Source organism: Carica papaya, chromosome 8 (assembly GCF_054855325.1).
Source record: "Carica papaya isolate Zhongbai chromosome 8, ASM5485532v1, whole genome shotgun sequence".
NCBI classification, from domain to species: domain Eukaryota; kingdom Viridiplantae; phylum Streptophyta; class Magnoliopsida; order Brassicales; family Caricaceae; genus Carica; species Carica papaya.
The window spans coordinates 32008024-32065270 of NC_142316.1; the positions used below are offsets into that span (position 1 = coordinate 32008024).

At 40.3% G+C, this 57247-nt stretch overlaps 3 protein-coding genes and 1 pseudogene across 3 annotated transcripts; 3 read left to right on the forward strand and 1 right to left on the reverse strand.

The window, feature by feature from the left end:
• The first annotated feature begins 9114 nt into the window (after positions 1 to 9114).
• LOC110822686 (UDP-glycosyltransferase 1-like) lies at positions 9115 to 10934 on the forward strand. Its single transcript, XM_022052859.2, has one exon. The coding sequence runs from the start codon at positions 9189 to 9191 to the stop codon at positions 10704 to 10706; it is 1518 nt and encodes a 505-aa protein (XP_021908551.2). The 5' UTR covers positions 9115 to 9188; the 3' UTR covers positions 10707 to 10934.
• A 638-nt stretch (positions 10935 to 11572) lies between these two features.
• LOC110822877 (UDP-glycosyltransferase 73C6 pseudogene) lies at positions 11573 to 13310 on the forward strand (annotated as a pseudogene).
• Positions 13311 to 16386: 3076 nt separating this feature from the next.
• On the reverse strand, positions 16387 to 19814 carry LOC148252801 (uncharacterized). Its single transcript, XM_088210378.1, has 5 exons — positions 19706 to 19814; positions 19374 to 19580; positions 19094 to 19200; positions 16561 to 16634; positions 16387 to 16468 (listed from the first exon to the last, which is right to left on the reverse strand). Exons 1-5 carry the CDS (start codon positions 19812 to 19814, stop codon positions 16387 to 16389), a joined length of 579 nt encoding a protein of 192 aa, XP_088066504.1.
• Positions 19815 to 28134: 8320 nt separating this feature from the next.
• On the forward strand, positions 28135 to 29948 carry LOC110822685 (UDP-glycosyltransferase 73D1). Its single transcript, XM_088209446.1, has one exon. It carries the CDS (start codon positions 28274 to 28276, stop codon positions 29816 to 29818), a length of 1545 nt encoding a protein of 514 aa, XP_088065572.1. The 5' UTR covers positions 28135 to 28273; the 3' UTR covers positions 29819 to 29948.
• Positions 29949 to 57247: the final 27299 nt, after the last annotated feature.

The following is a 57247-nucleotide window of genomic DNA, read 5'->3' on the forward strand; positions in this document are numbered from 1 at the left end:
AATGAAAGAATAAACTAACCGAAGAAAATATTGTAAATGAATACTATAAGGAAAACTAATAAATCTTTTGGCTTCTATTCACCGTCTTCTTGCGGAATGGGCTCGGGAACCAAGTCCTCCTTATATGAAATGGTTAAGTAAGGAATGAGCTACACTAGCCCAGTAAAGATGTCACACTATCTCATTGTCACAGTAGTAAAGGTTGGTAGAAAACAAAAACGACTAATGAAGCATAATTCATAATAAATTCATTTATCAATAATAAAATCCTTCACTATCCACTTACCTCGGTGAGATTCATGAAAATAACTTATGAAAATAATGACATTATAAACATCATAAGATCATTCACACTCTGTAACATAACACATATCATACTTTTGTATTTCAATTATCAGGAAAAACAACAAATAAGGCAACAGTGATTTATGCATACGAAACCACAAAAATCACTGTTTTATCTATTATAGTTTGAATTATTTCACTGTTTTTTCAACCTACTAGTATCCATGGGGATCCATAGGGGTCCCTACTATACGTGAACCATTCACCTTAATTTCAGGACCGTTCCCATACCCCGTCCGGTATGAGCGCCAAAACGATAAACCTCAATACCCCGTCTTGTATGAGGATGAAGCGGGCCGTCCCCATACCTCGTTCGATATGAGCGCCAAAACATTTAAAGTCAATATACTCTGTCTGATATAAGAGACCCTTTTCCCGGTAGGGTTCCCTATGAACCCGGTCCGTCCACCATCTCGCAGGACATCTAGTGAGGCTGTCAACTTATCCATTTATAAATTCACATACCCTTTTCATTTTTCTTAGTCTTAATTACCCAATCAACATGAATACGTAAACTAGTAACGCACACCAAATAAGGCAACACAACAACGGGTTCACAATAATTCAAACTATAATAGATAAAACAGTGATTTATGCATACGAAACCACAAAATAAACAATCAAATACTATACTGCATTTAGACTGTAAAATACATCAAACAGGAACAGACCGATAATTACATCAGTTTCGGGCCCCATTAGCAATCTTAATTAATTATACATATCTATTAATTCATAAAATATCATTTTATCATTTATTAAGTTTTAATGTCGTGATAGGAAATAGGGTGAGAGATCCTTACTTGTTTCGGAGTCTGAAATCGGGTTCTCACTGCGCCTACGGGCAGTCCCTAGAGTTCCTGAATTTTTTTCCAGAAACTGAAACACACTTCCGGTACCTGTACATGTCCCAAAAAAAAACACCAAATCAGACCCAGGGCCTTTTCGGCCAATTTCGAAATTCTGGCATGGCGGCTCTGCAATGCTACAGCGACGGCGCCGCTGCCCACAACGCCAATCTGCCTGGGATTGGCCGTTTTAAGCCGTTTTCGACCGAATTCTGCCAAACTTGCATTGGTTCCTATGATAAAACACCCCTAGGGCCCTCGGTGGGCCAAAAAATTCTAGAAAACCGAGACTTACCGGCGGCGAAGCTCTCGAGTGTGGCGGCTCCTCCGGCGCGAGTTGCGATTTGGTGTTTTGCTCCGGTCAACCTGTTAAGAAAAGGACGATGGTCACAGTGGTATAAAAATTACATCGAACGGAAACCGGGAAGGGCCTCATCGGAGGCAAAAATCTAGGGAACCCAAGGCGGTGCCGCAGGGCTTCGACGGTGTTTTCTGGCCAATTAGCCGGTGGTTTGGCTTCAATATTGACACAAGGAGGTTCAGCATCAAAAAATGAGCCAAGGGGAGAAATTTTACCTTGTTTGGCGGCCAAAAGTTGCTCTGGTGCAGCGGCGGGTGGCGGCAGTCGGTTCCTCCAGTGGCTGGGTTGTCTTCTCCAGCGAGGTTTCTGGCTACTAAGGTTTAGGGTTGGGTGTGAATGAGATTATTTATAACCTTCCCTTTTTAATCTGAGCCGTCCATTACGATTTAATCTAGGCTGTCCGATCGCGATTAAATTAGAAATAAATCTGGACCGTCCATTGCGATGCAATCTGGGCCGTCTGTGCGTGATCAGATCTGGGCCGTCCGCACGCATGAGATCTGGGCCGTCCAAGCGCACTTTTGATCTGGGTCATCCGTGCGCGCGGGAACGGATCTGGGTTGTCCAATCGCGCGCACGCGGATCGCCCACGTGTCTCCTCCCGCATGGCTTCTTGCGTTAGTGTCCTTGCCACGCGGCGTGTCCTGGTTGGCCGGGGCTGCTGACTAGGATGCTGACGTGGCATAATTTTTTTAAATTGCGTTTTGACCCCCAGTTTTCGATTTTCTTTTCAAAAATATCTCCAGAATCTAAATTTTCGCCCCTTTTTTTCAAAATCAATTTCAATTAAATTCCAAAAATAATTTTACCCCATTTTATCATTATTTTTATTTTTATTTCTATTAAATTAAATTAAATTAAATTAAAACCTTATAAATTAATTATTAATATAAAATAAAATCAAACAAAAATTCCAATAATAATAAAATAAAAAGTTTTGGGTGTTACAATTCTTCCATCTTAAAGAAATTTGGTCCCCCAAATTTGCACCTTACTCTTGGTCAAACAAATGGGGATACTGGACTCTAAAGTCTAATTCCAGCTCCCAAGTAACCTCCCTTGGCGAGTGGTTCTGCCACACTACCTTTGTAAATGATATTTCCCGGTTGCGGAGTATTCTGCTCTTTCGATCCGTGATACCGACAGGGACTTTCTCATAAGATAAGTCCCCTTGGAGTGGGAGCGATTCATGAGCCAAGACATGAGAGGGGTCCGGGTTGTACTTACGTAGCATGGATACATGGAACACATTGTGGACCTTGGAGAGCTTTGGAGGCAGTGCTAGTCTGTAGGCAGCAGTACCAATCCTGTCTAAGACTTCAAATGGTCCAATAAATCGGGGGTTCAGTTTTCCTCCCCTACCGAACCTACTAATTCCCTTGAAATGAGTGACCTTAAGGAACAACCGATCGCCTTACTCAAACGCTAAATCTCTCCTCCGGGTGTTCGCATAACTTTTTTGTCTGCTCTGAGCCGTCTGAATGTTCTTTCTGATTTTAACTATTTAAAACGTGGTCTCCTCCACCAACTCCGGGCCGAACAACTTTCTGTCGCCCACTTCTTCCCAACAAATCAGCGATCTGCATGGGCGCCCATATAACGCCTCATACGGAGCCATGCCAATGCTCGCTTGGTAGCTGTTGTTGTAGACAAATTCTATCAGGGGTAGATAGTCGTCCCAATGGCCCCCAGAGTCAATGACACAAGCTCGGAGCATATCCTCAAGTGTACGTATTGTCCTTTCTGATTGTCCATCAATCTAAGGATGGAAGGCAGTACTGAGAGACAGCTTTGTTCCCATGGCCTGCTAAATGCTACTCCAAAATTGAGAAGTGAACCTGGGGTCCCTATCGGATACCACTATCACTGGAACTCCATGCAATCTGACTATTTTTCGGATATACATTCTTGCCAACTTGTCCAAGGGATCGGTTATCTTGATGACTAGGAAGTGGGAAGACTTGGTAAGCCAGTCAACAATTACCCAGATGGCGTCATGTCCTGAACGTGCCTTGGGTAATCCCGTTACGAAGTCTATGGCGATATGTTCCCACTTCCACACCGGGATCGGTACGGGCTGAAGTAACCCACCTGGGCGTTGATGTTCTGTCTTGACCTGCTGATATACCAAGTATTTAGATACAAAGTCAACTATGTCCCTCTTCATCCCATACCACCAAAATCGGGGTCGCATGCTTTGGTACATTTTGGTACTTCCGGGATGCATGGCAAACTTCGAGCTGTGGGATTTTATCATGATATCTCTCTTTAACTCACTTCGTCTGGGATACATACCCTGTCCTGGAACCGGAGTAACCCATCGACAGAGATTCAGAATTCTGAACTCACTCCCTGTTCTGTATCATTCTTGCGGGCTACTAAGGCGGGGTCGACTAACTGGGCTTCCCTTATTCTCTGTATTAACTCGAGCTGGACGGTCAGACGGCCCAAACATGCGACTCTCTTTAGATCCTGAAGTCGAACCTGTTGTGTGGCCCCAATTTGCTTGCGTTCTAAAACCATCAAATTGGCTAAAATACCTACATTTTTCCTGCTGAGAGCATCTGCCACCACGTTGCCCTTACCTGGATGATACAAGATATCAAAATCATAGTCTTTAAGGAGTTCCATCTATCTTCTCTGATGCATGTTGAGATCCTTTTGAGTGAATATGTGTTTCAAACTCTTATGATCGGTATAGATCTGAAAGGTTTCTCTGTATAAATAATGGCATCAGATTTTCAAGACTTGTATGATTGCGATAAGTTTCAAGTCATGGGTGGGATAATTCTTCTCATAATTCTTTAACTGTCTGGACCCATAGGTTATGACCTTCTCATGCTGCATCAGGATATAACCCAGGCCTAGATAGGAAGCATCACTATAAACTGTATATCCCCCAATCCACTCGGTAAAGCCAGTACGGGTGCAGTGGTCAGCCGCTCCTTTAATTCTGAAAAACTCCTCTCACAGTTCTCATTCCACTCAAACTTGGCATTCTTCTTTGTGAGTCGGGTTAGGGGAGCTGCTAGACTAGAGAATCCTTCGACGAACCTGCGGTAATAACCTGCCATTCCCAGAAAGCTACAGATCTCCTTAACTGATGTCAACTTCTCCCAGCCAAATACCGCTTCAACCTTTTTGGGATTCACTAATACTCCTTCCTTCGATATGATGTGTCCTAGGAAAACGGTCTGTTCAAGCCAGAATCCACACTTACTCAACTTTGCATATAGCTTCTTTTTTCTGAGGACCTGCAAAACTTGGGCTAGATGGTGAGCATGCTCTTCTCTGTTTTTTGAGTAGACCAAGATGTCATCGATGAACACAATAACAAATTGATCCAAGAATTCTCTGAAGACCTTGTTCATCAGATCCATAAAGATGGTCGGCGCGTTGGTTAGCCCAAATGGCATGACCAGGAACTTATAGTGTTCGTACCTAGTTCGAAAGGTCGTTTTGGGGATGTCTTCTGTTCTTATTTTCACCTGATGGTAACCTAATCGCAGGTCTATTTTGGAGAAGACCTGCGCACCCTGCAGCTGATCGAAGAAATCGTCAATTTTAGGAAGGGGATATTTGTTCTTGACTGTGACCTTGTTCAGTCCTCTGTAATTAATACACAGTCTCAATGTTCCATCTCCCTTTCTGGCAAAAGTGACTTCGGCACCCCAAGGAGACACACTGTGTCTAATAAAACCACTGTCTTGCAATTCATTGATCTATTTCCTCAGCTCTTCCATCTCAACGTGGCTCATACAGTAAGGAACAATCAAAATGGACTGGGTGCCTGGTTATAGGTCTATAGTGAACTCAACTTCCCTATCCACTGGCAGTCCGGATTCTTTGTCCAAAAATACATCTGGAAAGTCTCGGACTACCGAAATCTCTTGGATACAAATTTCCTTCTTGGGCTTGCCCTGTACTACGTCCGGGTTGGCATCGGCATCCTGCTGTGTGAGGTTGTAAACCCTGCCCTGAAAAAGAGTTCTTCATTGGTTCTGGTTCCTCGGACACTCTCTCGCATAGTGCTAGGCACTACCACATATGCGACAGGTGTTGTTGAGGCGATAGCATGGTCGGTCCCCATGATCCCTGCCGCAGTGCTAACAGATTTTTCCACGTACTGCCCCTAGAGCCTGAGAGGGAGCCTAGATCGCCGGTCTTGGCCTCTTATTTTGTTGGATCGGGGCAGTAGGTACTGGTCTGCGGGGTGGAGCTGAGGGTCTGTGACTCCCTGCTGATTGAGAAAAGGTGTTGAAACTCCTCTCCACGATCTGAGGGTACTGTGGAGGAGCAGGCTCGTGCCGGGGTGGCTCGAGATCTGCTCACTGTAGTGGTGGCTCAACCTGTGGTAGTGGGGGAGGGTCGGGTAACTCCCTTATCTCCTCTCGGCCTTGCTGGGCAGCAATGATCCTTTCTAGCATCTCAAATATTCTGTCCACATCTTCCCGAAGTGAATCATCCCGGGCTGCTCAGTTTAATGGGAGTCTTCCTCTACTCATCTCTCAGCACTTGTTTCACAAAGAAGGGTTGAGTAACGATTAATCGGTTGGTATTTCTCTAAATATTATTGTGTAAAGGATGAGTCCGAGGAACGCGGCTCTGATACCAACTCTAACGGCCCCGGAAATTAAAAAAAATGTATATATTTATTCTAAGTGCGGAAGAGAGATAAAATAGATAATTATTAACATCACTTACACAATAATCAAAATGTATTAAAGATATGAAAGAATAAACTAACTGAAGGAAATACTGTGAATGAATATTATAAGGAAAACTAATAAATCTTTAGGCTTCTATTCGCCGTCTTCCTGCGGAACGGGCTCGGGAACCAAGTCCTCCTTATCTGAAATAGTTAAGTAAGGAATGAGCTACACTGATCCAGTAAAGATGTCACATTATCTCACTGTAACAGTAGTAAAGGTTGGTAGAAAACAAAAACGACCAATGGAGCATAATTCATAACAAATTCATTTATCAATAATAAAACCCTTTACTGTCCACTTATCTCGGTGAGATTCATGAAAACAACTTATGAAAATAATGACATTATAAACATTATAAGATCATGCACACTCTGTAACATAACACATATCATACTTTTATATTTCAATCATCAGACAACAAATTTCCTCTTTTATCAGCCTACTAATATCAATGGGGATCCATAGGGGTCCCCGCTATACGTGAACCATTCATCTTAATTCTAGGGCCGTCCCCATACCCCGTCCGGTATGGGCGCCAAAACCATAAACCTCAATACCCCATCCGGTATGAGGGTGAAGCGGGTCGTCCCCATACCCCGTCCGGTATGAGCACCAAAACATTTAAAGTCTCTATACCCCGTCCGATATGAGAGACCCCGTTCCCGGCAGGATTCCCTATGGACCCGGTCCGTCCATCGTCTCCCAGGATATCTAATGAGGGTGTCGACTTATCCATTTATAAATTCACATACCCTTTTCATTTTTTTTAGTCTCAATTACCTAATCAACATGAATACATAAACCAGTAACGCACACCAAACAAGGCAACACAACAACGGGTTCACAATAATTCAAACTATAATAGATTAAACAGTGATTTATGCATACGAAACCACAGAATAAACAATCAAATACTATACTACATTTAGACTGTAAAATATATCAAACAGGAACAGACCGACAATTACATCAGTTTCGGGCCCCATTAGCAATCTTAATTAATTATACATATCTATTAATTCACAAAATACCATTATATCATTCATTAAGCTTTAATACCGTGATAAGAAATAGAGTGAGGGATCCTTACTTGTTTCGGAGTCTGAAATCGGATTCTCACTACGCTTACGGGCGGTCCCTAGATTCCCTGAATTTTTTTCCAGAAACTGAAACACACTTCCGGTACCTGCACATGTCCCCAAAAAAAACTCCAAATCAGACCCAGGGCCTTTTCGGCCAATTTTGGAATTCTGGCACGGCGGCTCCGCCGTGCTCCGGCGACAGCGCCGCCACCCACGGGGCGATCCGTCTCGAATTGGCCGTTTTCAGCCGAATTCGGCCAAACTTGCATTGGTTCCTATGATAAAACACCCCTAGGGCCCTCGGTGGGCCAAAACATTCCAGAAAACCGAGACTTACTGGCGGCAAAGCTCTCAGGTGCGGCGGCTCCTCCGGTGCGAGTTATGATTTGGTGTTTTGCTCCGGTCAACTTGTAGAGAAAAGGATTGTGGTTACAGTGGTGTAAAAATTACATCAAACGGGAACTGGGAAGGGCCTCATCGGAGGCAAAAATCGAGGGAACCCGCAGCGGCGCCGCTGGACTTCGGCGATGTTTTTCGGCCAATTAGCTGATGGTTTGGCTCCGATTTGGCCACAGGGAGGTTCAGCATCGAAAAACGAGCCAATGAGAAAAATTTTACCTTGTTTGGTGGCCGGAAGGTGCTTCGGTGCGGTGGCGGATGGCGGCGGTCGGTTCCTCCGGTGGCTTGGTTGTCTTCTCCGGTGAGGGTTCTGGCGGTTAGGGTTTGGGGTTAGGTGTGCGTGATCAGATCTAGGCCGTCCGCACGCGTGAGATCTGGGCCATCCATGCGCACTTTTGATCTGGGCCATCCGTGCGCGCGGGAACGGATCTGAGTCGTCCGATCGCACGGACGCAGATCGCCCACGTTTCTCCGTCCCGCTTCAGCGTCCCTGCCACGCAGCATGTCCTGGTTGGCCGGGGCTGCTGATCGAGCTGCTGACGTGGCACAATTTTTCTAAATTGTGTTTTGACCTCTGATTTTCGATTTTCTTTTCAAAAACATACCCATATTCTAAATTTTCACTACTTTTTCCCAAAATCAATTTCAATTAAATCACAAAAATAAATTTACCCCATTTTATCATTATTATTATTTTTATTTTTATTAAATTAAATTAAATTAAATTAAAACCTTATAAATTAATTATTAATATAAAATAAAATCAAACAAAAATTCTAATAATAATAAAATAAAAAGTTTTGGGTATTACACTAAATACTTTATAGTTTTCTTTATTTTTTTCATTTTTTATATTTCTTTCAAAGAATTTGTTCCATGATGTTTGTTAGTACTTTTGAGTTATCATGTAAGGGATGTTAATTTTAATTTTTTATTTCGCTTCCGCACTCAGATTATTATATATATTTTAATTTAAATTTCTGGGGTCACCAAAACTTACCATATACGCGTATTTCTTTCCTCTATAAACTTTCTTTTTTTTTTTTGTATTTTGAACATAACCTAATAAGAAAAAATTAAATTTCTATATATACTTTTTCATTCATGAATATATGTATCATCATTCAACTCAAATTATTAAATGTATAACAGTAACATTATATCATTTGAGTATGTAGTACAGAGAATAAATATTGTCCACATAAATCTACTACTTTCTATGAACCACCTCATCATGTCCAGATAAAACCAATCCGGTTACGTAAGCTCTTGCATCACCAGTTGCCAACTTCTATCCATCACTGTAGACTACGGGTTAATTCGAACCTTCGTGCCTATATATATATATATATATATATAGTATCCATATCTATAAATAGACATGTTTATGTACATATGTACGTGCAGTACTTAGTACTGAAGTAGAGAGTCATTCAGTCCCATGCCAGCTAACTCAATCTTTCCATCAACCCAAGCTGCCATGGATTTTCAAGATCAAAACCAGAAACTTCACTTCGTGCTCTTCCCATTTATGGCGCAAGGCCACATGATCCCAATGATTGATATTGCAAGACTCTTGGCCGAACGCGGCGTAATCATAACCATTATCACAACACCTGTTAATGCAGCAAGATTCGAACCCGTTATAGCCCGTTCTGTCCAATCTGGACTCCGTATCCGCCTGGTTCAGCTTCAGTTTCCAGGTGTAGATTCAGGACTAATCCCAGCAGGGCAAGAGAATATTGATCTTCTGCAACCAGTTGGATTACTCCTTAATTTCTTCAAAGCAACCAACTTGTTTCAAGAACCGGTCGAGAGATTATTTGAGGAGCTATCACCACCACCGTCCTGCATCGTCTCCGATTTCTGCTTGCCGTATACAAACAAAATCGCCGGTAAGTTTCAGATACCTAGAATTTCCTTTCATGGAACAAGCTGCTTCTACCTTTTGTGCATGCATAATATCATGGCAGATGGATTTCTTTCTAAGATTGTCGAGACTGTAACCTCCGACTCCGAGTATTTCACTGTGCCAAACATGCCGGATGAAATTAAATTTACAAGAGCACAGATACCAATACCCACTGATGAAATCTGGAAAGAGAGTAGAGAGGAGATATTAGAAGCAGATAAAGAATCATACGGGGTGATTATGAACACTTTTGAAAAAATTGAAGCAGAGTACGTCAGAGAGTACAGAGAGTTAAAAAGAAAAAAGGTATGGAGCATTGGACCTCTTTCTCTCTGCAACAAGTCTGGTTTAGACAAGGCACAGAGAGGGAAGAAAGCTGCAGTTGATGAACATCAATGTCTCAGCTGGCTTGATTCTCAACAACCAAGCTCTGTAATCTACGCTTGTCTTGGAAGCATCAATAACGCGCCACCGGCTCAACTGATAGAACTAGGAATAGCCTTGGAGGAATCAAACAAACCATTCATCTGGGTGTTAAGAGAATGGAATAGCCTAAATGGAGTCCGGCAATGGATTTCAGATTATGGATTCCAGGAAAGGATCAAGGGACGAGGGTTTCTGATAAAGGGTTGGGCTCCACAAGTGTTGATATTATCACATCCCGCCATTGGAGGATTCTTAACTCACTGCGGATGGAATTCCACCATTGAAGGAATCAGTGCTGGTGTACCGCTGATAACTTGGCCGCTGTTTGGAGACCAGTTTTGTAATGAGAAACTGGTTGTGGAGATACTGAAAATTGGTGTCAGTGTGGGAGTAGAGAAGCCTTTCCGGTGGGAGGAAGAACATGTTAGCGTGTTGGCGAAAAAGGAAGATATCAAGAATGCTATTGACAAGGTGATGGAAGAAGATGAAGAAGGAGAGAGGAGAAGACAGAGAGCTAAAGAGCTTGCAGAAATGGCAAAGAAAGCTGTTGAAGAAGGAGGATCTTCTCATCGTAATTTAACAATGTTAATTGATGATCTTAAGCAGCAATCATCAAACTAAATTATTTACTCTAAAAAAATATCCAGAAAATTGTGACAAATTATGGGTGATTGATTACTCAATCTGATATCACCTAATTTTTAGTTAGTAAGAAGAATTTATATAAATATTATTAGAGTACGTGCTACCTTACCTTGGTAATTTTAAATTGTTAAAATTTTGAAATTTATAGATGTTTGGATTATAATTTTTATTAATAAATAAATAAAATTATCGGACATTAACTGAGTGGTATGTATATATATATATATATATATATATATATATGTTGTTCATAATAAATATAAGAGTACGATTTAATTTAAACCATTACTTTTTTCCGATCTTTCAAAGCAATTTCTTTGGAGAATCTTTTAGAAGAGTCAAGCAATTTTTTTCTATTATTACAATAATTTAATTGACAAGTAACACATATTCAAATATCTTAAATTATAACTTTTCAAACATATATTTATTACTATTTTTTTTTTAATAGATATACATACGACATCAATAAATTATACATTTACATCAATTATAAGATAATAAAAAATATTAAATAAATACAGGAATTAAACTATTAAATTTTTTTTTTTTTTTAATTGAAAATGGAACTTTATGTTCAAAAAATCATTTAGTTTCACGATTCTTTTCCACCTCTACAAATATAGCAAAATCCTATCTTTTGTGGAGAGAAAAATGTGTGGATTCCAAATCGTTTTAAAATATTTATATACATATACCTATTAAATTGGAATTTTCTAAATCTAGACTGATATATATGGCCGCTGAATTTGATCTTTAAAAGTTCGTCCTTCAGTTTGGGACCTCATCGTTCTCATGTAATCAAACAAGAATGCTTATGTCTGCTATTGCATCACCCATCCGCTAAAGTGCCTTGGAGACCAAGCTTGAGTCTTCTTGCCTATACATATATATATGCATCTCCACGTACATACATATATCACACTCGACTTGGAGAGTCATTTTAGTCCATCAGTGTCAATCTAGCAGTTCTCATCATCAATCCAGAACTGCCATGGACTCCCATGATAATCAAAACCAGAAAAAGCTTCACTTCGTCTTGTTCCCATTCATGGCGCAAGGCCACATGATCCCCATGATTGACATAGCCAGAGTCTTGGCAGAACGTGGCGACCTCATCACCATCATCACAACGCCTGTAAATGCAGCCAGAGTTGAACCCGTTATAACCCGAGCTGTACAAGCTCATGGCCTCCATATCCGTCTGGTTCAGCTCAAGTTTCCATGTTCAGAAGTGGGATTACCGGAAGGGCTTGAGAATTTCGACATGCTGGATTCGTTTGACTTAGATTTATCCTTGAAGTTCTTCGAAGCGGCCAATATGTTAGAAGACCAAGTTCAAAGATTGTTTGATGAGGAGCAAATTTCACTTCGGCCTTCCTGTCTCATCTCTGATTTCTGCTTGCCATATACCAAAAACATTGCGTCCAAGTTCAAGATACCCAGAATTTCTTTCCATGGATTCAGCTGTTTCAGTCTTTTGTGTTTGGAACGTTTATATTCGTCCAAGATTCTTGACACGGTAACGTCGGATTCAGAGTACTTTGTTTTGCCAAACTTGCCTGATAAAGTTGAATTCACGAAAGCCCAGCTGCCAGTACTCAGTAAAGACACCTGGAAAGAGATGCACAAGAAAATGGGCGATGCAGATAAAGATTCCTACGGGGTGGTGATTAATACTTTTGAAGAAATGGAAGCAGAATACATCAGAGAATACAGAAAGGTGGGAGGAGGCCGCAAAGCGTGGTGTATTGGACCTCTTTGGCTCTGCAACAAGACTGGGTTGGATAAGATTCAGAGAGGTAAGAAAGCCGCCATGGATGAACATCAATTTCTTAACTGGCTTGATTGTCAGGAACCAAGCTCTGTAATCTACGCTTGTCTCGGAAGCATCAGCAATGCCCCACCTGCGCAAATGATTGAACTGGGATTAGCCTTAGAGGCATCAAACAGGCCATTCATCTGGGTAATAAGAAACTGGAAGAGATTAAACGAACTGGAAAAATGGATTATAGAAGATGGGTTTGAAGAGAGGATCAAAGGACGAGGACTTCTAATAAAGGGTTGGGCTCCACAAGTGTTGATATTGTCACATCCCGCCATTGCTGGATTTTTAACTCACTGTGGATGGAACTCCACCATTGAAGGGATTACCGCCGGCTTGCCGCTGGTAACTTGGCCGCTGTTCGGAGATCAGTTTTTAAACGAGAAATTGGCTGTGCAGATTCTGAAAATTGGTATAAGTGTTGGAGCGAAGGAGCCATTCATGTGGGGAGAAGAAGATAGGACAGGAGTTGTGGTAAAGAAAGAAGATATCAAGAATGGTATTGAGAAGGTAATGGATGAAGGTGAGGAAGGGGAAGAGAGAAGACTACGAGCTAAAGAGTTTGCGGAAATGGCAAAGAAAGCTGTTGAAGGAGGAGGATCTTCTTATCTTAACGTCACTAAGTTTATTCAAGATATTATGCAGTACGGACAAAATTAAAAGCCACTCATCTATAGATAGGAAAATTATTATGATTATCATTTTCATTTTCTGAAACAAAAATTCATAATAATCTATTTTGAAATTTATAATTACTCCTCTAATCTTGTTATTATTGATGGAAATAGAAATAAGTCAAATTTTATTTTTATAATTTTTATAGAAAATAAAAATAAAGTAATAGATTTATATTCTCTTTGCACGATGATAATTCGTGGTTAATTAATATATAGTATAATGTTAAAATTATAAAATCTTCTTTGTTTCTACTTTCAAACCGATGGTATAATTATTTGATGGTGTTTTCTTGGTATATTTATTTATATTATTAAATATCTTATCCGTTAGTAAAATTTATTAAATAAATATTTAATCCAATCCAAAAGAACTTTATATTAAATCATACAATTCGCAGCCCAAAATGATCAATTTATGAACAAACAGGCCTTTATAAGAAAAAAAGCCCATAACCCATGAACAGAAACAGCTGAATATATAAAATGTATATAAAAATATATAATTAAATTATAAAATTTGGAATCTTCTTCTTAAAGTAAACATGTACCACACATTCTCAATTGGGCAGTAAGTTGTCATGCACGTTACACGTTCCATTTCGAGTCTATAATTGTATGCGGTCCACAAAGAAAATGCAGTATGATTTAATTGGTTTAAAGACATTGAGGCAGTAAGTCTTGGAAACTTCTACAGACTTGTAAGTCTGCGGATTTCGTTTGTTTCTTTTTCTTTTAGAGGAGGAATTGAAACGTTAGGAAAGAAATTTTGATTATTATAACTGAAAATTTCAAATAACAATTTTAAATTAATTCATACAAGATTTGGTCCACATGTAGAGATATTTCACTATTAGCTAATAAAATATATTGAAATTTAAAATAATAATAATAATAATAATTCATGGCTATTTGGTACGCGGGGGGGGGAACATTATTGTAAGTGTTTTTATATTTAAAAAAAAATTTAAGTTAATATTTTATTAAATATAAATTTAATTAGAGTAACATCAACATATTAAAAATTTTACATAATTTTTTTTGAATTTAATAAAATATTAAATTTAATCAAATTACCATAATTTAATATTAAAAATACAATTATATTTTTGTATGATAGTACAAATATAAATAATGTTATAAGAAATTTTTATAAAATTAAAAATGATTTTGGACGTGCAAAGTCTTTAATTTAATAATTTTCTAGTATTTTATATTTTTCAAATTTTATATAATGTATATTCATAAATAAATTAAATAATACCTCAATTATTTAAATTTTAAGTTAGGTTTGACATGTATATTCAAACTAGCAAAAATTTTGGTCTCACTGAGGATTTGTAGCATCATGTTCCACATAATTGTGACAATTCATAAGATCATGTTCCACACAATTGATGTCATGACTAATTCTAATAATTGAATTATAAAAAAAAAACATTCATAACTCTTAAAACTATAAGGTAAAATATAATTTTTTTAAATATTTTCTCTTATATTGATAAAGGTAACATTTGAACAAAGTTATAAGGTACTTTAGGAGCATAATGAGTTTAAAAACTAAATAAATGTAATTGCTTTATTTTAAATTTTTATTAGAAAATTATAGAATAAAAAATTAAATTTTAGTTTTAATTTTAAGAAATTATAGCATTTCGTATAAACAATATTTAAGTGATTGGTTTAATTAATATACTGTAAAGACCAGAACTTAAATAGAAATAAATTCATAAATTAAATGCAGAAGCGAATAATAGAGTTGGAGTTTACATTCTTTACACAATAGTTTTAAAATACCTAAATAGAGCTTTGAGAATATCCATTCTTAAACACAAACGGTAATTAAAGAAAACCGAATAAATAAATATTTTAAAACAACCTTCACTAGTACTTGAAGGGAGTTCGGGTAGTAAACTACTTATAACTTTCTTATTGATTGGGATTTGGATCTTAGTCTTCTTAATCTAAAATGATTAATAAAAGGGTGAATTACACTAGCCCAGTAAGAATATCACACTAATCACAGATACGAAAAACTGAAGATCGGTAAAAGTCAGAAAAACAACTAATGGAGTTCTTAATTTAATGTAAATACATTTAATATAAAAAAAGTCATTTATTCCGTACTTACGTAACGAGCTTTTCCAAAAACAATATATGGAAATTCATATTCATACAACTTTCTATTTTCATGCATATGATGACAAGAGACAATAATCTTTCATTTTTCCTACTTACTGGTACCCCTAGGGATCCATAGAGATATTCTCCTACTCATGAACCCAATATACAATTTAAACAATTAACCAACCGTCCTCATACCCCGTCCAATAGTGGGTGTCAAATATTCCACCACCTTGATACCCCGTCCGGTATGAGATGTCCCCCTTCTCGTAAACCCAATATCCAATTTAAACAATTATCCGGTCGTTCCCATACTTCGTTCGATAATGAGCGCCAAACATTCCACCACCTCGATACTCCGTCCGGTATAAGGTTGAACCATATCTCCCGAACATTACTGGTAAGTGACTTCCCAGCTCTGTCTGACTTGAGTAATGTTTATGGCAGGGTTCCCTATGTACTGGGTTTGTCCGCCCTTTTTCAAGTACCCAGTAAGCGTTTCATATATATATTTTCATCAATAAAACAACCAACCACGTAATACCAATATCTCATTGTATAATCACATATCAATAAAATGACATTTAAGTAAGCGATTTAACTTATCATAACCAATAATCGAGTAATCAAATAACTAGATAAATCATGCAGGAATAGACCAAATAACCCAGATAATCGAGACGACTATAAAAACTATCAATATAAACATTCACAATATAATAGTAAGCAATTTAAGCAGTACATGCAAATAAACAAGGAATCATGATAAATATGAACTAACTGGTTCTGCCTCCATTAGTAACCTATAATTATTTTTAAAATTTCTTAATTTTTCATAAAAATACAAAATTGTACATCGTTAAGCTACAATTTACCATAATGAAAAATAAGGTGAGGGATCCTTACGTGGATCGATGTTTCGAGACGTCGCACTGTCTACTATACATCCTAACGGGTACCGGGTTTCTTGAATTTTTCTTTATAGAATTCAAAACACTCGTCACATACCTAAAAATACCTCAGAAATCTAAAATCAGTATCCAAAATTCATTCCGACCAATTTTGGGGTTCCGGCACGGTGCCCCTGCCGTGCTTCAATAGTGGTTCGCCTCGGCCTGGCAAGTTTTAGCCAGTTTTGGTCGTATCCCTGCAGAAAAATACGTTAGGGGCCTCGATTGGCTGGAAAATTACAAAAAACAAAACCTACCGGTGTGGGGGAACCTCCGGGTGCAGTGGCACTGCCGATCCTCCTTCACGACTGAGGTTCTTTCTTCGGCTAACCTGCACATAAAAAGAAATTGAACACAATGATTAAAAAATTACGTAAAATGAGAATCGAGAAGGGGCTCGTCAGAGGAGTTTTGGTCGCGGCAGCTCCGCTGGGCTTTGTCCGTAGTTTTCGGCTCATCCACCGTCCATTTTGCTCTGATTTGACCACAGGGGTGCTTGAAATCGAATTTCGGACGGGTAAGAATTTTTTTTACCTTTTTTGGCGATCGATGGTGGCTCCAGTGCGGCGGCGGTCGGCCTCTTTCTCCGGCATCTAATTTTTCTTCTCCGGCGAGAGCTGACAGCTACAGTTTGGTTTTCCATGTGATTCCCATTTGATGAGAAATAAAAAGAAATATCAAAAATTCAAGTGGCTGAAGCTAAAGCAACTACTTTCGAAGTAACAAAAAGAAAAGCAACGACTGGAGTGGGAGAATCAGAGTTGAAAAGAGGATTCCTCACTTCTTTCTCTCATTCAAAACTGTGCATGAGACTTTCATCTCGCACGGCTCCTAAGTGATAAAAGTAAAGAAGAACTCATCTTCTTTCTTTTTTTATTACCTTCCTCGCGTATGTATAAGATCAAATCCATTTGATTTCTAAAACGGATTACTAATCCTTAACTTTTCGAGGAATCCTTCATCAGTGGTTGTGAATGACTGATTTTTTTCAATCTTTTCGACTTTGGTTCCGTAAGAGCAAGTCAGAAAGATTGAGAAATAGATGCATTGGTAACTTGACTTGGGTATACATAGAGGAGGAGAGAGGACAGGCCACTACCATAACTTAAACCATGACTTGCTTATTTAAGTATTGGGATTATTGAGCAGAGAAGCACTTAATGATAAGTGAGATTAAAAGGGAATTCACTCAGGAGCCGCCTTCACATGGCATTCTAATCGCTCCAAGAAGCTAGTAAAACAAGCACTCAATTACGGCTTACTACTCATCTTTGAATCTCTTTCATAAGAGGTTTTTTTGAAGGAGCTGAAACATCTATCACGATCGATATCTTTCGTCCGATCATGCCTAAGGAGGAAATGAATCTAGACTGTCCATCACAGTTTGATCTCGGTTGTCTGATCGCGCTTAAGGGAAAAAAAATTTGGGTCATCCATGCGCGCGGGATCGATCCTGGGCCATCCGATCGCAGGGCATGCAGATAGCCCGCGTGGCCTCCCTCGTGGCACCGACGTTAACGTGCCTTGCAACGTGACGTGATCTGCTTCGTCGGGGTTACTGATTGGGCAGTCCTACATGGGACAATTTTTTCTATTTGTACTTTGACCTCTATTTCTAATTTTTCTTTCAAAAATATCATTTGAACCCAAATTTTCACTCATTTTTTCCAAAATAATTTTCAATTACATTCCTAACCTATTTTTTCAATAAATTCAACAGAAATTAAATTAGATTAATTTATAAATAAATTTATATTTATTTTTAAATGCTAAAATTGATCCCGGACTAAATTTCGAACCTGGGTATTACAGCTCTCCCCTCTTAAAAAGAAATTTAGTCCCTCAAATTTGTCACCCTCTCAATGAGTCAAATAGTTGAGGATATTGGGCTCTGAAGTCTGATTCTAACTCCCATGTGGCCTCTTTCTGCATGTTAATTTGCCATAGTACCTTGATGAATGAAATTTCTTTATTGCGGAGTACTCTGCTCTTTCGGTCTACAATACCCATTGGAACCTCCTCATAGGATAGATCCTCTTGGAGTGAAAGGAGCTCGTGGGCCAAGATGTATGAGGGGTCTGAGTTGTACTTGCATAGCATAGAGACATGAAACACATTATGAACCCTGGATAGCTCTGGAGGTAGTGCTAGTCTGTAGGCGGCAGTACAAATTCTATCTAAGATCTCAAATGGCCCAATGAATAGGGCGATTTAATTTCTCCATCTTACCAAACCTATTGATTTTCTTGAAATGGGTGACCTTGAGGAACACTCAATCAATTTTCTCAAATTCTAAATTTGAAATCTCTCCTCCAGGTGTCCGCATAACTCTTCTGTCTGCTCTAAATCATTTGGATGTTCTTCATGATCTTAACTATCTTGGTTACAGTCTCATCCATAAGATTTGGACCGAATAATTTTCTATCACCCATCTCTTCCCAATAGATCGATGATCTGTATGGGCGGCCATACAATGGTTCGTACGGAGCCATGCTGATACTTGTCTGGTAGCTGTTATTGTAGGCAAACTCTATTAAAGATAAGTGATCATCCCAATGACCCCCTAAAGTCAAGAACACAAGCTTAGAGCATATCCTCCAGTATGAGAATCGTCCTCTCTGATTGTCCTTCGGTCTGAGGGTGAAATGCAGTACTAAGAGATAGTTTCGTTCTTATAGTTTGCTGAAAACTAGACCAAAATTGAGAAGTAAACCTGGAGTCTCTGTCGGATACTACTGTCATTGGCACTCCATGTAACCTGACTATCTTTCAGATATACATTCTCACTACCTTATCTAAAGGGTCGGTCATCTTGATAGCCAAGAAGTGAAAAGACTTGGTGAACCGGTCGATAATTACCCCAATGACATCATGTCTTGAGCGTGCCCTAAACAACCCTGTCACGAAATCCATTGTGATATATTCTCACTTCCACTCCGGTATCGGTAATGGCTGAAGTAGCCCACTTAGGCGTTGATGGCTGCCTTAACCTATTGACATATTAGACATTTGAAAACAAAGTCGGCTACCTCTCTTTTCATCCTGTTCTACCAAAACCAGAATCGCATACTTTGATAGATTTTAGTGCTTTCGGGATGTATGATAAACTTTGAGCTATGAGCCTCTGTCATAATGTCCATTTTCAGTTCACTGTTACTCATATCTTGAAATCTGAGCAACCCATCAGTAGAGACCTGAAATTCTGAATTTATTTCCTGTTCTGCATCTTTCATGAGAGCTGCTAGGGTGAAATCGGCATATTGAGCTTCATTATTCTCTAGATCAATTCAAGTTGAATAGTCAAGTAGGGCAATCATGTAACTCTCTTCAAGTCCTGAAGTCGTATTTGTTGTGCGGCCCCTATTATCCTGCATTTCGAAACCATTAGGTAAGCTAACATACCTACACTTTTTCTACTGAACACGTCGGCTACTACATTGCTCTTGCCCGGGTAATACAAAATGTTGCAATTGTAGTCCTTAAGGAGTTCTATCAAACGTCTCTGATGCATGTTGAGATCTTTTTGAGTGAATATGTGTTTCAAGCTCTTATGGTTAATATATATCTGAAAAGTCTCCTCATACAAGTAGTGGTACCAGGTCTTCAAGGTGTGGATAATAGCAGCAAATTCTAAGTCGTGGGTGGGGTAGTTTTAATATGATTCTTCAACTACCTAGACCCATAGGTTATGACCTTCCCATACTGCATCAAAACACAACCCAACCCCATGTAGGAGACATCAATATAAATTGTATATCCACATGTCCCACTTGGTAAAGCTAACACAAGTGTTGTAGCAACTGCTTCTTTAGTTCTAAAAAATGTCTTTCACAGTTTTTGTTCCACTCAAACTTAACGTCCTTATTTGTGAGCCGGGTCAAAGGAGTGGCTAGGTTAGAAAATCCTTTCATAAACCTGCGGTAATAACCTGTCATTCTTAGAAAGTTATGAATCTCCTTAATCAATGTCAATCTCTCCCAACCAAACACTGCCTCAACTTTTTTGGAGTTCACTGACACTCCACCCGTATTATGATGTGTCATATGAAGGTAATCTGCTCGAGACAAAACTCACACTTACTCAATTTTGCATACAACTTCTTTTCTCTGAGAACCTGCAAAACTTGAGTCAAGTGGTGAGCGTGTTCCTTTCTACTTTTTCAATAGATCAGGATATCATCGATAAATACAATGACGAACTGATCTAAAAATTGTCTGAAAACCCTATTCATTAAGTCCATAAAAATTATTGGTGCGTTGGTTAGTCCAAATGGCATGACCAGGAACTCGTAGTGTCCGTACTTAGTTCTGAAGGCTGTCTTGAGAATGTCCTCTGCCCTGATCTTTACCTGATGGTAACCTAAATACAAGTCTATTTTAGAGAAGATCTGGGCACCCTATAACTGGTCAAAAAGGTCATCGATCCTGGAAAAGGGGTACTTGTTCTTGATCGTGATCTTGTTCAATCCCCTGTAGTCAATACATAACTTTAATGTCTCATCCATTTTCTTTATAAATGTGACTTCAGCACTCCAAGAGGACACACTATGTCGAATGAACCCACTATCTTGAAATTCATGAATCTATTTCCTTAGCTCTTCAATCTCAACATGATTCATGCGATAAGGGACAATCGAGATAGGTTGGGTATCTGACTGAAGATCTATAGTGAACTCAACTTTTCTATCCACTGATAGCCTGAGTAGTTCATCAAGAAACATATTTGGGAAGTCTCGAACTACTAGTATCTCTTGAATGCAAATTTCTTTCTTAAATTTGCCTAGTATAGAGAAAACAACCGAGTTAAAGCACTTTGTAATAAGAAAATTGTCGTGAGGGAATAATATTTAAAATTTTTATTAACTTGTATTTGACTCTTCATTAGGAGGGTTGAATACAAGTTTCTTGTTAAAATAATCTACGGTGGCGTGATACGTCGCTAGCCAGTTCATTCCTAATATTACATCAAAGTTCTCCCGTGTCAATCTCTATTAGGTCCACACTCAATTTTTTATCTGCTATGTTCATGATACAAGTTATGTATATAACCTCTGCTAGTAGTGTCCTACTCCTAGGAATAGACACAAGCAACACAGAATCAAGGCTTTTAAGTAATACATTCAAGTTTGTTGTAAAAGTATGTGAGACAAATAAATGTGAAGCATTAGTATCAATCAAAATATGTGTAAGGTGATTACAGATAGTGTACGTATCCTGTATCACGTCTGGGTTAGCTTCAGCATCCTACTGAGTGAGGTTGTAAGCTCTACCCTAGATAGGAGGTTCGATCTAGTTCTGATTTCACGGGCACTCTCTCGCTTAATGTTGAGCACTCCCACATATGCGGCAAGTATTATTGATGCAATAGTAGGGTTGATCCCCATGATCCTTGCCACAGTGCTGGCAAGTCCTATTGCGTCCTGTTACCAGAGCCCGAGGAAGAGCTTGAGTCACTGGCCTAGGTCTCTTGTTCTGTTAAATCGGTGCAATGGGTGCTAGTCTGTAGTGTGAAATTGGAGTATGGAATTCCCCACTGCTAAAGAAAATATGCAAAAGTTCTTCTCCACTGGTTGTACCTTAGCCAGAATGCTTGAGTAAGTACTGAGCTCGAACATGTACAGATGTTGTCTAATCTCACAAATGCCCCACTTAAACTTCTTTGTCTTTCTGCCTTCATCCATCATGCTCTCAGGAAAATACCAGCCCAACTCTAGGAACCTTTGGATATTCTCTGACACAGTCACCATGGACTAGGTGTGCAAACTCCATTTCTTTCAGATACCGGAGGTGCTCTGGGAGGTACTCTATATTGAAGGTCATCAGGAACTATTCCCAAGTGACTGAAATGGGTAGGGTGGCCTGCTTGAGCTGCCACCAGCGACCTGCATCTCCCACAAGCATGTAGGTGACAATTACATTTGTTCAGAAACCACCCCAAGAGTCGCGAAAGCCTTCTCTGTCTCAGCTAACCAGTACTCGGCCTCTTCAAAAGAGGATTCTCCTGCAAAAGTAGACGAGCTTAGTCTTTTGTACCTTTCAATATATCATGGGTCCATCCTCCTTAAAAATTACATTATGTTAGGAGTTCATTGATGAGAAGTAGTTGGGAAAAGTGTGAATCAAGTTCCTATAATGATGAATATAAATATAATTAAAATTCCTGAGACGTTATACATTTATGTATTGACAAGACCATTCACTATTTTTGGTTCAAATAAAATAGACAAACTGGAGGACATGTTTATATGTAGGTCTCTGCACCCTAGAGTGTTGGGCCACGTCTTCAATGGTGATGCAATAGTTTTTTATGCTTGTTAATGTAGTGCTTGTAACAAAAATAATTGTGACAATTCATCATTTTGTAATGCCCCTTTTGTTTTTATTGGACTCTTAATTCTTTTCAAGCATCTAGCTATTGTCCAAAATGTTCTTCTTATTGCTGTAAGTTTGGTGCTAGCTGATGTTCTTGCTACTAGTGCAAAAAAAAAAACACTAATATTGTGGCTTTTGACAATTCTCAATCACAAATATCTCAAATATATTATCAGGTTTATGGTCTTGCATTCTTTCTTATGTAATCTTCTTTCAATTTCATTTTGTTAGTTTTGTAAACTATTTTTTTTCCCTTTCCTAATTAGTCAGGAGGCAGCATCATCATAGTTGCCACAGAGTGTTCCTATTAGTCCATATGAGGATAACTATCAGCAACCTTTTAATTCAACCTATGCAGTTGGGTATACTCACCCCACATCATATCTGACTCAACAGCCACATACTATGTTTATGCCCCCCAGCATCAGTAAGTTCCTCTGGTATTTTGCATTCTTAGAATCTTTTAATAGAGTTCGTAAAACTTTTCTGGTATTTGTTACTAGTTGAACTTGACTGTTCTGAATGTGTGTTTGGGCTTCATATGAAGTGTATAGGCTTGGAATTAGTCTGCGTAGGGTGTAGTTTAGTCTATGGTGTAGGATATGGGTGAATGTGATTTCTCTCCATCAATTTCCTGTGCGGACCATGCTTAACGAATCTATATATATATATTGAAATATAAAGTATGAATTATATTGATATAGGAACCAAGGGGATGGCGCACATGTATAAAATTTACAAATATCAACAAGTTCTGTTTAAATCCTCCTTAGACAAAGAGGATGACGATGTAACAAAAAACCAGGGGTTAGGAACCATTTATTTTTAAAAATATCAAAATCATTTACATCCTCAACCCCATAAAAAATCCTTCTATTTTTCTCATTCCAAACCAACTAGATATAGATTTTCAGAACTAAAGAAGGTGAACATCTAACGCAATCCTTATTTTTGCATTTAGAAAATTAAAAATTTATTTAGTTGTCCTTTATTCAAGTGATAGCTTTTGATCTTCTCTAATAATTTTTTAACATAAGATAAGGTTGTTTCAGTTATTGTGAAATATGCTCTTTTTATGCATTGATTTATTTTATCTTTGCTCCTACTTCTACTTCTGTTACCACTCGGTCAACCATGAGAACAACCTTTGTTCTTTCAACTCCCCTGAGGTTGAGAAATGTTGATAAGTGTCAACAGCCAACTTTGAGTTCTCAATTATATCATGTCCGTATATCTACATTTTGTTTCCTATCGGAAGGTATGAATATCATGTTGTAACTGTATACTGAAATATTTTGCATTTTTGCTCAAGGAACTGCTAAACCTATATATCCTATACCATCTACACCTGTTTCCTAGGACCTGTTTCTTCTCAAATTGGCTAACTTCCTGGTTCTAAAATGTCATAGGTTATTGCTCCCACTCCCACACCTCTTGGGTTTATGTCAATGTCTAGTACAAGTGTTGTTCTTAGACCTAGATTAGGTCCAATGCCATCAATGCAACAAACTAATCCAACTCAGCCAACATCTGTGCAACAAAACATTATGCTTACAACTACACCTCTGATAGTGCAGAATGCTGACACTTCAGATGTTTTGAGTAATTTCTACTTCTCATTGTTTTGGTTAATAGTACATGGAACTTTTTGAATTTATTGTCTTAGGTTTATGCAAGATGACAGTGACTATTAATAAGGCACTTCCCTATTTCCTATTGTTGCAAAATTCACAAGACTTTTCAATGAAATATCAGAAGCACTTGGAGGCTTCCCTGCAAATCTAGCAAAGAAGTGTGAAATAGAAGACAATTCAAGGAAAATAGGTGCCTTATTTGCCAATCTCAATAATGGGTAAATTTCTAAAAATGTAGCTGATAAGCTTGTCAAGCTTTGAGAAGCTCTGAAAAATAATGATTTTCGTACTACCCTACAAATACAGGTTTAACTTCTAGAAATACAAGATTTATCATCATCACCATCATCATCATCATCATTATTATTATTATTGGTGTATATATGAGTGTTGACAACTGAAAATGGTGTTGTTATGTTTTGATTTGCAATAGGTGCTTCTTACCACTAATGAGGGGGATGAATGCAACTTTTAGCTAGCAACCTTAAAGTGAATGATCAAGACAAGATAGAACGTAAGGTGAAGTATAAAAAATTTTAAGTGTGACAACATCATTTTTTTGTTAATTTATGTTGGAAAAATGATTTAAAATTATGAAAATCATAAATTGTCGGTTACGAGTGAAATTATAAATTAGCTGTGGAACAAAAAATATTGCTAGTTTTTTTCTTTTTCTGGCTCTGATACCAGATGTACAAATAGAGTAATAAAAGAATTATACTGAACTCAAGTGAGTTTTGCTTATGAAATTAGTATGCTTAAATAGGACAAAAATAAGCAGACGCTATTAAAGATAAATAACCACTAACTCACTAAGAAAACCACTAATCCACTAATTTGCATTTCACAAGAAATGATTGAGCGATAGTTCATATTTGGTGTTTCTTAAGTTTTGTGTAAGGAATGGTTCGGAGGAACGTGGCTCTGATTCCAACTGTAGAGACTCGAAACTTAAATAAAAATAAATTCATAAATTAAATGCAGAAGCGAATAATAAAGTAATAATAGTTTTAGAATACCAATAAGGCTATGAGAATATCTCTTCTAAAAGACAAACGGTAATTAAAGAAAAACAAATAAATAAATATCCTGAAACAACCTTCATTAGTACTTGAAGGGAGTCCGGATAGTAAACTACTTATAACTCTCTTGCTGATCGGGATCTTAATTTTGGTCTTCTTGATCTGAAATGGTTAATGAAAGGGTGAGCTACACTAACTCAATAAGAATATCACACTAATCACATATACGAAAAATTAAAAATTGATAAAAATCATAAAAATAACTAATGGAGCCCTTAATTTGATGTAAATACATTTAATATAAAGAAAATCATTTATTTCATACTTACATAATGAGCTTTTCCAAAAACAACCTATGGAAACCCATATTCATATCACTTTCTATTTTCACGCATATGATAACAACAGACAATACCCTTTCCTTTTTACCTGCTTACTGCTACCCATAGGGGTCCATAGAGATGTCTCTCTGCTCGTAAATCTAATATTCAATTTAAATAATTAACTGATCGTTCTCATACCCCGTCCGATAATGGATGTCAAACATTCTACTACCTCGATACCCCATCAAGTATGAAGGTAAATCATATCTCCCAAACCTTACTAGTAAGGAACTTTCCAGCCTCGTCCGATTGAGATAACGTTCACGGTAGGGTTCCCTATATACTATGTCCGTTCACCCTTTTTCGGGTACCTAATAAGTTTTTCACGTACAGATTTTCATCAACAAAACAACCAACTACGCAATACCAATATCGCATTGTATATTCACATATCAATAAAACGAAATTTAAGCAAGCGTTTTAATTTATCATAACTAATAACTGAGTAATCAGATAACTAGATAAATCATGCAGGAATGGACCAAATAATCTAGATAGTTGAGAAGACTATAAAAACTATCAATGTAAACATACACAATGTAATAGTAAGTAATTTAAGCAGTACATGCAAATAAACAGGGAATCATGACAAATGTGAACTAACCAGTTCCGGCTCCACTAGTAACTTGTAATTATTTTTAGGATTTTCTAATTTTTTTATAAAAACATGAAATTATACATTGTTAAGCTTTAATTTACCGTAATGGAGAATAGGCCCTTACCTGGATCGGTGTTTCGAGACGTTACGATGTTTACTATGCCTCCTAATAAGTATCGAATTTTTTGAATTTTTTCTGTGGAATCCAAAATATTCGTCACATACCTAAAATACTCCAGAAATCCAAAATCAGTGTCCAAAACTCATTCTGGCTAATTTTGGAGTTTCGGCACGGCGCCGCCACTGTGCTCTAGTGCTAGCTCCGCTGCCCACGGCGGCAGTTTGCCTCGGCCTATCCAATTTTTGCCGGTTTTGGTCGTACCCCTGTAGAAAAACACGTTAGGGGCCTCGGTTGGCCGAAAAATCACAAAAAATTAAACTTACCAGCTTGGAGGGGGGGAAGGGGGGCGACCTTCGGGTGCGACGGCTCCGCTGGTCCTCCTTCGTGACTGATGTTTTTTCTTCGGCTAACCTGCACAGAAAATAATGATGAACACAATGATCAAAAAATCACGTGGCATAGAAATAAGGAAGGGGCTCATCAGAGGGGTTTGGACCACGGCAGCTCTGCCAGGCTTTGCCCGCATTTTCTGGTTCACCTATCGTCCTTTTTGCTCAGATTTGGCCACATAGGTACTCAGAATCGAATTTCAAGTGAGTAGAGAGAATTTTTACTTTTTTTGGCAGTCAGCGGTGGCTATAGTGCGATGGCAGTCGGCCTTCTTATCTGGTATCTAGTTTTTCTTCTCTGGCAGTGGTTGGCGGCTAGGGTTCGAGTTCCTATATGATGCGATGTATTTATATCCATCCCCCGTTGATCTAAGCCATCTATCGGGATCGATGTCGTCCGTCCGATCGCGCCTAAGAAGGAAATAAATCTAGGTCATCTATCGCGATTTGATCTTGGTTGTCTGATCGCGCTTAAGAGAGAAACAAATCCGAGCCGTCCACGCGCGCAAGATCAATCCTGAGCTGTCCGATCACGGGGTACGCGGATCGCCTGCGTGGCCTCCCGCGTAGCACCGACGTCAGCGTGCCTTACCATGCAGCGTGCTCCGGTTCGTCGGAGCTGCTGACTAAGCGGTCCTACATTATACAATTTTTTTATTTGTATTTAACCCTTTATTTTTAATTTTTCTTTCAAAAATAACTTCCGAACTCAAATTTTCACCAATTTTTCTTTAAAAAAATTTCAATTATATTTGTAATCTATTTTTTCAATAAATTCAATAAAAATTAAATTAAATTAATTTATAAATAAATTTTTATTTATTTTAAATGCTAAAATTGATGTCATAATAAATTTCAGATCCAGATATTACATATATATTATAAAATTAATTTATAATATTTAATTTCATAAAATTAATAATTTTACTCATTATTATATATATTTATGTGAATTGTAATATGCAAGAAACAAAGTTAACTATAGGTTATATATATATATATATATATAAAGGAACAGCGTCAATACCTATAGTTAACTTTGGTATATATATATATATATATAAAGGAACAGGGTCAATACCTATAGTTAACTTTGTTATATATATATAACCGCATTCAGTACGCTACGCCCCTACCTATTTGACCAAATCAACTATAATTTAAGTCTAGTCCAGCCGAAATGCAGCAATATTGTATCAGAGGGGACTCGAGTAAACGGTTTGTATCTATATATATATATATACGTACACATGTATTATTAATATATTTACATATATATATTTGTAAGCTTAGATTGTATCGGTGTACAAAGTGGTGACCGATTCAAAGTCAAGCGTTTTCAGGTACATGACTTGCTCAACATGACGATATTCATTATTCAATTAATTAATCCGATCAAGTCACCAAATTTGGGCTCTGCAAATTCCCACCACCTTCTTTCAATTTCCAGCAATGGCATCATCGACGCGCAGGCCACTTCACTTTGTTCTCATACCGTTAATGGCGCAAGGTCACATGATCCCCATGGTTGACATGGCTAAGATTCTCAGTCAGCAAGGCGTGATTGTCAGCTTCATCACCACTCCTCACAACGCTTCAAGATTCAACACAGTCATCGACCGAGCCAAATCAGAATCATCCGCCGAACTCCAGCTAGTCCAGATTCCATTTCCATGGCAGGAAGTCGGCTTACCTCCAGGCTGCGAGAGTCTCGACACCCTCTCTTCAAAAACCCTACTTGACAAATTCTACAAAGCACTCGGAATGCTTCAAAAACCCATTGAAGATTTTCTTCAGAAAAACGACCCTTTACCCATCTCATGCATAATTTCAGATAAATGTCTTTACTGGACATCATCAACAGCTCAAAAGTTTAACGTTCCTAGAATCGTGTTTCATGGAATGGGCTGTTTTTCACTGTTGACTTCTCATAATGTCAAACTCTACAAGCCTCACCTTTCAGTTTCCTCAGACGCTGAATCGTTTCTGGTGCCTCGATTGCCGCACAAGATTAAAGTAACAAAGGCTCAGTTACCCGGAGAATTTATCAGTCTAAATCCTGATATGGATCATGTTCGGGAGAAGATGAAGGAGGCTGAAGAAACAGCTTTTGGTGTTGTAGTAAATACCTTCACTGAACTAGAACATGGCTTCGCCGAGGAGTATAAGAGATCTATTAACAAGAAAATATGGTGCATTGGGCCGCTTTCTGCATGCAATAAGAAGAGTTTAGACAAGTTTGAAAGAGGAAACAAGGCGAGAATTGACGAGCAGAAATGCTTAGAATGGCTTGATTCGATGAATCCCGGCTCAGTAATTTACGCTTGTCTGGGAAGTCTCTGCCGGCTGGTTCCACGGCAGCTGATAGAACTTGGGTTAGGTTTAGAATCATCAAATAGACCATTCATCTGGGTGATTAAAACAGAAGAGAAATCCCATGAGGAGTTAGAGAAATGGCTGGAAGATGATAAATTTGCAGAGAGAGTAAAGGACAGAGGACTCTTGATCAAGGGATGGGCACCCCAGATTCTGATACTATCTCACCGAGCCATTGGAGGTTTCTTGACTCACTGCGGGTGGAACTCGGTTATAGAAGGGATATGCTCCGGAGTGCCGATGATAACTTGGCCATTATTCTCTGAACAGTTCTTGAACGAGAAGCTGATCGTCGAGGTTTTGAAGATTGGTGTTCGAATAGGTGTGGAACTCCCTGTGAGATGGGGAGACGAAGAGAAAGTCGGCGTGTTGGTGAAGAGAAATGACGTGGAAAACGCCATTGATGAGCTCATGATGAGCAGTGGAAGAGATGATGAGTTTGAAGGTGAAACGCGGAGAGATCGAGCGAGAAAGCTTGGGGAAACGGCGAGGACGGTCATGCAAGAGGGAGGATCTTCTTATCTGAATGTGCTGAGTTTGATTGAAGATGTTTTGACGCAATCCGAACTGTCGGCCAAGAATAATGAAGATCAAAGCTTTGATTTTGGGAATAAATTATAACAATGTTGAATAAATTTTTAGATAAATAATTTTTATTAGTGTCAATTGCTAATTGATTTAATAATTTTTATTATGTAAGTTATTATCATAATTTGTTATTAAATAATAGATCCTAAAGTGATCTTATCAATATAGAATGTATAATAATTTACAGAATATGTAATACCCAGCTGGGTACAAAAAAAAAATTCTATGGAATATATATATATATATATATGTATATGTATATGTGTATATATATATATAATTAAACAAAAGAAAAAAAAAACTAAAGAAAGAAAGAAAAGAATAACCCAGAGTGTCCTCTCGGAGCAGAAGAAGAAAACATTACACTCTGGGAGCAGAAGAAGAAAACATCGTGGCATATAATATATATATATATATATATATATATATGTATATTTATATATAATTAAGTAACAAAAAAAAAAAGAAAGGAAGAAAAAAAAATAGATAGAGAAGAGAGAGGGCCGAGCGGCATCCACGAGCGAGAGAGAGAAGGATCGCAGGGTGTTGCGCGACGCTGCAATCGAAGGAGAAAGAAAGAGGAGAGCAATCGCCATCAGTTAGAGAGAGAAAAAGAGGAGATAGAGAGAAGACACGCGGTGGATAGAGAGAGAAAGAGAGAAGAAAGAAGAAAGAAAAAAAGAGAGGGAAGAAGAGTTGCCGGAAAGGAGGAAGAAGAAGAAAAAAAAAAGAAGAGGAGCCGCGGGAAAGGGGTAAGAAGAAAAAAAAAGGAAAAAAAAAAGAAGAGAAAAAAAAAGAAAAGAAAAGAAAGAAAGAAAAATAAAGAAAGAAAAAAGAAAATAAAAGAAAATAAAAATAAAAGAAAAGAAATAAAAAGAAATAAAATGAATGAAGAAAAATGAAAGGGCGGCGACCCAAATGATGCGCCACATTAGACATTGCATGCTGATTCGATCACCAGCCCTTGACATTTTCAGTGATACGTGTGTGATGGCGCATGGTGGCGCTAACGATCGGCACGGCATGTTCGAAGGTAAAATATATTTTTAATTTCGTGTAATATAGTTTCTAAAATTATTAATAATTTAATATATATTTTTTCTATTATAAATAAAAAAAACTATCCAAACAGTATTCGGATTTTCGAAAGAACCGTAAACCGAGATAGAAAGAATTTTCAAAATTTTCCTGATCACATAATAAGTAAGAATTATGTGTATTATGTAACGATCCCGAAAATTCAAAAGGAAATACATATAATAATCTAAGTGCGGAAGCGAAATAAAAGATTAAGGTTAATATCACTTACACAATAACTTAAAAGTACTAAACAATATCACGGAATAAGTTCTTTAAAAGAAATACGAGAAATAAAAAAAATAAAGGAAACTATAAAGTATCTAGTATCTACTCGCCGTCTTCTTGTGGATCGGGCTCGAGAACTCGGTCTTCCTGATCTAAAATGGTTAAATAAGGAATGAGCTACACTAGCCCAGTAAGAACATCACACTATATCACCGTCACAGAAGCAAAGATTGGTAGAAAACCGAAAACAACCAATGGAGTACAAATTTTAAACCAATACAGTTATTTAAAATAAAACCACTTACCTTTTTTCTTACCCTTGGAGAACCTGTGAAAACAACTTATAAAGACAATAACATCATGCAGATCACAATTTCATGCATAATCAATAACATAAAATACATCATAAATCCGTATTCATTAACAATAACTAATTATCACCGTTTCTCATTTTTACCAGTCTACTAGTATCCATGGGGATCCATAGGGGTCCCCTCTACACGTGAACCATTCTCCTTAATAATCTTAATTCCATGGCCGTCCCCATACCCTGTCCGATATGAGCACCAAAATAATAAATCTCAATACTTCGTCTGGTATGAGGGTGAAGTGGGCCGTCTCCATACCCCGTCCGGTATGAGTGTCAAATGACCAAGTCTTCATACCCCGTCCGGTATGAGATAACGTTAACGGTAGGGTTCTCTATGAACCCGGTCCGTCCACCATCTCTCAGGATATCTAGTGATACTTTCATCTTATCCATTTATCAAATCACATCTCATTCCTATTTGTCCTTAGTCTCCGTTACCAACTCAAACATGAATATATAAAAAAGTAACTTGCATCCAACAAAGCAAGCATATCTTATATTTTCAAAATCAAACAGTAGTGAAGTAAGTAGTGATACATGCATTTAAAATCATAGAATAGATAGACCAGATACCATAATGTATTTAAACTGTAAAATAAATCAAACAGGAATCGACAGAGAAAAATATTCGGTTCGGGCTCCATTAGCAACCATAATTAATTATGCATATCTATTTAATTTGTACAAAATACAATATTATCATTTATTCATACTTCAATTCTATGATAGGAAATAGGGTGAGGGATCCTTACTTGACTTGACACCGAAAATTAGATTGTCACTGCGCCTACAGGGGGTCCCTAGGTTCCCTGAATTTTTTATCGGGAACTGAAACGCGCTTACGGTACCTACACATGTCCCAAATAACCCAAAAATCAAACCCAGGGCCTACTCAGCCAATTTTGAAATTCTGGCACGGTGGCTCTGCTGTGCTCCGGCGACGGCACCATCGCGAGCGGTTGTGATCCGCCTCAGGTTGGCCTTTTTTTGACTGTTTTCGATCGAATTCATCCAAACTTGCATCGGTTCCTATGAGAAAACACACTTAGGACCCTCGGTGGATCGGAAAAACGTGGAAAACTGAAACTCACCGGGGGTGAGGCTCTCCGGTGCGGCGACTCCTCCGGTTCAAGTTGCGGTTTGGTGTTTTGCTCCGGTCAACCTATAGAGGAGGAAACAGTTATCACAACGGTGGAAAAATCACATCGAACGGGAATCAAGAAGGGCCTCATTGGAGATGAAAATTAAAACACCCCGCAGCAACGCCGTTGAGCTTCGACGATGTTTTCCGACCAATTGGCCAGTGCTTTCACTCCGATTTGGCAATAGATGGGTTTAGAATCAAATTCTGAGCAAAGGGTAGAATTTTTACCTCGTTTGGCGACCAAACATTGCTCCGATACGGCGGCGGGTTGCGGCGGTCGGCTCCCTAGCGGCTGGACTGTCTTCTCCGACGAGGGGCTCTGGCAGCTAGGGTTAGAGTTTGGGTGCGGATGAGGTTATTTATACCCATCTGCTTTTGATCTGAGCCGACCATCATTTTTAATCTGGACTGTCTGATCCGTCCGTGCGCGATGCAATCTGGGCCTTCCATGCGCGTTTTTGATCTGGGCCATCCGTGCGCGCAGTAACGGATTTCAGCCATTCGATAGCGTGCACGCAGATCGCCCACTTGGCTCCCTCCCGCGTGGCCTCCTGCGTCAGTGTCTCTGCCACCTAGCGCCTCCTGGTTAGCCGGGGCTGCTAACTGGGCAGCTGGTGTGGCACAATTTTTTTAAATTGTGTTTTGACCTCCGGTTTCTGATTTTTCTTTCAAAAATACCTCCATAACCCAAATTTTCACCCCTTTTTCCCAAAATTATTTTCAATTAAATCCCTAAATAATTTTTACCCCTTTTATTATTATTATTATTATTATTATTATTATTTTCATTAAAATAAATTAAATTAAATTAAATTCTATTAATACTTATTTATATTTATATAGAATAAATTAAAATAAAATAAAATAATAATAATAAAAATAAAAAAAGAAATAGTTGGATGGTACAACTCTCCCCTCCTTAGAAGAAATTTGGTCCTTCAAGTTTGCTTCTTACTCTCGATCAAACAACTGGGGGGTACTGGACTATAAAGTCTGATTCTAGCTCCTATGTAGCCTCCATTGGTGTGTGGTTCTACCATATGACCTTTACAAAGGATATTTCTTGGTTGTGGAGTAATCTGCTCTTTCGATCCGTAATGCTGACTAGTACTTCCTCATAGGATAAGTCCTCCTGAAGTGGGAGAGGTTCATGGGCCAAGGCATGAGAGGGGTCTGAGTTGTACTTGCGTAGCATGGACACATGAAATATATTGTGGATCTTGGAAAGCTCTAAAGGCAATGCTAGTCTGTAGGCGGAGGTACCAATCATGTCTAAGACTTCAAATGGTCTAATAAATTGGGGGTTCAGTTTTCTTCTCTTGCCGAACCTACTAATTTCCTTAAAATGAGTAACCTTAAGGAACACCCGGTCACATTTCTCAAACGCTAAATCTCTCATCCGGGTGTCCGCATAACTCTTCTGCATGCTCTGAGCCGTCTGAATGTTCCTCCTGATCTTAACTATCTTGGATGTAGTCTCCTCTACCAGCTCCAGGCCAAACAATTTTTTATCGTCCACTTCTTCCCAACAAATCGGTGATCTACATGGGTGCCCATATAACGCCTCATACAGAGCCATGCCAATACTCGCTTGGTAGCTGTTATTATAGGCAAACTCTATCAGGGGCAGATGGTCGTCCCAATGGCCCCCAGAGTCAAGGACATAAGCTCGGAGCATATCCTCAAGTGTACGGATTATCCTTTCTGATTGTCCATCAATTTGAGAGTGGAAGGCAGTACTGAGAGACAGCTTCGTTCCCATGGCTTGCTGAAAGCTACTCCAAAACTGAGAAGTGAATCTGGGGTCCCTGTCGGACACCACTATCACTGGGACTCCATGCAATCTGACTATTTTCCAGATATACATTCTTGCCAACTTGTCCAAGAGATCGGTCAACCTGATGGCTAAGAAGTGGGAAAACTTGGTAAGCCGGTCAATAATTACCCAGATGGCGTCATGTCCTAAGCGTGCCTTAGGTAACCCTGTCATGAAGTCCATGGTGATATGTTCTCACTTCCACTCTGGGATCGGTAAAGGCTGAAGTAACCCGCCTGGGCGCTGATGCTCTGCCTTGACCTGCTGACATACCAAGCATTTGGACACAAAGTCAGCTATGTCTCTTTTCATCCTATTTCACCAAAACCGGGGTCGCATGCTTTGGTACATTTTGGTGCTTCTGGGATGCATGGCAAACTTTGAGCTATGGGCCTCTATCATGATGTCTCTCTTTAACTCACTGTCACCTGAAACACACACCCTGTCCTGAAATCAGAGTAACCCATTGGCGGAGACTCGAAATTCTGAAATAACTCCCTGTTCTGCATTGTTCTTGAGGGCTACTAGGGCGGGATCAACTGACTGAGTTTCTCTTATTCTCTGAATTAACTCAGGCTGGACGGTCAAATGGCCTAAACATGTGACTCTCCTCAAGTCTTGAAGTCGAACCTGTTGTGTGGCCCCAATTTGCCTGCCTTCTGAGAACATCAAATGGGCTAAGATACCTGCACTTTTTCTGCTGAGTGCATCAGCTACCACGTTGCCCTTATCCGGATGGTACAAGATATCACAATCATAGTCCTTAAGAAGTTTTATCCATCTTCTCTGATGCATGTTGAGACCTTCTGAGTGAATATGTATTTCAAACTCTTGTGATCGGTATAGATCTGAAAGGTCTCTCTATATAAATAATGGTGCCAAGTCTTCAAGGCGTGTATGATTACGACAAGCTCTAAGTCATAGGTGGGATAAGTTTTTTCATGACTCTTTAACTGTCTATACCCATAGGCTATGACTTTGACATACTGCATTAGAACACAACTCAGGCCTAGATAGGAAGCATCACTGTAAACTGTATATCCTCCCGATCCACTCGGTAAGGCCAGCACAGGAGCAGTAGTCAGCCGCTTCTTTAGTTCTGAAAACTTCTTTTACAGTCCTCATTCCACTCAAACTTGGCATTGTTCTTTGTGAGTCGGGTTAAGAGAGCCGCTAGACTAGAAAATCCTTCAACGAACCTGCAGTAATAGCCCGTCATTCCCAGAAAGTTACGAATTTCTTTAACTGATGTTAATTTCTCCCAGCCGATCACCGCTTCAACCTTTTCAGGATTCACTGATACTCCATCCTTTAATATGATATATCCTAAGAAAATGGTCTGCTCAACCCAGAATCCACACTTACTCAACTTTGCATACAGCTTCTTTCTTTTGAGAACCTGCAAAACCCGGGCTAGATGGTGAGCATGTTCCTCTCTGCTTTTTAAGTAGACCAGGATATCATCGATGAACACTATAACAAATTGATATAATAATTGTCTAAAGACCCTATTCATCAGATCCATAAAGATGGTTGGGGCGTTGGTTAGCCCAAATGGCATGAGTAGGAACTCATAGTGTCTGTACCTGGTTCAAAAAGTCATCTTGGGGATTTCTTCTGTCCTTATTTTCAACTGATGGTAACCTGATCGCAAGTCTATTTTGGAGAAGACCTGCGCACCCTGTAACTGATCGAATAGGTCATCAATATTGGGAAGGGGATACTTATTCTTCATTGTGACCCTGTTCAATCCTCTCTAATCAATACATAGTCTCAACGTTCCATCTCCCTTCCTGGCAAAAGTGACTCCGGCACCCCAATGGGACACACAATGTCTGATAAAACCACTGTCTTGCAATTCAGTGATCTGTTTCCTCAGCTCTTCCATCTCAACGTGGCTCATGCGGTAAGGAGCAACCGAAATAGGCTGGGTGTCTGGCTGTAGATCTATGGTGAACTCGACTTCCTTGTCCATTGGCAGTTCGGGTAGTTCATCCGGAAACACATCTGGAAAGTCTCAGACTACCGGAATCTCTTGAATACAATTTTCTTTCTTGGGTTTGCCTAATTAGAGAAATATCAATGTTAAGGTACTCCACAAATAAGAAAACTTGTCATCAAGGAATAAGTACTAAATGATTTTATAAATTTGTAAATGGCTCCTCATTATGAGGATTAAATACAACCTTCTTGTTAAAGCAATCTACGGTGGCGTGATATGCCGCTAGCCATTTCATCCCTAAAATTATATCAAAATCTCCCGTGTCTAATTCTATTAGGTCTACACTCAGTTTCCTATTTGCTATCTCCACGGCACAAGCCCTGTAGACAACTTCTCCTAATAATGTTACACTCCCAGCAGTAGACACAAATACAGGTGCAAAAACATGTGAAATAAATGAATGCGATGCACAAGTGTCAAGTGTCAAACAAAACATCAGTAAAATGGTTACAGATAGTGTAGATACCCTATACCATGTCCAGGTCGGCTTTGGCATCCTGCTGGGTGAGGTTGTAAGCCCTGCCCTAGATAGGAGGTCTTCCCTGATTCTGGTTCATTGGGCACTCTCTCGCATAGTGTTGGACACTACCACATATGCGACAGATGTTGTTAAGACGGTAACATAGTCGGTCCCCGTGATCCCTGTCGCAATGCTGACAAATCTTACCACGTCCTGCCACTAGAGCCTGAGGGGGAGCCTGGATCACCGGTTTGGGCCTCTTGTTCTGTTGGACAGGCACAGTAGGTGCTGGTCTGCGGGGTGGAGCTGAGGGTCTGTGGTTCCCTGCTGACTGAGGGAGGGTGTGGAGGCTCCTCTCTACTAACTGTTTCTTGGCCAGAACGACCGAGTAAGTCCTGAGCTCCAGTACAAATAAATACTGCTTGATCTCTAGGCGGAGGCCCCACTGGAACCTCCTAGTCTTCCTGCCCTCATCCATCAACGTCTCAGGGGAGTATCGGCCCAATTCTAGGAACTTACGAGCATATTCTGACACCGTCATGTTCCCCTGGACCAACTAGACAAACTCTATCTCCTTCAGATGTCGGATGTGCTCTGAGAGGTAAAGGCTGCTAAGAATTGTTCCCAAGTAACTGGAACAGCCAGGGTGGTCTGCTTGAGTTCCCACCAGCGGTCTGCTTCTCCCACCAGCATGTAGGTAGTAAGGGTGACCCTCTGCTCGGGAGTCACTCCTAGGGTCTTGAAGGCCTTTTTCGTCTCCGCCAACCAGTACTAGGCATCTTCAAAAGAGGATTCCCTTACAAAAGTAGATGGGTTCAGTCTCCTGTACCTCTCTACATAGCCTGGGTCAATCATGGAAGGAGCTGAGTCCTGCGAAAGAGGGACTGGGCCAGACTGAGGATAGACTGGGGGGCCCTGTAGTGGTACTTGTTGATATGGTGGGGGCATTGAATTATACCGTGGCGGTGCCGGGCAGTACTGTGACTGAGGCACAGGATTATACTGCGGCGGTGGCACCGGGTGGTATTGTGGAGGAGCAGGCTCGTACTGGGGTGGCTCGGGATACTCTCGCTGCAGTGGTGGCTCAACCTGTGACAACTTGTGAAAACAACCTATAAAGACAATAACATCATGCAGATCACAATTTCATGCATAATCAGTAACATAAAACACATCATAAATCCGTATTCATTAATAATAACTGATTATCATCGTTTCTCATTTTCACCAACCTGCTAGTATCCATAGGGATCCATAGGGGTTCCCGCTACACGTGAACCATTTCTCTTAACAATCTTAATTCCAAGGCCATCCCCATACCCCGTCCGATATGAGCACCAAAATAATAAACCTCAATCCTCGTTCGGTATGAGGGTGAAGCGGGTTGTCCCCATACCCCGTCCAGTATGAGCGCCAAATGACCAAGTCTCCACACCCCATCCGGTTGAGACAACGTTCACGGTAGGGTTTCCTATGAATCTGGTCCGTCCACCATCTCCCAGAATATCTAATGAGGCTGTCATCTTATCCATTTATCAAATCACATCCCATTCCTATTTGTCCTTAGTCTCCATTAACAACTCAAACATGAATACATAAACAAGTAACGTGCATACAACAAAGCAAGCATATCTTAGATTCCCAAAATCAAACAATAGTGAAGTAAGCAGTGATACATGCATTTAAAACCATAGAATAGATAGATCATATACCATAATGCATTTAAACTGTAAAATAAATCAAACAAGAATCGATAGAGAAATATGTCTGGTTCGTGCTCCATAAGCAACCATAATTAATTATGCATATCTATTTAATTTGTACAAAATACAGTATTATCATATATTCATACTTCAATTCAATGATATGAAATAAAATGAGGGGTCCTTACTTGACTTAATGCCGAAAACTATATTGCCACTGCGCCTACGGGCGGTCCCTAGGTTCCCTGAATTTTTTTTTTAGAACTGAAATGCACTTACGGTACCTACACATGTTTCAAATAACCCAAAAATCAGACTCAGGGCCTACTCGACCAATTTCAAAATTCCGGCATGGTGGCTTCGGCGACAGTGCTGCCGCGAGTGGCGGCGATCCACCTCGGGTTGGCTGTTTTCAGCCGTTTTCGATCGAATTCAGCCAAACTTACGTCAATTCCTGTGAGAAAACACACTTAGGGCCCTCGGTGGGCCGAAAAAATGTGGAAAATCGAAACTCACCGGTGCGGCGGCTCCTCTGGCTCACGTTGCGGTTAGGTGTTTTGCTCCTGTCAACCTGTAGAGGAAGAAATAGTTATCACAATGGTGAAAAAATCACATCGAACGGGAATCGGGAAGGGCCTCATCGGAAGCAAAAACTGAAACACCCCGCGACGACGTCGCTGAGCTTCGACGGCATTTTTCGGGCAACTAGCCAGTGTTTTAGCTTTGATTTGGCCATAGGTGGGTTTAGAATCAAATTCTGAGCAAAGGGTAAAATTTTTACCTCGTTTGGCGGCCGAAAATTGCTCCGGTATGGCGGCAGGTGACGGCGGTCGGCTCCCCAGCGGCTGGGCTGTCTTCTCTGGCGAGGGGCTCTGGCGGCTAGGGTTAGGGTTTGGGTACATATGAGGTTATTTATACCCATCCGCTTTTGATATGAGCCGTCCATCGTTTTTAATCTGGACCGTCCGATCGCGATTAAATAGAAAATGAACCTGGACCGTTCATCGTGATTCAATCTGAACCGTCCGTATGCGATGCAATCTGGGCATTCCGTGCGCGTTTTTGATCTGGGCCGTCCGTGCGCGCGGAAACGGATCTCAGTCGCTCGATCGCGCGCGCACGGATCGCCCACATGGTTTCCTCCCACGTGGCCTCTCGCGTCAGTGTCTCTGCCACCTGGCGCGTCCTGGTTGGCCAAGGCTGCTGACCGGGCAGTTGACGTAGCACATTTTTTTTAAATTACGTTTTGACCTCCGATTTCTGATTTTTCTTTCAAAAATACCCCCAGAACCCAAATTTTCACTCATTTTCTCCAAAATTATTTTCAATTAAATCCCTAAATAATTTTTACCCCCTTTTATTATTATTATTATTATTATTTCTATTAAAATAAATTAAATTAAATTAAATTAAATTAAATTCTATTAATACTTATTGATATTAATATAGAATAAAATAAAATAAAATAATAATAATAAGAAATAGTTGGGTGTTACATATTATGTACAGAGAATCAAATTATATATTTATGTAAATGTGTATATATATAGTGCATTATATGTGAATGTTTAAATATATGTATAATGTAATATATATAATTAGTATATCTAAATTATATTTGTTTGTGTTTATGTAGTGTATATATATATATATATATATATATATATATATATGTTGTTAGCATGTATGTGTATATATATAAAAATATACTGTAAATGATATATGAATTGATAAGAACAAAACTGATAAAAATAAATGCGTGAATAAATATATATATATATATATATATATGCTACGTTGTGTGTGATTATGTATACGTATTTAAGCATGAACGTATGTATATATATCAGTAGAGATTGTATGTGTGTGAATATAAATATATATTATGTGTGAGACATGTAGTGATGGTACATATCTGTATTATAATATATGTGTATGTATTAAAATATGTGTACATATGTTATACATGTAAAATGTATAACCAGTGTGTGTATGTGTGAAATTTGGGTACACTGCACTGGCTGTGTGATCTGGTGTAGATGTACGGTGCACTATACTTACTATGTGATCTGGTACAGTTGCGCTAGGAATCTGAATATCCTGTGCTGGCTATGTGATCTGGTACAGGATGATTCAGAAAGTATTTTGAAATGTATAGTTCTTATGTGCGTGATGATATTGTGTATTTTGTGGTGTGTTTGTGTTTAATTATATATAAAAATTAAGATCTTAGGTAGAAAATAAGTTAATTAGAAATGAGAGACATTTAGAAAGAGTGTTAAGTGTAAGAACCCTGGATACCTATTCGTTTAGTCTGAATCCAGGAGGGGAGGTGCGTGTGTGACTAAAGTTCAGCGGGTATGGTAAACCTGCATATAGATAGAGTTTGAAACCTAAACCATACGTGGATAGGCATTTGTGTGAGTATAAGTCGCCTAACAAACATACCTACTGTGACCATTGTGTGATTTATGTGTGTGATATCCATGCAATGGAGGGATCCATTTCGCTTCTCCTCGATGATGATATAAACGACATCGCGCGATGAAACCTTAGATTGTGATATTTCGAGTATAAATGTGATTTGAAATGAGAACAAAAATTAAGTTAAAAGAGTGAATATTAAAATATGTTTCGTGTGATGATTTATTTTGTTGTGTATTTTAATTGAGATATTTTATTTGATATTTTCTTGATTATAAATATTATTATATTTTACATACTGAGTGAGTATATGTACATAAGTCTCTGTTATAAAATCTTTTTTTTTATTAAGCTCTTAAAACTCACCCCAATTCATCCTCATTCAAGTCAAAGAAGATGAGAAACAAGTCCAAAATAATATAAAATGGTGAAGAAAATCTTGTTAGTTTCTATTTTAGATTTATAAATTAATTTAGATGTTTTAATTATTTGTAAACAAATAATTATCCTGTCACAAGATATATGTATTAAACTGTAATTCTGTTGTATATTTAATATTTATATGTTCCACTAATTGAAAATATTGCGCTAATATCCCTACCCATCGATATTGAAGTTCGAGATATTATATAATAGTTACTTTCTCTTGTTCTCTTATGCGTGAAAGTGAATAGTGATGGGTCTTTACAACTAAGATAGTTAAGATCAGGAAGAATATCTATACAGCTCAGAGCAGGCAAAAGAGTTATGCAGAAACCAGAGGAGGGATTTGAAATTTGAGAAAGGTAATCGAGTATTCCTCAATGTCACCCCTTTCAAGGGGATCAGTAGGTTTGACAAGAGAGAAAAATTAAATTCCCAATTCATCGAACCACTTGAGATCTTAGACCGGATTGGTACAACCACCTACAAACTGGCACTACCTCCAGAGCTATCCAGGGTTCATAATGTGTTCAATGTATCTATGCTACACAACTATAACCTGGACCCCTCACACATCCTGTCCTATGAGCCCCTTTTACTCCAGAAGAATCTATCCTATGAGTAGGTACCGATTGGCATTGTAGACTGGAAGAGTAGAGTACTCTGCAATCAAAAAATTTCATTCGTCAAGGTCCAATGGCAAAACTGTAGCGCCCGGGAAATTGAAGAAAAAAAAAAAAAAAAACGTGCGCGCCACGTCAGCAGCCACGTCAGCAGACCCAGTCAGCAGTCCTGGCCAACAAGGACCTGCCACGTGGCAAAACCACGTCGACCGGAGACGGGCCACGTTGGCGATCCGCGTGCTCGCGTTCGGACGGCCCAGATTAAAACAAAATGGACGGCTGAGATTAAAAGGCCAAAGGGTATAAATAAGACTCCCACACCAGACCCCAAACCCTAGCCGCCTGCCCTTGCCGGAGAAGACGAACCAGAAGCCGGCCGCCGCCACCCGCCGCCGCACCGGAGGGATTTCCGACCGCCGATCGAGGTAAATTTCATACCCCCGACTAGTTTTTCCACGCTGATTTCCCCAGTAGCCAAAATCCCGGCCAAACGGCCGGAAAACACGGCCGAAAGCCAACGGCGCCGCCGCGCCCCTCCTCGGGTTTTGCCTCCGATGAGGCCCTTCCTGGCCTCCGTTTAATGCAATTTTTATATCACCGTGATCACCATTCTTTTCTCTACAGGTTGGTCGGAGCCGAATCACCAAAACACGAACTTCACCAGAGAGCCGCCGCACCCGAGAGCACCGCCGCCGGTAAGCTTCGGTTTTCCGTAAATTTTCGGCCCCCCGAGGGCCGTAGGGTTGTTTTATCGCAGGAACCAATGCGAGTGTGGCCGAATTTGGCCAGAAACAGCCGAAAACAGCCAACCCGAGGTGAACCGCCGCCGTGCCGGAAATGCGATATTGGCCGAAAGGGGGCCATGGGCCTAATTTGGGATTTTTTGGAACACGTGCAGGTACCAGTAGTGCGTTTCAGTTCCCCGGAAAAAATTCAGGGAAAATTAGGGACAGCCTGTAGGCACACTGTGAAGCCGTGTTCGGACCCCGAAACGAGTAAGGACCCCTCACCCTATTTCCTATTATGGTGTTAAAGTTCAGTAATGATAAAACGATATTTCTTGAATCATCGAATGTGTGAAATTGCTTAAGGTCGCTAATGGAGCCCGAGTCTAGTGTGTTTGTTAGTTAACTGTGATTTGACATGTTTTACAGTTTTAAAAGCAGTATGAGGTTTGATGTTTTTATTTTATAGTTTCGTGTACATATTTTACTGTTTTACTGATTATGGGTTGAATGACTGAGATACCGATGCTGTGTGTTATCTGTTTGGCATAAATTACTGTTTGTTTGTTTAAATGTGAATTGATGATGCTGATTGAGGAAAAGAAGAATGAAAGATTGTATAGATTGATAATTGTATAATGGGGTCAGCCTGACTAGATATCCTGGGAGATGGTGGATGGACCAGGTCCGTAGGGGACCCTACCGGGATTGTGGTCTCTCATACCGGACGGGGTATGGAGATCTTATGAGTTTTGGTGCTCATACCGAACGGGGTATGGGGACGACCCGTTTCACCCTCATACCGGACGGGGTATTGAGGTTTATAGTTTTGGCGCCCATACCGGACGGGGTATGGGGACGGCCCTGGAATCTGATTTCAAGTATTAAGGGTAATGGGTAGCGGGACCCTATGGATCCCCATGGATACTAGTAGGTTGGTGAATGAAGAAAGGTGATTGTGTAAAGATTGAATTGCAAAAATGTGATAAGTATTATGTTGCATAGTTTACATGATTTTATAATGATGATAATGCTATTGTTTTCGTACATTGTTTTATGAATTCCACCGAGGTAAGTGAATGGTAAAGGTTTTATTACTGATAAATGAGTTTTTGGAAATTATGCTCCATTGGTCTTTTTGTGTTTTCTACCCACCTTTACCTCCGTGACGGTGAGATATCGTGATGTCCTTACTGGGCTAGTGTAGCTCATTCCTTATTTAATCATTTCATATCAGGAAGACATTGTTCCCGAGCCTGTTCCGCAAGAAGACGACGAAGGAGACGCCTAAAGACTCCGTAGTTACATTCATAGCTCTTACTTTCGAATTTCTCTTTTAGTTAGCTTGATCTTTTGTATTTTGAGTACGTTTTTGGTTTTAGTGTAAGGGATGTTAATCGAATTTTGACTTCGCTTCCGCATTTGATATTTTTAATATAAATTTCATTTTAAATTTCCGGGGCCGTTACAGTTGGTATCAGAGCCGCATTTCGTCGGACCCATCCCTTACACTAATGTGCCTTAGAGAAATACTCACCGATATATCGTTACTCAATCATTCCTTGTGAATGCAGGTACACAGGAATGAGGAGAGGAAGGCCCCCACTAAACCGAGCGGCCCCAGATAATTCGTTTCGGGAGGATTTAGACAGACTATTCGAGATGGTGGAGGCTCTCGTAGCTGCCCAACGAAGGCAAGAGGAGAGAAGGGAATTACCCGGACCTCCTCCGCTAGCGCAGGTTGAGCCCCCACTACAACAGGCTGATCCCGAGCCACCCCGGCAGGAGCCTGTTCCTCCCCAGTACCACCCAGTACCACAACCACAGTACCAGCAGGCGCCGCCACAGCACATTCCGGTACCCTCACCACATCAGCAGGTGCCACCACAGGGTCTCCCAGTTCACCCTCAGCCGGTCCCAGTCCCAGTCCCTCTACCTCGGGACCCCGCTCCTTCCTTGATCGACCCCGGCTTCATAGAGAGGTACAGAAGACTGAACCCTTCCACTTTTTCAGGGGGATCCTCTTTCGAAGAGGCCCAATACTGGCTGGCAGAGACTGAGAGAGCTTTCGAGACCTTGGGAGTTGTTCCTGAGCAGAGGGCTGCCATTGCCTCCTACATACTGGTAGGGGAAGCAGTACGCTGGTGGGAGCTCAAGCGGGCCACCCTGCCTGCACCAGTTACTTGGGAGCAGTTCCTAGCGGCCTTCCATGCGGAGTATCTCCCTAAACACATCCAACATCTAAAGGAAATGGAATTTGCTCAATTGGTCCAGGGAAATATGACAGTGTCGGAGTATGTCCGTAAGTTCCTGGAGCTGGGCCGACATGCCCCGGAGACATTGTTGGATGAGGGCCGGAAGGCCAGGAAATTCCAGTGGGGTCTCCGCTCGGAGATCAGACAGCACTAACTGGTGATGGAGCTCGAGACATATTCGGCAGTCCTGGCAAAGGCGCAGATCATAGAAAGGAGCTTCGACACCCGCCCTCAGCTAGCGGGAAGTTCCCGACCCTCAGCCCTGCTCCGCAGGCCAGCGCCTACCATGCCTGTCCAACCCAGTAAGAGGCCCAGACCCGCCGTCCAGGCCCCTCCTCAAGCTAAGGGGGCAGCACGTGGGAAGATCTGCCAGTACTGCGGCAGGGATCATGGGGACCGACCCTGCTACCGCCTCAACAACACCTGTCGCATATGCGGCAGTGCCCAGCACTATGCAAGGGAATGCCCTAAGAACCAGAATCAAGGGAGGCCTCCAATCCAAGGCAGAGTTTACAACCTTACCCAGAAGGATGCCGACGCAGACCCGGACGTGGTACATGGTATGTATACTATCTCTGGCCATATTGCTCATGTTTTGTTTGATACTGGTGCATCACATTCTTTTATTTCACATGTTCTTGCTTCCAAGATTTGTGTATCACCTGATAGACTTGATTCATTATTGCTTGTATCTACCGCTGGGGGGGAGACATTGCTAGGAGAGGTTGTCTACAGGGCATGTGCCGTGGAGATAGCAGATAGGAAATTGAGGGTAGACCTGATAGGTTTAGACACAGGGGATTTTGATGTAATCCTAGGAATGGATTGGCTAGCGGCGTATCACGCCACCATAGACTGCTTTAACAAAAAGATTGTATTTAATCCTCCCAACGAGGAGCCATTTACAAGTTAATAAAATTATTCGGTACTGATTTCCCCTAATGGCAAATTCTTTTCTTCTTAATTCCTAATACCTTAATCTTGTATTTTCTCTAACTAGGTAAACCCAAGAAAGAAGTTCGTATCCAAGAGATTTCAGTAGTCCGAGACTTTCCAGACGTATTTCTGGATGAACTGCCCGGTCTACCAGGAGACAGAGAGGTCGAGTTCATCATAGACTTACAGCCAGGAACCCAGCCCATCTCGATAGCTCCTTACCGAATGAGCCACATCGAGATGGAAGAACTAAGGAAATAGATCACTGAGCTACAAAACAGTGGCTTCATTAGACACAGCGTTTCCCCATGGGGTGCCGGGGTTACTTTTGCAAAGAAAGGAGATGGAACATTGAGACTGTGCATTGATTACAGAAGGATAAACAAGGTAACAATTAAGAACAAGTACCCTCTTCCCCGGATTGATGACCTTTTCGATCAGTTGCAGGGTGCACAGGTCTTTTCTAAAATAGATATACGATCAGGTTACCATCAGGTGAAAGTGAGAGCAAAAGACATCTCCAAGACAGCATTCCGAACCAGGTACGGACACTATGAGTTCCTGGTTATGCCGTTTGGGCTAACCAACGCCCCGGCCATCTTTATGGATCTAATGAACAGGATCTTCAGAGAATTCTTGGACCAATTTGTCATCGTGTTCATCGATGATATCTTAGTCTACTCAAAAAGTAGGGAAGAACATGCTCATCATCTTGCCCAAGTCCTACAGGTACTCAGGGAAAAGAAGTTATATGCGAAGTTGAGCAAGTGTGGATTTTGGCTCGAGCAAACAGCCTTCCTAGGACATGTTATATCGAAGGAAGGGGTGTCGGTGAACCCCGAAAAGGTTGAAGCGGTACTTGGATGGGAAAGGCTGACAACAGTTAAGGAAATTCGCAGTTTCCTAGGGATGGCAGGTTATTGCCGCCGGTTTGTCGAAGGGTTCTCTAGTCTAGCAGCTCCTCTAACCCGACTCACAAAGAAGAATGCAAGGTTTGAATGGAATGAGAACTGCGAAAGGAGTTTTTCAGAGTTGAAGAAGCGACTAACTACTGCACCAGTGCTGGCTCTACCGAGTGGATCAGGAGGTACACAGTTTATAGTGATGCCTCCTATCTGGGCCTGGGTTGTGTCCTAATGCAGCATGGAAAGGTTATAGCATATGGGTCTAGACAGCTAAAGAATCATGAGAAGAACTATCCTACCCATGACTTGGAGCTTGCCGCAATCATACACGCCTTGAAAACCTGGTGCCATTATTTGTATGGAGAGACCTTTCAAATCTACACCGATCATAAGAGTTTGAAGCATATCTTCACTCAGAAGGATCTCAACATGCGTCAGAGAAGGTGGATGGAACTCCTCAAGGACTATGATTGTGACATCCTATACCATCCAGGTAAGGGCAACGTAGTGGCCAATGCCCTCAGCAGGAAAAGTGCAGGCACCCTAGCCTATCTAATGGTTTCAGAATGTAGGTCCATTGGGGCTACACAGCAGGTTCGCCTGCGAGATCTGAAGAGAGTCACATGTTTGGGCCACCTAGCAGTCCAACCCGAGTTAATCCAAAGAATAAAGGAAGCCCAGTCAGTTGACCCCGCCCTAGTAACCCGCAAGAAGAATGCAGAACAGGGAGTGAGCTCAGAATTTCAGATCTCTGCCGACGGATTGATTCGTTTCAAGGACAGAGTGTGTGTCCCAAACGACAGTGAGTTAAAAAAAGATATCATGACAGAGTCCCATAGTTCAAGGTTCGTCATGCATCCAGGAAGTACGAAAATGTACCAAACTATGCGACCTCGGTTCTAGTGGAATGGAATGAAGAGAGATATAGCCGACTTTGTATCTAAGTGCTTGGTATGTCAGCAGGTCAAAGCAGAACATCAACGCCCGAGCGGGTTACTTCAGCCTTTACCGATTCCAGAGTGGAAATGGGAACACATCACCATGGACTTCGTATCGGGACTACCCAAGGCACGATCAGGACATGATGCTATATGGGTAATTGTTGACCGACTCACTAAGTCTTCCCACTTCCTGGCCATCAGAATGACTGATCCTTTGGACAAGTTGGCAAGGATGTATATCCGGGAGGTAGTCAGACTGCATGGAGTTCCAGTAACAGTAGTATCCGACAGGAATCCCAGATTCACTTCTCGGTTTTGGAATAGTTTCCAGCAAGCTATGGGAACAAAGCTGTCTCTTAGTACTGCTTTCCACCCCCAAACCAATGGACAATCAGAGAGGACAATTCGTACGCTGGAGGATATGCTCTGAGCTTGTGTCCTTGACTCCGGGGGCCATTGGGACGACCACCTACCCCTGATAGAGTTTGCTTACAACAACAGTTACCAAGCAAGCATCGGCATGGCCCCATACGAAGCGTTATACGGGCGTCCGTGCAGGTCACCGATCTGTTGGGAGGAAGTGGGCGATAGAAGATTGTTTGGCCCATATTTGGTAGAAGAAACCACGTCCAAGATAGTTAAGATCAAGAAGAACATCCAGACAGCTCAGAGTAGGCAGAAGAGTTATGCTGATACCCGGAGGAGAGACCTGGCCTTTGAAAAAGGCGACCGGGTGTTTCTTAAAGTCACCCCCTTCAAGGGAATTAGTAGGTTAGGCAGGAGGGAAAAATTAAACCCCAGATATATTAGACCCTTTGAAATCTTAGACAAGATTGGTACCACTGCCTACAGACTTGCACTGCCTCCTGAGCTCTCTCGGGTTCATAATGTGTTTCACGTATCTATGCTACGTAAGTACAATTCGGACCCTTCTCATGTCTTGGCTCATGAACCGCTTCCACTCCGAGAGGACTTGTCTTATGAAGAAGTACCGGTCGGTATCACGGACCGAGAGAGCAGAATACTCCGCAACCGGGAAATATCATTTGTAAAAGTCGTGTGGCAGAACCACACGCCCAGGGAGGCTACTTGGGAACTGGAATCAGAATTTAGGGTCCAATATCCTCATATGTTCGATCAAGAGCAACGAGGCAAATTTGGGGACCAAATTTCTTTAAAGGGGAGAGAGTTGTAGCGCCCGGGAAATTGAAGAAGAAAAAAAAAACGTGCGCGCCACGTCAGCAGCCACGTCAGCAGACCCAGTCAGCAGTCCTGGCCAACCAGGACCTGCCACGTGGCAAAACCACGTCGATCGGGGACGGGCCATGTTGGCGATCCGCGTGCGCGCGATCGGACGGCCCAGATCAATCGCGCGCACGGACGACCCAGATTTAATCGCACGGACGGCCCAGATTTAATCAAAAACGGAGCCGCCGTGCCGGAAATGCGATATTGGCCGAAAGGGGGCCCTGGGCCTAATTTGGGATTTTTTGGAACACGTATAGGTACCAGTAGTGCGTTTCAGTTCCCCGGGAAAAATTCAGGGAAAATTAGGGACAGCCTGTAGGCGCACTATGAAGCCGTGTTCGGACCCCGAAACGAGTAAGGACCCCTCACCCTATTTCCTATTACGGTGTTAAAGTTCAGTAATGATAAAACGATATTTCTTGAATCATCGAATGTGTGAAATTGTTTAAGGTCGCTAATGGAGCCCGAGTCTAGTGTGTTTGTTGGTTAACTGTGATTTGGCATGTTTTACAGTTTTAAAAGCAGTATGAGGTTTGATGTTTTCATTTTATAGTTTCGTGTACATATTTTACTGTTTTACTGATTATGGGTTGAATGACTGAGATACCGATGCTGTGTGTTGTCTGTTTGGCATAAATTATTGTTTGCTTGTTTAAATGTGAATTGATGATGCTGATTGAGGAAAAGAAGAAGGAAAGATTGTATAGATTGATAATTGTATAATGGGGTCAGCCTGACTAGATATCCTGGGAGATGGTGGACGGACCGGGTCCGTAGGGGACCCTACCGGGATTGTAGTCTCTCATACCGGACGGGGTATGGAGATCTTATGAGTTTTGGCGCCCATACCGGACGGGGTATTGAGGTTTATAGTTTTGGCGCCCATACCGGACGGGGTATGGGGATGACCCTGGAATCTGATTTCAAGTATTAAGGGTAATGGGTAGCGGGACCCTATGGATCCCCATAGATACTAGTAGGCTGGTGAATGAAGAAAGGTGATTGTGTAAAGATTGAATTGCAAAAACGTGATAAGTATTATGTTGCATAGTTTACATGATTTCATAATGATGATAATGCTATTGTTTTCGTACATTGTTTTATGAATTCCACCGAGGTAAGTGAATGGTAAAGGTTTTATTACTGATAAATGAGTTTTTGTAAATTATGTTCCATTGGTCTTTTTGTGTTTTCTACCCACTTTTACCTCCGTGACGGTGAGATATCGTGATGTCCTTACTGGGCTAGTGTAGCTCATTCCTTATTTAATCATTTCAGATCAAGAAGACATTGTTCCCGAGCCTGTTTCGCAAGAAGACGACGAAGGAGACGCCTAAAGACTCCGTAGTTACATTCATAGCTCTTACTTTCGAATTTCTCTTTTAGTTAGCTTGATCTTTTATATTTTGAGTACGTTTTTAGTTTTAGTGTAAGGGATGTTAATCGAATTTTGACTTCGCTTCCGCATTTGATATTTTTAATATAAATTTCATTTTAAATTTCTGGGGCCGTTACAAAAACTATACGCAAGAAAATGCCACTTGAGAACTAGAATCAAGCTTTAGGGGCTAGTACCCCTAGCTGTTCGACTGATTGAGAGAGTGACAAATTTGAGGGATCAAATTTTCTAAAAGGGGAAGAGTTGTAATATCTGGACTCGAAAAATGGCCTGAGATATTTTTTATCATTAAATTATTTAATTTAGTTTATTTTTATTTAATTGAAATTTTGAGGAAAAAAATGAATTCGAGACGATATTGAAAATAATTTTGGAAAAAAAGGTAAAAATTTGAGTTTGGGGGTATTTTTGAAAGAAAAATTAGAAATAGATGGTCAAAATATAAAAATAAAAAGTTTGACCACGTAGGACCGTCCAATCAGCAACCTCGATGAACTGAGGCATGCCACGTGGCAAGGCACGCTGACGTCGGTGCCACGTGGGAGGCCATGCAGGCGATCCGTGTGCCCCTCAATCGGACGGTCCAGGATCAATCCTACGTGCGTGGACGACCCGAATTTGTTTTTTTTCTTAAGCACGATCGGATGGCCGAGATCAATCGCGATGAACAGTCCAAATTTATTTTTTCTTTAGGCGCAATCGGACGGATGAGATCGATTGCGATGGACGGTTCAAATTAACGTGGGATGGGTATAAACACTTGCATCACACGAGAACCCAAACCCTACCTGCTAGCCCCTGCCGGAGAAGATGAACCAGACGCAAGAGAAAGAGGCCGACTACCGACCACCGATCGCCGCCGCACCGGAGCCACTGTCGACTGTCAAAAAAGATAAAAATCTCCTTTACCCGCTCAGAATTCGATTTCGAACTCCCTTGTGGCCAAATCAAAGTAAGAGGGACAACGGGTGAGCCAAAAACTATGGGCAAAGCCCTGTGGAGCCACCGTGGCCAAAATCCTAAAATCCCTCCAATGAGCCCCTTCCTGATTCCTTTTTCACGTGATTTTTTGATCATTTTATGTATTGTCCTTTTTTATACAGATTAATCGAAGAAAAGATCTCAACTGCGAAGGAGGACTGGTGGAGCTGCTGCACCGAAAGATTCTCCCCTGCTGGTAGGTTTGATTTTTGTGATTTTTCAGTCAATCAAGGCCCCCTGACATGTTTTTCTGTAGGAATACGTGCAAAATCGGCCAAAACCAAACAAACCAGCCAAAACTGGCCAGGCTGAGTCGAACTGCCGCTGTGGGCAGTGGAACCAGCGCCGCCATGTCGGAACCCCAAAATTGGCCGAAATGAGTTTTTGATACTGATTTTAGATTTTTAGAATATTTTTAGGTATTTGACGAGTTTTTTGGATTTCACAGAAAAAATTCAATAAATTTGGCATCCGTTCGGAGACATAATAATAGTTCGATGTCTCGAAACACCGATTTAGGTAAGGATCCCTCACGCTATTCTCCGTTACGATAAACTGAGGCTTCACGATATATAATTTTATAGTTTTATAAAAAATTAAAAAAACTCTAAAAATAATTACAGGTTACTAGTAGAGCTGGAACCGGTTAGTTCACAGTTGTCCTTGATTTTCTATTTATTTTTATATATTGTCCTACTTACTTGATTTCTGTATAGTAATGTTCTTAATTTTGGTTTAATGGTCTTATCGATTTATCTAATTTATTCGGTTATCTGCTTACTCGATCTTTTGTTATGATAAGTTATATCATCTACAAAAATATCGTTTAATTGATCTGTAAATGTAATATGAGATATTGGTATGCGTTTGTTGGTTGTTTGTTGATGAAAATTTATATGTAAAAGATTTTCTAGGTACTCAAGAAAAGGGCGGACGAGCCTGATACATAGGAAACTCTACTGTGAACATTACATCAGTTGGGTGGGGCTAGGAAGTCCCTTACTAGAAAGGTTATGAGATATAGTTCACCCTCATATCGGACGGGGTATCAAGGTGATAGAATGTTTGGCGCCCATTACTGAACGAGGTATAAGGACGACTGGTTAATTGTAAAATCGGATATTGGGTTAACGAGTAGGAAGGACATCCATATGGACCCCCAGGGGTACTAGTAAGCAGGTAAGAAAGAAAAATTATTGTCTCTTGTTCTCTTATACATGAAATTGAATAGTAGTATGGATATAGATCTTCATAGGTTGTCTTTGAAAAACTCGTTATAGTAAGCATTAAATAAATGTCTTCAAGTTTAAATGTATTTAAATAAAGCAATGGTTTCATTGGTTGTTTTATGCAATTTAGAAAATATCTATAATTAATTACATGTTACTAATGGAGCCAAAATCGAAAATTATTCTCTGTTGATTTTTGTTGATTTATTTTACAATTTAAATGTATGATAATATATGATTGATCGATTTTATGGTTTTGAATGCATGTGTTGATGCCTTATGTGACTACTGTTAAATTGAGAAACTTATATGTGATTGCATTCCTTTATGCATCTTTTGTTTATTTTATGTGATTACGGTTGAATTAGAAAACTGGAGATTAAAGGTAAATGGGAACTGTATGATTAAGTGAATGAATGAAACAACAGTCTTACTGAATATCCTGAGAGATGTGGACGGACCGGGTGCATAGGAAACCCTACCGTGAACGTTGCTTCCTACCGGATGGGGTATCGAGGCTTAATAATTTGGCACTCATACCAGACGGGGTATGGAGACAGCTCATTAATTGAAAATGTTAAAAGAAATAGTTCACGCGTTATGGGGACATCCTTATGTACCTCCATAGATACCAGTTGGCTGATAAAAGAAAAAATTATTATTCCAATCAATTACATATGAAATCATGATATGTGTTATGTTATTATCTCTATAAGTTTTTTAAAAATCTCACCACGGTAAGTAGGCGGTAAACGATTTTGTTTATAATAAATGAATTTGCTTAACTAAGAGCTCCATTAGTTTTTTTATTTTTCTACTAATCTTCATTTTTGTGTCAAAACAGAGCATCAGTACCCAGACGGGCTAATTCAGCCATTACCGATTCCAGAATGGAAGTGGGAACATATCACCATGGACTTCGTAATAAGATTACCTAAGGCACGCTCAAGACATGATACCATCTGGGTAATTATCGATCGGCTTACCAAGTCTTCCCACTTCTTGGCCATCAGAGTGACTAATCCCTTAGACAAGTTAGCAAGAATGTACATTCGAGAAGTAGTCAGATTACATGGAGTCCTAGTGACAATGGTGTCCGACAGGGACCCTAGGTTCACTTCTCAGTTTTGGAGTAGCTTTCAGCAAATCATGGGAACGAAGCTGTCCCTCAGTACTACATTCCACCCTCAGACTGATGGACAGTCAGAAAGGACAATCAGTACACTTGAGGATATGTTCTGAGCTTGTGTCCTTGACTCCGGGGGCCATTGGGATAACCATCTACCCTTGATAGAGTTCATCTACAACAACAGCTACCAAGCGAGTATTGGCATGGCTCCGTATGAGGCGTTATATGGGCGCCAATGCAGATCACCGATTTGTTGAGAAGAAATGGGTGATAAAAAACTGTTCGGCCTAGAGCTGGTAGAGGAGGCCACATCCAAAATAGTTAAGATCAAGAAGAAAATTCAAACGACTTAGAGCAGGTAGAAGAGTTATGCGGACACCAGAAGAGAGATTTAGAATTTGAAGAAGGCGACCGGGTGTTCCTCAAGGTCACTCCTTTCAAGGGAATCAGTAGGTTCGGCAAGAAGGGGAAACTAAACCCCCGATTTATTGGATCATTTGAAGTCTTATACAGGATTAGTACCACCGCCTGCAGACTGGCACTGCCTCTAGAACTTTCTAAGGTCCACAATGTGTTTCATGTGTCAATGCTACGCAAGTACAACTCGGATCCCTCTCATGTCCTGGCCCACGAGCTTCTTCTACTCCAGGAGGATTTATCCTACGATGAAGTACCAGTCGGCATCGTGGATCAAAAGAGCATATTACTCAGCAACCGAGAAATATTCTTTGTAAAGGTCATATGGCAGAACCACACACTAAAAGAGGCTACATAGAGTTAGAATCAGATTTTAGAGCCCAGTATCCCTAGTTGTTCGATTGAGAGTGAGAGACAAATTTGAGAGACCAAATTTCTTTTAAGGGGAGGAGAGTTGTAACACCCAATAATATTTTTTTTAATTTTATTTTTGTTTTTTTAATATATTTATTTATGTATTTAATTTATTTTGTTTTAATTTAATAAAAAAAAGAGGTAAAACTTGTTAAGGATTAATTTGAAAACAATTTTGGGGAAAAGTGGTAAAAATTTGGGTTCTAGAAGTATTTTTGAAAGAAAAATCAGAAAACGGATGTCAAAATACAATTTAGAAAAGTTAGGCCACGTCAGGTGCCCGGTGAGCAACCCTGACCAACCAAGACGCACCAGGTGGCAAAGGCACTGACGCGGGAGGCCACGCGGGGGGGAGCCACGTGAGTGATCCGCATGTGCGCGATCGAACAGTTGATATCCGTTTCTGCGCGCACAGACGGTGCAGATTGAATTGCGATGAACAGCCCCGATTCACTCCATGTTTAATTGCAATCGGACGGTTCAAATCAAAAGTGATGGATGGCCCAGATCAAAAGTGGATGAGTATAAATAACCTCATCCGCACCCAAACCCTAACCCTAGCGACCAAAGCCCCTCACCGGAGACGACAGCCCAGCCGCCAGGGAGACAACCGCCGCCACCCGCCACCGTACCAGAGCAATTTTTGACCGCCAAACGAGGTAAAAATTTTCCCTCTTGCACGAAATTCAATTTTAAACCCACTCATGGCCAAATTGGAGTGAAAGAATCAGCCAATTGGTCAGAAAACGCTGCTGAAGCTCGGCAATACTGCTGCTACGTGTTTCAAAAAATGCCTCCAATGAGGCCCTTCCCGATTCCTGTTTGATTTGATTTTTCCACCGTTGTGATCATCGTTTCCTTCTCTATAGTTTACCAGAGCAAAACACCCAACCACAATGTGAGCCGGAGGAGCCGCCGCACCAGAGTGCCCCACTGCTGGTGAGTTTGGGTTTTCTACATTTTTTCGGCCAACTGAGCTCCCTAAGTGTGTTTTCTCATAGGAACCGAGTCATGTTTGGCTGAATTCGGCTGAAAATACCCAACCCGAGGTGGGTCACTATCGCGAGCGGCGGCGCCGTCGCTGGAGCACGGCGGAGCCGTCGTGCCGAATTTCTGAAATTGGCTTAGTAGGCCCTGGGACTGATTTTTGGATTTATTTGGGACATTTGTAGGTACCGTAAGCACGTTTTAGTTCCCAAAGAAAAATTCAGGGAACCATTTAGTTTTCAGCATCGAATCAAGTAAGGACCCATCACCCTCTTTTCTATCATAGATGTGAAGTTTGAATAACTAATAATACAATCTTTTGTACAAGTTAGATAAATATGCATAATTAATTACGGATTGCTAATGGAGCCCGAAATCGGACATTATTCTCTATTGATTCCTGTTTATTTATTTTACAGTTTAAAGGCATAATGATATCTGGTTTAGGATTTTAAATGCATGTATTAGTGTCTTACTTGATCACTGTGTGATTTTGGGATTTAAGATATGATTGTATTACCGGGCGCATGTTCATTGTTTACGTGATTGTGTTTAATTTGGTAACAGAGATTAAGGAAAAATAGGAAATGGATGTGATCTAATAAACAGATAAGGTGACAGTCTTACTAGATATCCTGGGAGATGGTGGACGGACCGGGTTCATAGGAAACTCTACCGTGAACGTTGTCTCATACTAGACGAGGTATGGAGACTTGGTCATTTGGCCCTCATACCGGACGAGGTATGGGGACGACTCGTTTCACCCTCATACCGGATAGGGTATTGAGGTTTAATGTCTTGGCACTCATACCAAACGGGGTATGGGGATAGCCCTGGAATTAAGATTGTTAAGAAAAATGGTTCACGTGTAGCAGGGACACCCCTATGGATCCTCATGGATACTAGTAGGCTAGTGAAACGAGAAACGGTGATGATTAGTTATTGTTAATGAATATGAATTTATGATATGTTCTATGTTACTGATTGTGCATCAAGTTATGATCTGTATGATATTATTGTCTTTATAGGTTGTTTTCACAGATTCCCCAATGGTAAGTAAAAGGGTAAATGGTTTTACTTTTAATGAATGTATTAGTTTAAATTTAGAGCTCCATTGGTTGTTTTTTATTTTCTACCAACCTTTACTTTTGTGCCGGTGATATAGTGTGATGTCCTTACTGGGCTAGTGTAGCTCATCCCTTATTTAACCATTTCATATCAGGATGACCTAGTTCCCGAGCCCGATTCCCAAGAAGGCTGCGAGTATATGCTAGATACTTTATAGTTTCCTTTATTTTTTTCCATTTCTCGTATTTCTTTCAGAGAATTTATTTCGTGATGTTTGTTTAGTACTTTTAAGTTATCACGTAAATGATGTTAACCTTAACCTTTTATTTCGCTTCCACACTCAAATTATTATATGTATTTCCTTTTAAATTTTCGGGGCCGTTACAAATGCAATCATGTCTAAAATTCCAAATCAAACAGTAGTCAGGTAAGACAGTAATACATACATTTAAACTATAAAATAGATAAATCAGATACTATCATACTTTTAGACTGTAAAATAAATCAATAGAGAACAATGTCCGATTCGGACTCCATTAGCAATTCATAATTAGTTAT

Bases quoted from the DNA above. Each gene is read 5' to 3' on its own strand.
- LOC110822686 (XM_022052859.2), top strand. From the start codon at position 9,189: ATGCCAGCTAACTCAATCTTTCCATCAACCCAAGCTGCCATGGATTTT.
- LOC148252801 (XM_088210378.1), bottom strand. From the start codon at position 19,814: ATGCATCAGAGACGTTTGATAGAACTCCTTAAGGACTACAATTGCAAC. The intron at 16,635-19,093 runs GTAGTGAGAATG...TTTTATGTGCAG, and splicing joins TGACCGACCCTTTAGATAAG to GTTAGCCGAAGAAAGAACCT. The intron at 16,469-16,560 runs GTAGGTTTTGTT...AAAACTTGCCAG, and splicing joins CCGGAGGTTCCCCCACACCG to GCCGAGGCGAACCACTATTG.
- LOC110822685 (XM_088209446.1), top strand. From the start codon at position 28,274: ATGGCATCATCGACGCGCAGGCCACTTCACTTTGTTCTCATACCGTTA.